Source organism: Eurosta solidaginis, chromosome 4 (genome assembly GCF_040869045.1).
Source record: "Eurosta solidaginis isolate ZX-2024a chromosome 4, ASM4086904v1, whole genome shotgun sequence".
NCBI classification, from domain to species: domain Eukaryota; kingdom Metazoa; phylum Arthropoda; class Insecta; order Diptera; family Tephritidae; genus Eurosta; species Eurosta solidaginis.
The window spans coordinates 202,659,500-202,731,588 of NC_090322.1; positions in this window are offsets into that span (position 1 = coordinate 202,659,500).

Sequence of the window (72,089 nt, forward strand, 5' to 3'; positions counted from 1 at the left end):
GCGTGCCAATATGCTAATGACTAATTCATATTTATAACAGAACTCCCCTAGCGTAGGTGAGGTTGACAATTGGATTGTAGAAGTTCTGAAGCTATAAAGTTTTGTATTGCGCTTAACAGCCCCTTGAATCCCCTTTTCAACCCCTTTTTTTATTGGACGTTGGGGTAGTGTACTACCCTCAAGTAGCCCCAATCATTACTTGTTCTGCGCTTTCCAATTCGGCGGAACGGTATGGATAGAAAGGATCATCCTCTATCCCACGTTTATGCAGATATTCCTTGAAATCTCCGCCAATATCTGTGTGAGGTGGTTCGCCGCGCTTTCGTTCGTACGATTCCGCTATATTCCGAACTAGCACGAAGGCCCTTTTCTCGATTCATCCCATCGTTTTTGCCACCTAACTGTTGTTCGTGACCTTGCGCTTTTCTTTTCAGGTGGTCGGCTGATTCCAATGTCATTAAGATCTTCCATTTCACCTGAGAGTAGATCAACTGGGATTTTCCTGGATAAAACATGGATCGCGTCGTCGGATACCATCTGAAAAGTACATGCAATTCGTATAGCAGTAATACGGTAGGCTGCTAGTATATCTTTTTGGTGGGCCATTTTCGATTCGTGCCATACTGGTGCTGCATATAATATTATCGAGCTGGTTACGTTGGATAGTAACTGACGGGTAGCTTCGCCTGGACCATCGATGTTGTGCATTACTCGCGTTAGGGCTCCAACCCGTTGAATCCCTCGGAGAGCTGCTTTCCTATTCTAAGTGCGCGGATGGTGCTACTCAACGTAATTTAGCACAACCGTATAAAATTTGAGGGGAAACTAAATTCAGACACAGCGACATAAAGAACTCGTTTTCGTGCTATCAAATGCGTTCTGGCGTTTCAACAATCTCTCCATTTACGAACACAGATAATTGTGCCCTCCATAATCTAAGCACCCTCTACACATCGGTCAATAAAGTCGCCATTTCCGGTTTTACAGTTTTTTTTTTTAATTTGAGCGCGTGTTTCCTAGTGGCTAACAGCACAAGCTCCTCGCACTCATGCCTTTCTGTCCCTGCTTTTTTCTTCCTGCGAAGGCATCTGCCAACCACTTTCAATTCTTGGTAGCGTTCGCACACTTTAGATAAAATATTTTGTTTAATAATAATTTGATAAGTTTTCAGAATTGCACATACAGACATTATTTAAGCATAGCAGTTTTTTATACCTTTCATGAAAATGAAATGGTATATTAATTTCGTTACGAAACCCAAAATTGTTATTCCTTAAAGGAAAATAGATAGACCCACCATTAGGTGTACCGAAATAATCAGGATGAAGAGCTGAGTTGATTTAGCCATGTCCGTCTGTCCGTCTGTCCATCTGTCTGTTTGTATGCAAACTAGTCCCACAATTTTTGAGATATCTTGATAAAATTTGGTGAGCGGATGTATTTATGTGCCCGATTAGACATTTGTCGGAACCGGCCGGATCGGACCACTATAGCATATATCCTCCATACAACCGATTTTTCAGAAAAAGAGGATTTTTGTCATATCTTCCTCAAATTCTTATATTGCACATATTGTTGTCTGAAAAAATTGATGAGATCAGTCGTATATATGGTATATATCCCCCACAACCGATTGTTCAGATAAGAAACTTTTCGTAATTACTACCGTATTTTAAGGACTAGAGGCTTGAAAAGATCGGTGGTATATATCGTATATATATGGTGTTATATGTAGTATATATATATATATATTCGCGATTTCAGCCCCATTTTAAGATCTAGAAGCTTCAAATTTCACCGATTGCTTACGTATATAGCATATATTGTTGTCTGAAAAAATCATAGAGATCGGTGGTATATATATTAGATACCCCATATAAACTGTAATTTTTGTCCCTTTTTTACTGCTAGAAGCTTCAAAATTCATCAAATTTCATCAAATAGTTACGTTTACGTCAATTTGAAATACGTGATTCGTAGTCATAGTTTTTACACGCAGACCACAAAAAACCTGAAACTTTGCATTCTCACACAAAGTACCTGCCTATTTTTTATTTTATATTTTTTATCTTACATACATATATATATTTATCTTATACCTCCGATTATTTGGAGGTTACGAACGGGATAAGATTATTGTTCAGCCCCATTTATGAAAGGTATGAATTCTTCGGCACAGCCAAAGACAGTCCCGTCCTTACTTGTTTTATTTTCAATAATTGGCGAAATACCGCTGTTAGCAAAAATTTGTTTATTGCTTGCTTATGATAAGGGCTAGCAGTATGCAAAAAATAAGCGAACGTAGTCTATTACATCAAACACACCTCATAGACATATAAATATGTATATATATACCCCCGCATTAAAGGTAAATATTATGAGTAGATATGTATGTACATGCACGTGACGTAGCGCTGAGTCAATACGTGAAAAACGTTTAACAAAATTCGATGAATTTATCATAAAATTGCGAGAAATTGGTGCGAATTTCTGGGAAAATTTATTGTGCGCCCCAAACGCAGAACCGTAAGCTGGCGCAGAGACAGACATGCGTACATACATACCTGTTGTATTTGTATGTATGCCCATAAGAGCCGGTTGTTACCACCTCACTGAAATACTTATGTACCATACATACATATTTACACTCCAATTCATTTATTTCGGTTTGTTTCACTTTGTCAGTTTAAAGTATTTTCCCAACACCAACAAAACAGTAATATCTTTGCGACAAAGCCAAATAAAGCAAAAAAACCATATTTGGTTATATATGTATGTATGTATTTGCGTACAGTGAAAACTGTCCTAGTGGACACTTCTACATATTAGGCGGACACTCTCTTGGCCGGACGCGGACAATAATTTGCTATAAAATGGGATGAAGAACTTCTACTGAGAAGATACAAACCTATCTTGGACGGAAAACTGAATATCAGTTTATACGTTTGAAAAACATCGTACTGTTTGTCACATACATAATGTATGTCCTGGTTGTAACGTGTCCCCACATGACCCCACCCGTCTTTTCAAGGCGAAGCTTTGCTACAACAACAACAACAACACGAAAAAGGAGGCTCAGGGGGCTCCCGAATAAAATTAATTTTGCGTTAGATAAATATGTACTAAAGTTTAAGAACTGTCATAGTCTGTCACTACTTAGTAACGCTTTTATGTAAATGAAAAGTAAGGCTTTTAGATTGCCAGAAGTTAGGTTAAGTTTAATGGTATGTCTCTTACTGATCTGTTTAACTTAAATCCTTTCTCATCCCTCTCCATAAAAGTGGCATTAAGTCGTCCGCTGAAAACTATCGTGGCATATCTAGACTGTCCGCTATTCCAGAGTTGTTCGAAGCAATCGTAACAAATCTGCTAACATTTTCTCACTCGTTGGATTTCCTCCTATATCTTTGACACAACACAAAGAGTAATCTTTAAAAATATGTTTTCAAGTATCATTAGTGTCACCTCTGGTGTTCCTCAGGGCAGCCACCTTGGCCCGATTCTGTTTTTTGCTATTTATAAATGATATCTCTACAACTATAAAACATTCTAAAATTTTGATGTATGCTGATGATATAAAACTTTTTAAGACTTACGCGTCGATTGAAGAACGTTCTTTACTTCAGACGGATTTAAATTGCTTAGCTGCTTGGTGCAATGTGAACCACATGCCGCTTAATCGTCAGAAATGTAAATTTATGTATTTCTCGCGTAGGAGTTTACAACCGGCTTCTTACACAATTAACAACCAAAACTTTGAAAATGTTAATGTTTTTGTAGACTTGGGAGTTACAATGAACTACAAACTTAGCTTCAACACTCATATAAGTGCCACTGTCAATAGAGCTAAAGGTGTCTTAGCATTTGTGAGCGGCCCCTACGTTACGAAAACCCTCTTCACAAATTGGTTAGACCGATATTAGAGTATGGCACAATAGTCCGCAATCCGCGTTTTCAAGTCAATACTGACAGGCTCGAATTTAATTTTCCACCTTATACTAATCAATTAAAACTTATCAATCTTCCAACTCTGGCTAGTCGTAGAGAACTGCTTGGCGTAATATTTATGACAAAGCTACTGAATTAATCGATTTCAAGCCCATTTCTTCTGAACGAAGTGAACTTTAAACTTTAAAACAATGTAGAACGAATTTCGAAATTAACGAACTTTTCCGGTGTTTGTGCCAAGATTATTCTCAAACACATTTCATATGTCGGACTCATGTTTTTCTATAAAAAAAACTGTCCTTATCTCTCTTACTCGTTAATGCTGTAAATGTTTGTTCCTATATTCTATTAATATGAGTTTTACCCTCAGCTGATGATATTTCTTCTCTAGCTGAGCAGTTTTAGATCTCGAGGCTTGACAAACCACTGCCCACCAATGACTCGGCACAAAAAAAAAAAACTATTTATAAATATGCAATAAAATTATTAAAAAAAAATAATGAACAGGATCAGCCTGGTGTCATTTGGCAACTTGAGGACAGTGCGCTGCCACAAAGTCCAATTGATATTATTAAGGAATTCTTAAAAACTTAATGTGCCCTTAGAGTAACCAGCAGCTTATTCGAAGACCAAACTGAAAAACCCAAGAACCATTTCCTTAATATGGAATAATTTGAAAGTTTTTGACGACCTTTGTTATATATAATTTGCTGTTGTTCTGCTGGCTCGAGCTCTTAATAAAACGCAATTGTTTTTTTTTTATACCAATATATTTCGGTTACTCCACGGTAGCCATCTTCAGGGTCAACTAATTAAAAACATAAAATCAATTAACAAAATGATAACATAAAAAATAATAATATAAATAACATAAAAACATTAATGATGTGTACATACATTCAATTTCACTTCCTTCCTGTGTGACGCGGAATTTAGACTGTCTACTCGTTAGTAAGTGTATATAGATATGCGCGCAGTCATCTGTATCACTTTTAAAGTTTAGTCTTCTGTCCGTCGGTGTGTTTTTATATGTAGTGTTTCTAGTGTGAATCGTTTCGTATATGTTTGTTCTTGTATGAGAATTCTCGCATCATCGAAACTTGGCGAATGGCCAGTAGCGGCACAGTGGGCCATCAGTGCTGTTTTTTTGGTTTTAAGCCAAATTGTTTTTATGTTATTTATATTAGCCGTGTTTTTTAACACGCGCGTATACGTTTCGTTTGCGCGTGTTAAAAAACGCCTATCTTCGCTTAGATAATGCTTAGGAGACCCATCTAGCGGCTGTGGTAAAACAACTAGCTACAGCAACAGGGTGTACCGAAAAGCGGAGACGCAACGCTCTGATGGCCATAGGGTATAACATATAGCTGAATCAGTTGCGATGAATTGTGGACACACATATAATACATAGAATTAGTGTACAGGGTGAAACAAAGACACATATTTCAGTTACATCTGAGTATAATGCGTATTGAAATTTAGTAGGACAAAATTTATGCGCAGCAATTTCAGAGGTGTATTTATAGTTTGTCTCTTAGCAGTCAATATAAAGTTTAAGCGTAAACGGATATACGCGTGTTAAAAAACACGGCTATTATTATTTTTTATGGTAACCTTGGAGTAACCGAAATATCTTTAATATATAAAAAAAAAGTGTCACTCTGTTTGAGGCCAATGCACTCCTAAACTACTGAACCGATTTTGAATTTGTTTCGTACCCCATATGTAGTTTTATCCAACTTGATATATAGGAGAGGTTATATCTCAGTTTATATTCGCAATATTATTTTATTGCAATTTTTTTAAATGTTTATACGTAATAATAAAATGTTACGAATACGCAGTGGTACTCATATTTTCAGGTGGTGCGGATATACTTCCGTGAAATTGGTTGGTGTTTAATTAAACAACGTGTTTATCAATAAAAAATATTATAGCGAATGATATCAAGTATAGCACATCACCAGGCCCGTCGAGAGGGTGTGGGCCCGAGTACCCCTAGAATGTGCTTATAGAATATGGATAACAAATGAAATCTGTTGATGAGTGCTTTAGTAGAGGGTAATTTTCATACCCCTGGGTGACTAGGGTCTCGAGATATAGGCCAAAACGTGGGCCAGTGAATGCCTAGACAGTGTTTATACAATATGAATATCAAATGAAAGCTGTTGATGAGTGCTTTAGTACAGAGTAATATATTATCCAGAGACGGACTGGGACTGGGACTAGGACTAGGACTGAGAAAAAGACTCGGAGTGGGACTGGGACTAGGACTGGTAAATACATACCAACCTCTGGGACAAGCAATAAGGGACGCAGAGGAATGAGAAGGAATTGAGAGAAGAGAAAAGGAGAAGGAGATTGAGAAAGAGATAGAATAAGACGAATATGGAGGTAGATGAAGCGAAAAATACGGAGGGAGGAGTGAATAAAAGGATTAGGAAAAAGTTAAGAGGGGGGAGGGCCGAGTAAGACGGAAAAAGCTTATTAAAATGTATGCAGATAGGCCAAATTTAGGGCAGGACAACGTCTGCCGGGTCTTCTAGTATTGGTATAAAAAAATAATTGCGCGTTACTAAGACCTCGAGCCAGCAGAACAACAGCGAATTAATATGAAATTACTACGTCTTCTTGGAAAGTACTAAAAGTTACCGAGGGCCCACCCCATTAACAGCTTCTAGACATGAAAGGAGCGGTTTCGAGACCTGATTTGACATGATTTTTGACACCTTTAAATCTTATGTTTTCCTAATTGGTTCATAATGTGCAGCTATTGTCTCCTTTCCCAGTTCATCTGCATTTTCGTTACAATATATGCACATTTTCCAGGGACCTATGTTCGGAAGCTTCTCTTTATTCAAATTCTTCCAAGTGATTTCCTGCACCCTGACACACTTCTAGTTGTTGTTCTTTGTGAGAGTGTCGCCCCAATGACCGCCTGGTCGTCAATCCAAAAGTTTACGCGAAAACAATTTGCGCAATTTTTTTCCAGTATTTCTGTCAGTTTGTATCATCTTGTAATTACCGGAAGGCCACAGTATACCAAACGCCATCCATTAGTTTGGTTCTATTTGCATACCTTGTATCGTATCTTTTGAGTTTTCGGCGCCCTTGCGCCACCCTTCCAAACCTATTGAGATCACAATCGAAGCACGGCAGATTGAGCGGACACCTCTCTTTGGTGGATAAAATTTAGCTGACGGTGAGTGTCCGCCCCAGTAAGGTTTCACTGTACATGTTAATACCTCCATGGCATACCCACAAAAACATATGCGACAACGCATTCCGTCGCTGTTTTTTTGTTTTTTTTAATTTTTTTATAACATTTTGGTGTGGCCCCAAGCGATATGGGAACTTTGGACACACGCTTACTGTGTCTCAAAGCGTTTATTGACTTTTGCAATGTCTCATCATCAGGTTCGTTGTCATTTATGAATGTTCGTATATATGTATATTTGTAAGTTTTAAAGTTTGTTTAGCTGTTCTTCCGTTCCGGTTGCTGTGTGTGTGTATGTGCGTTTGTAGGCTAAGACACTTTAATGTGATGTGAAACTTTTGCGGAGTGCGGTGTTGAAAAAAAGGTTTTAAACCGTTTACAATAACCAAAATATGAATACGATATATGTACATAGCTATGTGGAAGTATTTGTTTAAAAGTTATGTTTTTGCGTTGCTACGCATATGATGTTGTCATTAATGCATCATGGCCTGTCGGGTTATTGTCGTCGTTGTCGTTGTACGGCTCACAGTTCATACGCTAGCCGTAGTTAGGTAATTCAACAAGCTATGAGTTGAGCAAGTACGTACTTAAAATTGGTATGTAACAATGTGTAACATGTGATCTCTAAAAAAGTTACAAAAACTTTCGATATTATTGTATGACATTAACCACTTTCCTCTCCCCTTGCGCCTCAAATTCATCATCATCATTAATTGGCGCTTAGCCCTAAGCGATTTTGGCAATTTTATAACAAGTCACGCCAACCATCCCTGTGCCACGATAACTGATCATAATGGGGGCATCGAGTGAGCTATATTCTTCATCCAAATGCAGTTCCAAAGCTGCGGTGTCGATTGAAATACTTTCTTGGCCCAAGTGCTTTTACCCATACGAATTATATGACCTATTCAACGAAGCCTTCGGGCTTTTATTTCTTGCACTGACTTCACGTTTGTGTAAAACTCACAATTGCATATCCTTCGATCCTTACCGTCGCCATGGCGGCCAGGACCATATATCTTTCAAAGAACTTTTTCTAGAACACTCCTAGGGCCATTTCATCATCTGTATACACCATCCATGATCATGGCAGTTATGATGAGCGACTAGCAGAGCGTGATTTTTATTCTTCGAAAGAGAGATTAACTTTTGAATTGCACTGTTGTTGTTGCCGTTGTAGAGATAAGGACACTTCCCGAAGGTTTTCGGCAGCACGATTTCTATCAGCTAAGTTCTGAAAGTCACCTACGCCGTTCTGCCTCTCGTTTTTTCTTCTTAATATCGTACGGGGTTTTGAAAAGCTATGATATCAATAGCAACGGTACGTAATAAGAGATAAATATGCTCCTATTGCTCGGCTATATCGGCAGGTCGAAGACAGGTAGCGCCAGGTGAATTAATCATCATTTGTTATTTCGAGAGCAGCTTCTCACAGAGGTGTGTTCGTTCTTGGCGAGTAAATGGTAATGGCCCGAATAGATACTTGAAACTATTCTTATAGCTTCAGAACTTTGGTTGATTCTCCATGTTATGCTGAGTTGTGCATCTGGATCTGATAGGAAAACATAACATTAAATTGTACTTTTTATTTACTCCTTTTGGTTAATAAACATATCTACATATATACTATTTTTATTTTATTTATTTTTTCATTTTCACAACAGCCATAGTTCATTAAGGTTATTCTTCTAATTATTATTATTTACACTGTCAATGTTGGTTCACATCAACTTAAGCGTTTAATTTTAATTTTTGTTTTCTTTGCTGGAAGAATTTGCTTTGTAAATGTTGTTATTGTAGCTGCTGCGAACTCTGTTTGGCTGTGTACGAAAAAAACTCTGACATAGCCAATGTCAGGGGTAGCAGCTCGATTAATATATCGGGAGCATTCCACGGAACAAACCGTTCACATTTTAACAGTTTAATTGAATATAAACTGGAACATTTTTGAAAAATTATTTAGTGTATTAATAATGGGCCGAACGGACTACATGATCCTATGTATGAGCTTCGAAAGAGATATTGGGCCCACAATATAGCTCTTCGGAATGGCAGAACAAACTATACACGTGTATACTGATAGTTCCAAATTAACGGGAGGGGTCGAGTCTGCTGTTTACTGTGTTCATGCAGAACCATACATCTCTGCTGGGTTCCCGGTCACAAAGAGTTAAAAGGTAACGAAGAGGCCGTCAAGTTTGTAAAGGAGGGTGTAACACTTTATGAATCGACGAATGATGTCCTAATCGGTTTAGAAGAAATCAAAGGAGTACAGCAGTTGCATAAGAGCAGAAGATCGGAGCTGCAATATTTCAATTGTCATGTGCGAATCCCAAGACGTTAGACTCGAAATGTTGCTCATATCTCTAAATTTAGAAGACTAAAGGCTCGCGATGGGCATACAAACTGAATACTGGCTTCGTGGGACTTTGTCAATAAGAGCAGATGTAGGAAGTGTGAACTGCAGAAGGCAACGGTTGAGCATGGAAGCAGTGGTTGACAAATTCAGTCTACTTGTGGTTTTTATTGACTAGCTGGTTTAATCTTACTTATTTATTAGCATTTTCCTCGTTTTTAGAATTAAGTTTTGAGTGCTGAATTCATATGTTAGCCAGTAGGACAGAAAAAATTGCTGGTAGTTTTTATGGAAAAATTAACAGAAACAGTGCACAATAAACTCCCAAGAGATTTTAGGTCGAGCTTTTTTTTCAAATTACGTCGTGCTTCTTCTCATTTTTCCTACAAATTTGCAGGACAGGATCTATATGTTTTATGCCGACTCTGAACAATTCTGCATGGCAGATGAGTTTTAACTGAGAAGCTTTTCATAGGAGAAATATACTCGGAGTGTTTTCCGAAACGCTGCCGATGTGCGACGTCGCTTAGAAAAACTTGTTTCTAAATTTTTGATGTTGCTGTGCCTGATATTTGGAACAGCATCTTCGGTGTGGTAGGCGGGGCATGCTACTACCACAACACGGTGGCCGTGGAAATAGTTCTGTACTATTCCGCGTATCCACATATTCGACACTCATCTGTAAAAGGCAGGACTGTAAAGGCAAATTAGTAGATCTCATCAGTAAAAGTACAAAGTTAATGTTTAGCTAAATCGACATACCTTTTAATTCTCAGCTCAGCTGAGCTCACAGAGTATATTAATGTTGTTCCCATAACGCTAATCCGTAACGGCTTAAACTAATCGAGATAGATATAGACTTCTATATATCAAAATGATCTGAGCGAAAAAGGAAATTCATTTAGCCATGTCCGTCCGTCCGCCCGTCCGTCCGGCCGTTTGTCCGTAAACATGATAACTTGAGTAAATTTTGAGGTATCTTGATGAAATTTGGTATGTAAGTGTGGGAACTCATCTCAGATCGCTGTTTAAAATGAACGACATCGGACTATAACCACGATCACTTTTTCGATATCGAAAATTTCGAAAAACCGAAAAAGTGCGATAATTCATTACCAAAGATGTATAAAGCGATGAAGCTTGGTAGGTGGGTTGACTTTATGACGCAGTATATAAAATTAGTAAAATTTTTGACAATGGGCGTGGCACCGCCCACTTTTAAAAGAAGGTAATTTAAAAGTTTTACAAGCTGTAATTTGGCAGTCGTTGAAGATATCATAATGAAATTTGGCAGGATCGTTGCTCCTATTACTGTATGTGTGCTAAATAAAAATTAGCAAAATCGGAGGACGAACACGCCCACTTAAAAAAAAAATTTTTTAAGTCAAATTTTAACAAAAAATTTAATATCTTTACAGTGTATAAGCAAATTATGTCAACATTCAACTCCAGTAATGATATAGTGCAACAAAATACAAAAATAAAAGAAAATTTCAAAATGGGCGTGGCTCCGCCCTTTTTCATTTAATTCGTCTAGAATACTTTTAATGCCATAAGTCGAACAAAAATTTACCAATCTTTGTGAAATTTGGTAGGGGCATAGATTCTATGACGATAACTGTTTTTTGTGAAAATAGACGAAATCAGTTGAAGCCACGTCCTTTTTTTATGCACAGTCTACCGTCTGTCCTTCCGATCGGCCGTTAACACGATAACTTGAGCAAAAATCGATATATCTTTATTAAACTTGATTCACGTACTTACCTGAACTCACTTTATCTTGATATAAAAAATGGTCGAAATCCGACTATGACCACGCCCACTTTTTCGATATCGAAAATTACGAAAAATGAAAAAATGCCAAAATTTTATACCAAATATGAAAAAAGGGATGAAACATGGTAATTGGATTGGTTTATGGACGCAAAATATGACTTTAGAAAAAAATTTTGTAAAATAGTTGTGATACCTACCATATTAAGTAGAAGAAAGTAAAAAAGTTCTGCACGGCGAAATCAAAATCCCTTGGAATCTTGGCAGGAATACTGTTCGTGGCATTACTTATATAAATAAATTAGCGGTACCCGATATATGATATTTTGGGTTACCCTGGTCCACATTTTGGTCGGTATTTCGAAAAGGCCTTCACATATACAACTAATAGTCATTCCCGTTTAAAACCCTCATTAATACCTTTAATTTGATACCCATATCGTACAAACATATTATAGAGTCACCCCTCGTCCACCTTTATGGCGATATCTCGAAGAGGCGTCCACCTATAGAACTAAGACCCACTCCCTTTTAAATAATCATCTATACCTTTCATTTGATACCCATATCTTTCAAACGCATTCTAGAATCACCTCTGGTCCACCTTTATGGCGATATCTCGAAAAGGCGTCCACCTATAGAACTAAGGCCCACCCCCTTTTAAATAATCATTACCACTTTTCATTTGATACCTATGTCATACAAACACATTCCTAGGTTAATTTTCCTACATGGTGATTTTCCCTTATTCTGTCTCCAAAGCTCTCAGCTGAGTATGTAATATACGGTTACACCCGAACTTAGCCTTCCTTACTTGTTTTAAGATACATACATACATACAAACATATATTCGTATATTTATTTTGAGCCATTTCCACTTTTATGTTGTACATAAATGTGTACAATTTTGTTTTTTTTTTTTTTTTTTTTTTTTTTTGTTTTTTGGCTAATAACAAAGGCTAATATTTTCTTCCTGTTACATATCGTTTAACTGATTCCTCAGCACGACAAATACTTTTGGCGCTTTTGGCTTGTCTTTGATATTAACCGTCTACAAAGCGCATGTGATTTAAGAGCTAAACAAGCAGTCGCATTTGTATTTGAAAATATCTTCAAGCAGTCGAACTGGCGCATAAAGCAAACCTTTTAAGCAATTCAAATTATTGCTCAATCAGCTCGAGCCCATTGTCCACATAAGTTTTCTCTCTTTTTTATTGTTGTAATTTTCATTTCAAGGCTTTTATTTGTCAAAGTCAAACGCATTGTTTAAACATCTATTGGTTCAACCTGACGATCGTCTTAATCCGCCCGCTCTTTTAGAGTGCGCCTCTATGTCTGCTATGTCAATATATTGTTTATGTATGAAAATTGTTTGTTGCACTTTGTTGTTAATGTGTTAAAATAATAAACACCGTTTTATATATATGTATATATAGGCAAAAAGATCTTTACATGTTAAATACTTGCGTTATGCTGTCATGTAAATGTCCAAGCATTGCAATTGATTCTTTGCATCTAAGCATACATTTATGCATGAGTGCGAAATATGCATATTGTGGCATGAATGGCATAAGTAAAGCAATACCACCATGAGTGGCTTAATGCCGTGTTTTCGGGATTGGGAATGGATTTCGAAAATAAACATAATATCGAAACTTTTTCGTATTCGTCCGCTTTTTGATGTGTAAGCATCTTTTCTCATAATAATAATAGTAATACAACAATAGTAATACAGAATATAAGCGTTAGTAAAGCCAGTATGCTATAGCATAATGTCAGAACAATGTGCGTGGTAGAGTTGATAAGTTAGTTAGGTTGAAGGGGCCTCCTCCGCTGTCTAAGCGGAGACTCACGTATGCCTATATTGGGCCGTTGTGATACCATGAAGGAAATCTTGTTATAATTGATATACGCGTAACCAGACAGCTTACTAAAGCAAGACAAAACGTTTATCGATTTGTTATAGATGAGTTATCGGCTAGATATCGACGGGTTATGATTTGAAATATCGCACGTTTTATTGTAAACAAAGCAATACAAAATTTAAATTTTTTGGGAAAAAGTAAGTGAACTTTTATTTTTCAAACAATTTCATTGCAAAAATGAGATTCAAACAGACCTATGGCGGTAATTTTTATCGCTTCTGTATATATGATCATAATCTCACTACCGACCATTTTCGGGTATCATAAAAACTCGAAATATGAAAATTTGCAATCCATAACAAATGTTATCACTGAGTAACCGACTTTTATCGACGAGTTATCGACTTTTTATCGAAAAGTTATCGATATTTTATTAATAAGTCATCGTTTTTCTATCTAAAATTCAGTAATTTTTTTTTTTAATATATCGATTAACTTTCCAGAACTTATCGATATTTTATCGAAAAGTTATCTGTTAATTATAAGAAAATGATTAGTAATAAAGCGAACAAATGTCGATATATTTTCTTAAAGCTGTCGTTTTTTATCGGAAGAGTTATCGATTTGTTATCATAAAGCTTTCGATTTTAATATCTCCGTTGTGAGGTAACTTCAACCGCTGGTTTACATTAAGTTAACCTAAAAAGATATTATCGCACATCGGACTTTACGAGCACTTTGTACTTCGCTTTTTTGTTATTGTTGTAGCTGTTGATGTACTTTCTACCTTTCTTCCTCATTCTTCCTCTTTCTCTTCTTCTTCTTGTATAAGGAACCCTTCCGAGAATTCTGATTTTATCGATGTTCATGGTTCTTTGCCGGACATTATTTCGTTATATTCCGGAAGACACCACCATTATAGTACTAGCTCGACCCCTCTGAGGAACGATTTTTTATGACCACCTCCTTCATTGTGGCAATGTAAAGCCGCACATCCCCTTGAATCCCAATTTTGCTTTGCCAGTTGTTGGTGTCTTACCACACTTTGAGGTATTCCACGTAATGACCACGTTTTAAAGACGTAACTACCAAATAGACTGTTAAGGACTTTCTCAGTAAATTCTCCGCTCAAGCTAAAACCCTTCTAAGATCCTTCGGAAGCCCTTACTTATACATACAGTATGTAGCAGACAGCAGGTTCAGATGAGTATAATGTCATTAAAACGTGTTTTTTTTAGCTATGTGGGGGACCTTTGTCGCATAAATCATTGTCTAAATTGCTTAGTCGGTATCTTCTGTCGTGGATATATAACGTGAAAAGTTGTGTTATAATAAAATAAAAGCTTTTATCCGGGTGAAACCCTAGTCCAAATGGTACATAGAAAGAACAGCTTTCGTGAAAGCTCGTTTTCACTTCTGCCTCCGCCTCCATCTCAATCGTCAAATTAATATCAAATTTCGTCATCATATTTAAACTTTTAATTTCGGGATTCGGAAAAGATACCAAACGCTGGGTCATCGCATTAAAGTTCTTAGTGTTTTGTTCGCTTTTCAATATTGTTTTTTTTTTTTCTCTTACCCCTTCAACAAATTCTTTGTTATTCTTACATATGTCATGGAAAAATTTTACATAAATTATAAATATTGAGTACATACAAACAAACATACTTAAATGTGCATTTATACATGCACATTAGGGTGTGTCTTATTTTGTAAATTTGTACTAGAATGCGAGATTTAACTTAAAATATTTACAACGCATGATGGAGAGGCATACACCAAACGCGTTTTATACTGTTAAGTTTATAAATTATATATAATGTCATCACTGTTGCAGTCATTGAATCATTTTCTCAACAAGTCTCATTAAAATCGGTAGATTTTATTCTACTTTGACATTAAAAGTTTTGTATTTGATGATTTGCTGCTGCCCAAAGAATGACGAATGAATTATGAAGCGCAATCTTGACTGGGCTACAAAGTAGTGAATTACTTTGAGCTTCAATTAGATGCCATGTTGATAGGCTTCATTTTTCAAAATCAAGATTCTTAGTGAGCAAACATATGCCTTGCAATTACCGCTCGGAGTCGGAAGAGAAACTTGGCCTATAACCTCTTCGGAGGCTATCGCCTCTTAAATTTTTTTTTTTTGACAAAACCCAGATAGAAAGAAGGGTAAAATACCTCCCTTTTACGTTTTAGTTAATGTTTTGATACCTCCTAATAAATATTTAACTTTCCCAAAATAAAAAAATTAAAAACAAGTAAAGGTGCTTAAGTTCGGGTATAACCGAACATTATATACCCAGCGTTAGCTTCAATTGCACATTTCATTTCAGATAAATTACTTCTCTACATAACACGTGGCACCGCCCATTCAAAAAAAAAATGTCTCCCCATTTCCTCTTAAAATAAAACTAGTGATAAGATAAGTGAAATATCATTGATTAAAAATTATTTTTTGCTAAGTTATAAGTTATTATTCTAGTCTACGACCCTTTTAATCCTTTTAAATTTTATATCTAAATCCATTTTTACTAGAAATATTTTCTGCTATAAGGAAAATTTGTGTACCCAATTTTATTACGATATGTAAACTTTTCTTCGAGTTATGGCTCCCGACCGATACACAGAAAATTGCTTAGTCACAAAAGGGGCGGTGCCACGCCCATTTTTTAAAATTTGAAGTTTTTCCTATTTTTTGTTATAAATCCAATTGGGAAATGAAACACCATTGTTATAAAGCTCTTTTTTGCAAAGATATAGCTTATTTTATTTGTCCACGACCATTTTAAAAATCTTTTATATAAAAGTGGACGTGGTCCTTAGCTGATTTTGTTAATTTTTCTTCAAAGCATTCCCTATAATAAAGTCAACCTCTCTGCCGAATTTTGTTACGATAGGTTTAACGCTTTCTGATTTATGATTAATAATATTTGTAAAATGGATTTTATCACAAGTAGGCGGTGCCATTCCCATTTTAACATTTTTTTTTTTAATTTTTATCAGGAGTCCCAATATCAGTCCACATATCGAATTTCAGCATACTAGGTGTATTATTTACTAAATAATCAAGTTTTTTGTGTTTTCCAAAATGTTATATATATAAAAAGTGGGCGTGGTTATCATCCGATTTGGCTCATTTTCAATACCAATCTATCCTGGGACCAGATAAGCTCGTGTACCAAATTTGGTGAAGATACCTCAATATTTACTCAAGTTATCGTGTTAACGGACAGACGGACGGACGGATGGCTCAATCAAATTTTGTTTCGATACTGAGGATTTTGATATATGGAAGTCTATATCTATCTCGATTCCTTTATACATGTACAACCAACCGTTATCCAATCAAAGTTAATATATTCTGTGCGCAAAGCACGCTGAGTATAAAAAATTCGAAGCTTAACGAAAAACGAAGGTTAGAAGGGTATAGCAGAACTAAACTATTTTTTATACCAAAAAGGTGCACTCTAATATATAAACATTCAAAAATGCATATCTTACTATGCATACATTTTTTCCTTTGTAAGCCTTTCTCATGGCATTATTTGCTCTTACAGTTATTACTGCTTCATTTCTGCCTTTGTTGTAATTGTGCTCTTTACTTTTCAAGCATCTTTGTTGGCTTTGCATGCATGGTGGTCTTAAAAAACTTCATATTAATAACTAATTATTACTGTTATTAGCAACAAAAAGATTCCAATACAACTTGCAAATATTTAGAAAAATAACAGTTATTCAATATTCATGTTTCACTATACCCCCCACCTGGTGGTCAGTGAGCAAAGGGTTAATGGCTGAAGTCTGAGCAATAAGAAGTCTTCCTCAGCACACGAATTACAGTTTCAAATCTTATGGATCATATTTTCATACATGTCAATTTTTTCTATCATCATTCTTCTTCACATGCCTAAATCCAAATCTCTTCTTTACCCTTAACAGTCTATTTCCCTAGCTCAGCTCCTAAACAAACACTTGTTGAATTAATGCTGACAATTGAATGGCGAAGACATTAGAAAGAGCCTTGCGAACAGTGTTCCTTGCGAAAAAAGTATTGCATTTTTTCGAGGGTCAGGTGGACAGTATTTTATTAGTAATCGTAATCACAGATCTAACAACAACTTTCGTCGCAGCAAAATAATATGCACCTACAAGCAAGTAGAATGCGATTTAGTTAAATTTAGTTTAAGTCCAAACACTTTGGACTCATTCATGTCAGGTCCTCACGGACCAGCCATTTGAACTTAGTTTGAGTACAAGACTATCCTGAAAATCAAGAAAGTAGAATGCAAATTGTTTGGACTCATTCAATCTATTTGAGGTACTCACGGACCGGCCAGTTGAACCTAGTTTGAGTACAAGAATATCCTGAAAATATCATAATTAAAATTACGAACACAAATTTTTAAATATGACAAAAAAACCATCTCCGAATACCTTCTAGTTCATTAAATCTACATAAAAATTCCATTTATGCTTAAGACACAAAAAATTAAAACAAAATTTAAGACCTCATCGGCCAACCTGAGACAGCATCATTATCACTGGCGTAGAATCAGTAGCGGAAACAATATTTCAAAAATCATATAAACGTTCACAAATGAAATTAAACGTGAGTATGTAAGAAAGTGTGTAAACTAAATGAATCAACGACAGCGACATGTCTACAACAATAAAAAATAAGTATAACAATAATGGATTATGTACACACGCGCATGCGCACAATGAGCATAAAAAATAAGATATTTTTAATTAATTGTTGGCGAATGAACATATTTTTGGAAAATTGTCCTCTATGCTGTATAAATACATAAATATGTAGTATAAAAATAAAATTTTTTTGTTGTCCAGAAAAGTTTTGACTCAAAATCAAGTCCCTGTACCAAATAAAAATCTTCAACAAATTATTGCACGTCCGAGCACCTAATGAAAAACAAAACTAATAAAACATTACGATTAAAATCAATTTGTGTGGCCACAAGATGAAACGAAAAAGGGAAAAGCTAGGTTAAAAATATATTTATATATGTGCGCATTAGGGTGGCCCTTCGTTCTATGGATAAAAGAAAATTTTTGGATATTCAATGTGCGCACTTGAAAAATTTCTAAAAATTCATAATAATAAGTTGAAAATTTTGCGCGCAATTAAAATCTTGGCATCTTTTCTATTTTATAACTATCTTATTGTTTGGCCACTATGTGTAGCTTTAAATGCGTTTGAAAGCAAATTCTCTAGAATTATTTGATAACAAATGAGGTACAATTTCTTGCGCAGCCTCTAAATCTTTTTTGATTGGCCTAAACTTTCTAACACGCAAATTTTAAAGCTACTTCAATATATCTGGGGCTGAGATCGGTAATCGGAATACTTGGAAATATAAAGCCACCCTAGTATGCATGTGGGCATTTATTGAAAGGGTGGGACGTTGAGTTATTTTCTTTTGTCAAATCAAAAAAAGAAAGAATCCAAAAAAATAATGTTCTCGATGTAATAACGAAATAATGAACAGAAGGTAGCAAGAAGAATTACTCTACCCCGGAGGGTTAGGGGGCTTAGAATATACCCGAGACAGTTATGCTTGTCTTTAGGGGCGACTACAATACCAAAATTATTTAAGGGGTTGTGTAGTGCAACCCTTTCAGGAGATTGCCAGAGCAATTTATGGCTTCTCAAACCAAATTGTCTACCTAACCGTGGCGAATCATATTTCTTTAGCAGCCGAGGCTCTGGTGACCTCTAGCTCCTCATGGAACAAGGGCTGGGGGAGGGATGGCCTAGAAGCTTCAATTTGATCATACTAAATCGTTCCCTAGTTGGTCTAGCTTCTACCTTAATGATGCTTGTTACCGGAACGTACCGGATCTATATCCGTCAATGCACCGTTAACATAGAAAATACTCCCCAAAAACCTTCGGGTAGTGTCTTTATCGCTACAACAACAAGAACTACTCTACGCACAAACTAATGTTGGTAGTGTAAAAACAGTACTTTGTGCAAAAACTACGTAGGTGATACACATAAATACAGCTGCTTAAGAGGGTATGTACATCAGGGTGACCCTTAGTTGTATGGAGAAAAAAAGTGTTTGGATTTTCGATCTCACCTCCTAGATATATACGAATAGCGCAAAAGCGAATATATACATACAAAGTCTTATGAAATTATAAAAGGATGAAAAATTGCGCAAGGAACTTGAAGTGCTGGAAAAGGACGAACTTTAACCATTTGAAGTGTCCATATTCCTTTGCCCTAGACACCTTTATTTCTTTGCAAAGCAAGTTTTTTAACTTTACTTCCCTGGTTTTTAAAAATGACTACATCTGATGAGATCGATAATCGGAACACTTTGGAAAATAAGAGGCACCCTAGAGTACATACATATTTCGTATAGATATACAGATGGGTCCGGGAGCTGTCACATAGCATCACATCCGTTCAATGTACGTGCAGGATGCATTTCAAACTTTTGAACTACATAAGTTAGTATGTAAATTAATTTTATTTCCCTTTTGTTAACTCTTCTCATAAGTAAAATAAAGAATAAATAAATAAATACTTGGCGCTTGGGTGTACATTCGAAGAGATTTAGGCCAAGGTTCTACTACAATTTGCGCCTTGCCACATTTTTAGCTTTTCTACAAATTGTTGAGACGAGACTTAATTATTTTAAGCTGACTATGAGCGGCATCTGCCAGGAGATGAACTTTCTCCGAAAAGCCTTTCACGTCCAAATGCACTCGGAGTCTCGAATTTTGTAAAATTTTATACAACATTTAAGCATTAACAACTTTACAAAGTAGATATTGGTGATCTCCCCATCTCGGCTACTGTTTCGAAGTTTTTGTTAGTTTGGAAATATTTATTTGCTGCCTGAAAGCACAGATCCTGAAAACCCTCCTTCCGCTGTAAAAACGGAAATATAAAAAAAACATTTATCGTGTAGGATGAAATAAAAACACAACAAAGTAAGACATCAACAAGTAAGGAAGGCTAAGTGCGGGTGTAACCGAGCATTACATACTCAGCTTAGAGCTTTGTGGACAAAATAAGGGAAAATCACCATGTAGGAAAATGACCCTGGGGAAACCCTGAAATGTGTTTGTATGACACGGGTATCAAATGGAAGGTATTAAAGAGTATTTTAAAAGGGAGTGGGCCATAGTTGTATAGGTGGACGTCATTTCGCGATATCGCCATAAAGGTGGACCAGGGTGATCCAGAACATCATCTGTCGGGTACCGCTAATTTATTTATATATGTAATACTACGAACAGTATTCCTGCCAAGATTCCAAGGGCTTTTGATTTCGCCCTGCAGAACTTTTTCATTTTATTCTACTTAATATGAAAGGTGTCACACCCATTTTACAAAGCTTTTCTTAAGTTATATTTTGTGTCAATAAACCAATCCAATTACCATGTTTCATCCCTTTTTTCATATTCGGTATAGAATTATGGCATTTTTTTAATTTTTCGTAATTTTCGATATCGAAAAAGTGGGCGTGGTCACAGTCGGATTTCGGCCATTTTTTATACCAAGATAAAGTGAGTTGAGATAATTACGTGAACTAAGTTTATTCGAGATATATCGGTTTTTGCTCAAGTTATCGTGTTAACGGCCGAGCGGAATACAGACGGTCGACTGTGTACAAAAACTGGGCGTGGCTTCAACCGATTTCGTCCGTTTGCACAGAAAACAGTTATCGTCATAGAATCTATGCCCCTACCAAATTTCACAAGGATTGGTAAATTTTTGTTCGACTTATGGTATTAAAAGTATTCTAGACAAATTAAACTAAAAAGGGAGGAGCCACGCCCATTTTGAAATTTTCTTTACTTTTGTATTTTCTTGCACCACATTATTACTGGAGTTGAATGTTGACATAATTTACTTATATACTGTAAAGATATAAAATTTTTTTTTTAAATTTGACTTTTAAAAAAATTTTTTTTAAAAAGTGGGCGTGTTCGTCATCCTATTTTACTAATTTTTATTTAGCTCATATATAGGAATATAGGTATGTTCTTGCCAAATTTCATCATGGTATCTTCAACGACTGCCAAATTACAGCTTGCAAAACTTTCAAATTACCTTCTTTCAAAAGTAGGCGGTGCCACGCCAATTGTCCAACATTTCACTAATTTGTTATCCTGTGTCATAAGATCAACTCACCTACCAAGTTTCATCGCTTTATCTGTCTTTGAAAATGAATTATTGCACTTTTTCGGTTTTTCGAAATTTTCGATATCGAAATAGTGGGCGTCGTTATAGTCCGATTTCGTTCATTTTAAATAGCGATCTGAGATGAGTGCCCGGGAACCTACGTACCAAATTTCATCAAGATACCTCAAAGTTTAATCAAGTTATCGTGTTTGCAGACGGACGGACGGACATGGCTAAATGAATTTCTTTTTTCGCCCAGATCATTTTGATATATAGAAGTCTATATCTATCTCGATTAGTTTATGCCGTTACGGATTACCGTTATGCGAACAAAGTCAATATACTGTATGAGCTCTGCTCAGCTGAGTATAAAATTTCAGAAATTTGTGTACTGAATTGTCCGAACGAACAGGGACAGCCTATAAGAATTCAAACTGAAAAAAGGATATGACTACTTTCGTACATACAGTTTTTCATAATGAAATGCAAGAAACAAACAAAATAGCGGATAAAGTTGTTTTTGCTACTAACTCCCTTTTAGACTTTGGGTGCGAATGGTACGAATATCATATTTTCATAATTAGTTTTAATCTATATGTTTTTTTAAATGAAATAAATCTGCGTGAGGTTGCATAACTGTAGATTTTAAAATAGCCGAGCGCCGTGTGGTATGAGTAACTTTTTTTACATATATATATAGGAAGATTCCTCCGCATTTCAACCAGTTTCCTTTCATGTTTTTCGGCGAATTTCAATACAAAGTTGGGGAACCTTACAATTAATTTCAAAATTGAAACACGCATCAGAGTCTAATAATAATTTCAAACAAGTAAGGAAGGCTAAGTTCGGGTGTAACCGAACATTCCATACGCAGCTGAGAGCTTTGGAGACAAAATAAGGGAAATTCACAATATAGGAAAATGAGCCTGGACTGTGTTTGTATAACATGGGTATCAAATGAAAGGCGTTAATGAGTATTATAAAAGGGACTGGGCCTAAGTGCTACAGGTGGAAGCCTTTTCGAGATATCGCCATAAAGGTCGACCAGGGGTGACTGTAGAATTTGTTTGTACGATATGGGTATCAAATTAAAATTATTAATCAACAAAATGTGGACCAGGGTGACCCAGAACATCATCTATCGGGTACCGATAATTTATTTATATATGTAGTACCACAAACAGTATTCCTGCCAAGAACCCAAGGGCTTTTGATTTCGCCCTGCAGAACTTTTTATTTTCTTCTACTTAATATGGTAGATGTCACACCCATTTTACAAACTTTTCTAAAGTGATATTTTGCGTCAATAAAATAATCCAATCACCATGTTTCATCCCTTTTTTTGGTGCCGACAAAAATTTGTTTAAAAGTGGGCGTGTTCTTCATCCGATTTTGCAAATTTTTATTTAGCACATATATACTAATAAGCGTAACATTCCTGACAAATTGCATCATGTTATCTTCAACGACTGCAAAGTTACAGCTTGCAAAACTTTTAAATTTTTTTCTTTTAAAAGTGGGCGATTCCACCCCCATTGTCCAAAATTTTACAAATTTTCTGTTCTGAGTCATAAGGCAACCCACCTACCAAGTTTCATCGCTTTATCCGTCTTTGGTAATGAATTATTGCACTTTTTCCGTTTTTCGAAATTTTCGATATCGAAAAAGTGGGCGTGGTTATAGTCCGATATCGTTCATTTTAAATAGAAATCTGGGATGAGTGCCCGGGAACCTACATACCAAATTTCATCAAGATACCTGAAAACTTACTCAAGTTATCGTGTTAACGGACAGACGGACGGACGTGGCTCAGTCAAATATTTTTTCAATACTGATGATTTTGATATATGGAAGTCTATGTCTATCTCGATTCCTTTATACCTGTACAACCAGCCGTTTTCCAATCAAAGTTAATATACTCTGTGTGCAAAACACTCTAAGTATAATGAGGGAAAACAATTTTGTCAGGTGGTTCAGGAATGTTTCAAAAATCGTCTGAGCTAGCAAATTCTGCTTTTGAGCTTTAAGGAACTTGCCAATAAGCCAGAGACCTGACACTTTAAACGAATATTGAGGTCCGGTTAGGTTGTAATATTTAGAATGAAACAATTTTCAGATGAGACTGTATTTGAAATATTGAGAGATATTTAGAAAGTCCATTTACAACCTGTGAAATCGTGCGACCGCTATTTCAGCAACTTCCCATAGATCTAGATCATTGAGACTAAGAACATACTCTAGAACACCATCACAATGCAACATACGGGAAAAAGTTTTACATTAAGTTATCCGGGAATCGTGAAATTTCAAAAATGTGTCCGAACTTCGAAGTTGTGATTTTTACCTTTAAGGAACTTTCCGATAACCCAAAGACCTGAAACTTTGAAGGAAATTTTGGGCTCTATTAGGTTGTAATATTGAGGATAGAAAATGTCTAGTTGGTGGAGGGAGCGAAATATTTAGAGAGTACATTTACAACATGTAGAATCTTCCGAAATTTATTTGAGTAACTTCCTTTAGAGCTAGACTCTTGAACCTAAGAACTTAATTTTGCTACAGCTTTGCAAACTTAAAACAAAACATCGTTCTTTGAAACTAATGTCAGTAAAAGATAAACGCAAAAAGCATCGCAGGCGGTTAGATGAGAGGCCGTCAAATTTACGACGTAGGTAGACGACGCTGCAATTGGCATAAGTTCAAAGTGCTTTCCAACAATTAGCTCCTAGATGGATACGGCGATTCGGGATTTACATACCTGGGCATCTAATTTTGCGTAAAAGGCCAACGAAGTGAATGCGGATGTGGTCTGGATTACTAAGAAGTACAAGGTCCCAAATTGGACTAAGCTTAAGCTGGGAGAGGTAATTCTGCATGAGATGCATTGCTGAAAATAGTGGTATGGCGTCCTCAAATATAGGAGGGCAGTACTACCTAGATCCCTACTTGTGCTGAGGTGGAACTCTTAGAGCCATAGTAGGGAAAACATAGGCGCTCAAATGGCAGACGAGGACGTAAATACCGATGGTTACAAAGTAATCGAAAATGAAGGGTCTACGATACACTGTACTCATCCGGAAATAAACAGATTGTACAAGAGACACTGGAGGAAAATATTTTATACTGCAGCGCATCAATTTTTACATTGATAACCAAGCAGCATTGAAACGAAAAGCAGATGAGCTAGCTGAACAAAGTGCATTCCCGGAAGCTTGTGCCGTAGGCATTCCAATCACATTGGACGAGGTTAAAACAAAGCGTGAGTTGCAGAAGATCGGCCAAGCAAGAAAAGCGTGGAAACAAGCGCGGGCTGCAAAGTGAAGAAGATCATGCGCAGATTTTACAAATTTAGACTAGTAGCAAAGTTACTATTATAATTGAAAAGAAGGGGACTGTAGGCTTATAATGAGTATTCTGACGTGACACTGCATTTCGCCGTCACAGATTTTTAAGTTAGGCCTTTTCAGTGATAGCAGCTGTAGAAAGTGCAGGTTGAATTAGGAAACGTGTTTTGCTCATGCCCTGTGGTCACCAGGCTGAGACTCCAGCTATTAGGAACACAGCAATCAGATCGAAAAGCAGCACGTAGAACAAGTAAGGGGTTGGGTTATAACATAGGTCCAGGTTTCTGATAGGGTTTTTTGAGTTTGGTCGCTGCACTAACTTCGGGTAACACTATGCACTCATTCAGTCTACGTGAGGTCCTCACTGGTCGACCAATATTACTTAGCGTAACCTACATTTGCTCATTTTCAAATACTTTTGCCTTTTCTCAAATACGGTTGGAAAATAAGTAGGTGTTTTTTGTTCGCATATTCCGAAAATGTATAGCCTTCTGCCTACTCCAAATAAATTCGGTAAGAGACAAAGCATGTCCAATTGTCATGTGAAATAAAAGAAATGAAAATTTAGTACCTGATTATAAAAAACTCATATATATTTAAGAAGAATTATATGTTGCTAACGCCACCTTAGCTGAATTGAGAACACCATAGTTGTGGCGTTACAATTTTTCTTCAATGATTCACAAATAAGCCTAGGCATTTCATTTAATGCATCATGCATGTTTGCCCCAAGGCTACAAGCAATAACAAACACACACATACACGCACAACTGTTTCCATGCACTGAGCAAGCAAACAAGCTCAATTTATCGCATCAGCATCGTTTCACTCTCCCTGACCAGAACAAATGATAAGAGATCTGTAATGTAGTTGCATCACTTGCATATTAAATTGTTCAACCGCAACTACAGCTGAGACACGAACACACACACGTAGCACAAACAATGACAACAGCACTAATAATGGTATGCTATTGTCTGATATGTGCGGCATCAGCGACAAAAAGGTGATGGAGCCAGGTGAGGTGAAAAACGAATTGGAGCGACAAATCATGCGACACGTACGCAATACAAAATAAAAAAAGAAACGAAGAAAAAAAAAGAAACGAAGAAAGCAATCAGCCACCGCCAGAGATAGATTTTTGTTTTTTTCGGGAACAGTCAAAAGGGGCAGACATTTAATGTTGTTGTTACTTACGCACATTCATATTAACAAAAGGCATACATTTGCTGTTAAAAGAAAAGGGATTTGCTGCTCTTGTTGTTGCTGTTAAATATTGTTTGTAGTTATTGCTGTGATAGCCACTTTTGTGCTGCTGATTTTTGTTTGATAACAATGTTTTTTTTTTTTTGTTGCCTCAGCTGTATTATTTTTTCATCTTTTGTGTTACATGGGTGTAACTACTAAAATATTTCTAAAATTTGTGTTAGTTTTATTTTAGTTTTTTGTTTGTTTCATTTTAGCTAGCCACAGGGATGTGAGAAAGTTTGTACTTTGCACTGTGAAAGGATGCTGTTCGGACGTGATAGCGATTTTCTTACATAGATAAATTTTAATAACAATAGATATGAAGAGTTTTGACGGTAATAAAGTTTTATTTTAAAGTCGTAAAATGTTTAGACAAGTTTATATGTACAGCCGCCGTTGATAGGAGATCGAGTAATTGTTTGAAAATTACTGTCGTTCGGACAGGATGCTGCAAATAGGATTGGAATTTATGCGACTGTGGTTGAATGGGTAGTACTTTGTTCATTACATAAGTGAGTACGTAGCGACAAGGCCTTATTACACATACGTAATGGGCTTTACCCTCCGATTCTGCAATGGATAATGATGGAATCAATATCACCCAATCCGATTATGACGAAAGCAGTAGCAATAACCAGATTACAAAACAATAAGGCAATGGGCACTAATGGATTGCCTGCGGAGCTATTAAATACGGCGGCGAGCAGCTGGTAAGGCGCATGCATCAGCTTATTTGCAAAATGTGGTCGCATGAGTGCATGGGTGACGATTGTAATATATCTGTTCTTTGTCCATTCAACAAAAAAGGAGATCCTGCAAACCGCACCAACTATCGCCTTTTTATCATCGCATATAAGGTTCTGTCAAACGTATTCTGAGAAAGATTGAAGTCCATTGTTAATCGGCTGCTTGGATCTTATCAGTGCGGTTTCAGACCATCGACCAGGTTTTCACTACGCGCCAAATCATGGAAAAAACCCGCGACCTCTCCGAACTATTCGAAACTAAAGGAAATGTTAGACAGAATGACCACCTTTCATTTGATGCTGGACAAAATAATACAAGCTGCAGAGCTTAACCGCTTTAGAATAATATTCTTTAAAAACGTGCAATTTGATGACATCGGCTTGAACATCCGCGCCGTCAGTTCTGCTTACTACAAACTGGAAACATAAGCGGAAAAATGGATTTCGTGATGAATGACGACAAAATGAAGAACCTGCTGTCATCAAGCAAAGAATCAGCACAGTGATGTCGTGAAAACCACAGTATGGACGTAAGAAATGCGAGTTCAAAACTCAGCTCTAGTAAAGCTAGCTGATGAAGAACTGAAATTCCTAAAAATATCCTAGGTGCCATTGCCGGTTGCAAATTTTGTAATTTTTGTCTTATATTAATAACAATTTTTATTATACTCAGCTGAGCTGAGCTCACACAGTATATTAACTTTGTTCCCATAACGGTAATCCGTAACGGCATAAACTAATCGAGATAGATATAGACTTCTATCTATCAAAATGATCTAGGCGAAAAAAGAAATTCATTTAGCCATGTCCGTCCGTCCGTCCGTAAACAGGATAACTTGAGCAAATTTTGAGGTATCTTGATGAAATTTGGTATGTGGGTCCCTGGGTGCTCATCTCAGATTGCTATTTAAAATGAACGAAATCGGACTACAATCACGCCCACTTTTTCGATATCGAAAATTTCGAAAAACAGAAAAAGTGCGATAATTCATTACCAAAGACGGATAAAGCGATGAAACTTGGTAGGTGCGTTAACCTTATGACGCAAAATAGAAAATTAGTAAAACTTTGGACAATGGGCGTGGCACCGCCCACTTTTAAAAGAAGATAATTTTAAAGTTTTGCTAGCTATAATTTGGCAGTCGTTGAAGATATCATGATGAAATTTGGCACGAACGATTATATCATTAAGCAAGTCACAAACTTTACTGATCTTGGCATTATAATGGACCCTAAACTAGACTTCAAATTACATATCGAATCGTGTGTGAATAGGGCTAGAGGCACTTCGACTTTCGTTAAAAGGTGGTCAAAGGAATTCAATGACCCCTATGTCACTAAAACTCTTTTTTTATCGTTAGTAAGACCTATATTGGAATATGGTTCCATTATCTGGAACCCGCGTTATCAGGTTCATAGCGAAAAATTGGAATCGGTCCAGAAGCAATTTTTGCTCTTTGCTTTAAATCATTTGCCCTGGGATTGATCAAGGAACCTACTGCCCTATTGCAGCCGGTTAAAACTTTTACAGCTGCCTTCACTACAGAGCCGTAGGGAGATGCTTGGTGTTTTATTTATGGCAAAACTATTAAGGGGGATGATAAACAGTTCATTTCTGCTTGGCAAGGTGATGTTGAATGTCCCTTTTAGGTCCTCTCGGTATTTCCAACCGCTATATTTAAATACATGCAGATCGAATTTTCAAATGCATGAACCTCTTCATTGTCTGTGTCAAGATTTCAATAATCACTGCAATAATATTGATACTTGCGACACACTTTACAGTATAAAAAAATATATACTCACTGCCTTGAACTCATAACTGTTTCAAAATCACATGTTAAGCTAAATCTGTTACCTGCTCCAGTTACTTTGGGCGGGTGGCTTGGACTCACGTCCTTTCCAATCTCCCACACATCGCAGCCCTACTTATTGTGTGTTAAATATACATCAGCTGCTCGAAATCAAGTCCATTCCGACAGCACTAATAATCAACAGTTACTTTGGGCGGGTCGCTTGGAATCACGTCCTTTCCAACCTTCCACACATCACAGCCCTACTCATTGTGTGTTAAATATACATCAGCTGCTCGAAATCACGTCTATTCCGACAGCACTGATAATCAATTCCGTTGCTCGGCATCACAGTCCATCCCGACAACTGCTTCAATAATATATGTATATACATATTTTATAATATAATTTTGCTCACTATGTATGCTTGTTAATTTTACACTGTAATCCGCATTTATATTCATTCATTCATTCATATTTAGTTTGATTGATTGTAAAATTTGTAGACTAACAAATAAATAAATAAATAAATAAACGTTACTCCTATTACTATATGTGTGCTCAATAAACATTAGCAAAATCGGATGACGAACGCACCCACTTTAAAAAAACCATTTTTTTTAAGTCAAATTTTAACAAAAAATTTAATATATTTACAGTATATAAGTAAGTTATGTCAACATTCAACTCCAGTAATGATATGATGCAACAAAACACAAAAATAAAAGAAAATTTCAAAATGGGCGTGGCTCCGCCCTTATTCATTTAATTCGTCTAGAATACTTTTAATGGCATAAGTCGAACAAAAATTTACCAATCCTTGTGAAATTTGGTAGGGGCATAGATTCTATGACGATAACCCTTTTCAGTGAAAACGGGGAAATTGGTTGAAGCCACGCCCAGTTTTTATACACAGTCGACCGTGTGTCCTTCCGCTCGGCTGTTAACACGATAACTTGAGCAAAAATTGATATATCTTTACCAAACTTAGTTCACGTACTGACCTGAACTCACTTTATCTTGGTGTAAAAAATGGCCGAAATCCGTCTACGACACGTCCACTTTTTCGATATCGAAAATTACGAAAAATGAAAAAAATGCCATAATTATATACCAAATATGAAAAAAGAGATGAAACATGGTAATTGGACTGGTTTATTGACGCAAAATATAACTTTAGAAAAAACTTTGTAAAATGGGTGTGACACCGACCATATTAAGTAGAAGAAAATAAAAAAGTTTTGCAAGGCGAAATCAAAAGTCCTTGGAATCTTGGCAGGAATACTGTTCGTGGTATTACATATATAACTGTTGATGATGTTCTTGGTCACCCTGGTCCACATTTTGGTCAATATCTCGAAAACGCCTTCGCATATACAACTAAGGGTCACTCCCTTTTAAAACCCTCATTAATACCTTTATTTTGATACCCATATCGTACAAACACATTCTAGAGTCACCCCTGGTCCACCCTTATGGCGATATCTCGAAAAGGCGTCCACCTATAGAACTATGGCCCACTCCCTTTTAAAATACTCTTTAGTGCCTTCTATTTGAAACACATGTCATACAAACACATTCCAGGGTTACCCTATGTTCATTTTGCTAAATCGTGATTTTCCCTTATTTTGTCTCCAAAGCTCTCAGCTGAGTATGTAATGTTCGGTTACACCCGAACTTATCCTTCCTTACTTGTTTAATTTGGAGTTAAAGCCCAAAATTATCGGAAACAGATCTCGATGAAATTCTTAAAAATAGCTCTGAAGTTGATTAGAGCTAATGCAAGGGATTCTGAAATATACAGGGTTATTACCGAGTTTAAATATCGTGAGTCGAGCCGAAATACCACAAACTACTTGTGATATTCCACCACTAGCGACGACAAAAAAATTACATCCCAGCGGGTTACGGGCCTTAGAATGTGACTTATATAGTTTGTTGATTTTCCGACAGGGTGGATAAATGATGTATAGTGGAACGGTTTTACGTCATCCCTTGTCAAATATGGTTTCGATACAAACCGGTTTCTGCGTTGTGCCATCATCAGTATCGATTTTCGTTCTGTTGTGTTGTTGTCGGTTGTCTTGTATTTATAGTTCGTAGGTACATAAGCAGGTATTGTCCAAATTGATTGCTTGTGTATATATAGTTATGTGTATGTGTGTGTGCTCATTCAGAACCAAGGATGCTTTTTACTGATCGATTTGTGTAGCTGACTGAGGCAGGTAAAAGTTCGTAATTTTAGTCGTTTGACCTTATTTGGGTGTTTGTTGTTTTGGTGCGTTGATTGTTTAGTGTTTATTATTTGTTGTGTATTTGTCTGTTGTAGCTGTGTGATTACTTTGTTTCTTGTAAATATGTTTTTAAGGCTCGAATATAGTGTCAGAAATTGTGTTTATCTGTTCGTTTATTATTCTACCGTCGAATGCTTTCTGTTTGTAGATTTCTATATTTTCGAGTACGTTGAGACGTCGGCCTTTTGCTTGTATGTGAAGAACCCTAATTGTTTTATTGATGTTTGCTGGGGAACATTCATTTTCAGCCATGTGATTCGCGAAGTTAGACTCTGGTATAATGTTCGAATTCCATGTTTTTTGTTGTAATCTCTAATATGTTGTCTGAACCTTGTTCTTATTTGCTGTCGTGTTTGTCCTATGTATCTATGTTTGCACCCGCAGGTAAGCTTGTATACGCCGTGGTTGCTAAACGCATCCTCTGAGTTTGTGTGAGTTCTTAGTTTTCACCCTAGATTGTTCGATGTTTTGAATGCTGTGTTAATGAAGTATTTTTTTAAGAAGTTTGGCAATTTGTATGTTGCTTGTCCAGTATATGTCATAGTTGTCCAGGTGTTATTATTTTCCTTTTAATTATTTCTTTTGGTTCTCCATGCGTCCTTCTGAGAGCATCTACTGAAACTTTTTTATATCTGTTGTTTGCAGCAATGCTATATATGACTTCAAGCTCTCTCTTATATGCCTCTTGTCTAAGAGGTGTTCTTTCAAGTCTATGTACCAAGCGCCTTAATGCTGCATTTTTATGCTGTTGGAGGTGATTTGAGGTGTTAATTATTATTGTGTCGCTAGCCGTTGGCTTTCTATATATGTCATAGTTAAATCTTTGGCAACTTCATCAATATTTATTGTGAGGTCTAGATAGTTGATTCCTCCGTCTTTTTCGGTTTCCATTGTAAATTTTTTATTTCCGTGCTGCTTGTTGAGGTACTCCAGTACAAGCTCTTCGTTATTAGTAGTTAAAACGCATATTATGTCATCCACGTATCTAGCATACAATTACACGCCTAATTTAGATTTCAGCTCCAGTATGTACTTTTCTTCCAGATTTTGCATGAACACTTACATAAGAATGGCTGGTGTGGGGCTTCGCATTCTAAGACCGTTTGTTTTTCTATATATTTTATTGTTGAATTGAGATTAGTTTTGACGTAAAGTGGTTCTTAGCGTATTTGTGATTTGCATACTTTTCACTTTGTTTTTGTATTATGAATTATTGTTGAGCTAACTTTGTCCAAAGTCTCCGATAGTGGTATTGATGGGTATACATCTTTTATGTCAAAAGATACCAATTTGCTGTTCTTTGTTAGTTCTACGGTCTCAAGTTTCTCCATTAGTTCTGTTGTATTAGCTATTGCATATTCCTTCCTTAGGTCCAGAGTATCTTTCAATATCGTTTTTAAATATCGGGATAATTTGTAACCTGGTGTCGATTTGAAGTTAATGATGGGCCTCATTTGCGTGTCCGGCTTATGGATTTTTGGTAGCGAAATCAGTGCAGGAGCCGAAGGGTTCACTTGGACCAATCTATGCGACATGGCTTAGAATATACCCGTGATAGGTATGCCTGCCGTAAGAGGCGACTAAAATACCAAATTGATTCAAGGGGTTGTGTAGCGCAACCCCTTTCAAGGGGTTGGCAGCGCAATATATAGCTTATCCAACCCAATTGTCAACCTCACCTGCACGTAGCCAATCGGCGAGGCCCTGGCGACCCCGAACTCCTCATGGATCTAGGGGTTGGAGGGTGGTATGGCCTAGAAGGTTTCATGTGCTCATACCAAAACGCTCCAGAGATGGTCGGGCTAGTACCTTTATGTTTATGGTACTTGTTAACGGCACGTACCGGGTTTGCATCAGGCAAAGGACCATCATCATCGGTAACACTCCCAATGCCTTCGGAGTGTGTCCTTATCGCTACAACAACAACAAAAAAAATAACTGTGTTATCATGGAATCAAAATCTGGTTGAATAAGAGAATGTGGCTCTATTTCTAGGGCTCAGGCTTTAGAATTCTTTTTAATGTCTGATTCTGGAAATTACGACTTCGCAGAGATACACCGCATAAAACTGCATAAAATTAAACTCCAATAGATATTTGAAGCAAGGTCATTGCATTATTGTTAATAAAAATGTATCATTGCATATGAATATTTCTTTCAAAAGCATTGCAAATGGAATTTTATACCAATTAAAAATTTTGAACGCCAAAAAATAAGAAGTGAATCTAATGACAAAAATTTATATCTTAAATTTATTACTGAATATTTGTCATGAGTATCCTAAAGTTCATATTTTTTTTATTTTACCTTTATATTAAGTCGCTTTCATGTTTGTCCCCTCATTTCCATACGAATTTTTGACCTACGGAAAAGTCTTTTTCGGTAACTTCCCGTTGAGCTAGCCACTTGATACCTAGAACATAGTTGAGATCTGAGAGACATTACAATGCAAGTGAAAAAAATCCGCTAGGTGACGCACGGATCGGTATATACAGAAAATTAGTTTTAAAATGGAAATTTTGCGATCGACTTTTAACTAACTTCTCGGTGATCCAGAGACTTGAAACTTAGCACATAGTTTGCGAGTCCATGGCATTGCAATTCGTGGAAAACAAAATGCCGCCCCGTGGCAGACGAATCGAGATAAACGAAAATCCCTGAAAAACGCAGGGAATCTTGCAATGGATTTTTGAGTAACTTCCCGGTGAGCTGGAGATATGAAACTTGAGCCGTGTGTCAGTACTCGGTGACAATGCAATATTTTATCAAAAAATTCAGCTAGGTGGCACATGGATCGAGATATTAGGAAAATTAATTTTAATTTGGGAATCTTTCAATCCATTTTTAACTAACCTCTCGGTTACCTAGAGACTTGTAACTTAGCACATGGTTCGAGACCTCGTGAAAATACAATTTATCCAAAACAAAGTTTCGCTAGGTGGCATGCTAATTGAGATAACTACAAATCCCTGAAAAACGAGGAGAATCTTGCAATCGATTTTTGAGTAACTTGCCGCTGAGATAGAGACTTGAAACTTGGAGCGTTGGTCAGAACCCGGTGACAATGCAACATTGATCAAAAAAATACCGCTTGGTGGCGCATGGATCGAGATATTAGGAAAATTACTTTTAATTTGGGAATCTTCCAATCCATTTTTAACTAGCTTCCCAGTTACCTAGGCTCTTGTAACTTAGCACACAGTTCTAGACCCGGTGACAATACAATTTACAGAAAACAAAATTCCGCTAAGTGGCGCGCTAAGTTAGATAACTACAAATCATTGAAAAACGAGGGGAATTTTGCCATCGATTTTTGAGTAACTTTTCGTTGAGCTGGAAATATGAAACTTGAGCCGTAAGTCAGAACCTGGTGACATTGCAATATTTTATCAAAAAAGTTCCGCTAGGTGTCGCATTGATCGAGATATTAGGAAAATTTATTTTAATTTGGGAATATTTCAATCCATTTTTAACTGACTTCCCGGTTTCCAAGAGACTTGTAACTTAGCACATATTTCGAGACCCAGTGACAATGCAATTAACAGAAAACAAAGTTCCGCTAGGTGGCACGTTATGTGAGATAACTACAAATCTTTAAAAAACGAGGGGAATCTTGCAGTCGATTTTTGAGTAACTTCCCGGTGAGCTAGAGACATGAAACTTGGGGCGTTGGTCAGAACCCGGTGAAAATGCAACATTAATCAAAAAAAATACCGCTTGGTGGCGCATGGATCGAGATATTAGGAGAATTACTTTTAATTTGGGAATCTTTCAATCCATTTTTAACTATCTTCCCAGTCATCTAGACTCTTGTAACTTAGCACACAGTTCTAGACCCGGTGAAAATGCAATTTACAGAAAACAAAATTCCGCTATGTGGCACGTTATGTGAGATGACTACAAATCCTTGAAAAACGAGGGGAATCTTGCAATCGATTTTTGAGTAACTTCCCGGTGAGCTAGAGACATGAAACTTGGGCCGTAAGTCAGAACCCGGTGACAATGCAGTATTTTATCAAAAAAATTCCGCTAGGTGGTGCATGGATCGATATAATGAGAAAAGTAATTTTAAATTGGGAATCTTGCAATCGATTTTTAACTAACATCCTGGATATCTAGAGACTTGAAACTTGGAATATAGTTTAAAACTCAGTAACAGTACAATTTTTGATCAAAAAATTTGAGCTACGTAACGCACAAGTCCAACTATTTAGAAGATTAAGCCATACCTTCATGGCTAGCCTCCTGAGTATTGCAGGCGTTGTAGAATTCCACCTCGGTGAAGGCCCAACTCAATGCACGTCCTTGCATACTTTTAGGCGTACGCGACTTTCACCGCGATTCTTTTAGACTTTCAGCTGTGCAAATTAAGTAGCTGACAAACGAGGTGGAATTCTATTGTTATGATGCGAGGTGGAATTATGTTATTTTCGCCAGTGTTGTCAGCGAAAATTCCACTAATTCTATTAAATCTTGCTATTTTGAACAAATAAATAAAGATAAGAACTTTCACTTAGGAATTTCTTAAATTACTAATCAAAGTTGCCTTTTTGTAGGCAGTACTAAAAAACTAAAAATAAAAAGATGATAAAAAATTTTAAGGACTACCTTCATATAAATCGACCAAAAAAGAGAAGGCAATTTTTCCTTTAATGCAGACACAGTCTTGTTGAATTTTGACTAAAAAACTTTAACATAGCTCTTGTAAAAGAATTTTGGGATTTAAAATTATAGAGGTAGAGGCGTGTTTAAACCTTAAATAATAAATTAGTTAATCCTAAGTACATGGTTTGCCTTAAATTGAAAGATTGCACTCCACCTTTGTAGTTTTAAATTCCAAAATTCTTGTTCAAGAGCTATTGTTAAAGTTTTTTAGTCAAAATTCAACAAGACTATGTCTGTATTAAAGGAAAAATTTCCTTCTATTTTTTGGTCCATTTATATAAAGGTAGTCCTTAAAATTTTTGTATCATCTTTTTATTTTTAACTTGCGTATGCCTTCAGAAAATCCGTCCCAATGTTTTAACACACCCCCACATTCATACGAACATATGGAATCTTGTATGAATTTCAATTATTTTGTATATGGTCATGTATTCGATGATGTGATCGACCCGATCAGCGATCCACAGTTCAAACACTCATATGAACATTCAGATTTTAAAATACCGTCGTATTTATGTATGTTTCGTATCTTTTTACATATGTATGTAAACATCAAGTACTTTTATCACACCATATAAATAGGTAGACGATCGATGAACAGCCGCTCTAGTAAGCGGAGCTGATCAAAGTCATTCAAACATGAATGAAGTTCATTAAAAACTGATCAAATCTCTTAGTTGTGCAGACAAAAGAGTGTCTTACAAAAAGGAATTAAACGGCGACACGTTGACAAAAAAAAAAAACAAAAGAAAAGTTATACCTTTGTATCCCGAGCGAAATTGACTGACATTTGTAAAGCCACAGCGTTTGATATGCGACGTCATGAAGGAGCAGCCTAACAATATTCTCAATTGAGCGAACATATGTACTCGCCAAGAGGAAGTATAACAACATACCTATGTTTATATGTAAAAGAGTCATGATTCAGTTATAAGTGTTATGTTGTTGTAAATAGAAATAATCCCACAATTCAATAGATATTGTAAATGAAACAAAAGAAAAGGCGATGAGAAAGAACGAATGTCAGAACGTATTCGGGGACTTACAAAAATTCGATATGCTGTTTGAAGCCGGTTTTTTGTTTCTTTTGAATATTTACTTTCCTCGAGCGATTGTCGGTTCGAGCTCTCGCGAGCATTCGAAGAAAATATGCTCGGTATCGTCCTCGTCTGTATCGCTGTAAACGCAATATTTTTGGAAGTACCCGTGCCCTAAAAGCATTTTTATCATAGTTATTTACCTCGCAAGGCAGCCACCGTCGTGTGGTGGTAGCGTGCTCCGCCTACCACACCGTATGCCCTGGGTTCAAACCCCGGTCAAAGCAACATCAAAATTTTAGAAATAAGGTTTTTCAATTAGAAGAAAATTTTTCTAAGCGAGGTCGCCCCTCGGCAGTGTCTGGCAAGCGCTCCGAGTGTATTTCTGCCATGAAAAGCTCTCAGTGAAAACTCATCTGCCTTGCAGATGCCGTTCGGAGTCGGCATAAAACATGTAGGTCCCGTCCGGCCAATTTGTAGGGAAAATTAAGAGGAGCACGATGCAAATTCGAAGAGAAGCTCGGCCTTAGATCTCTTCGGAGGTTATCGCGCCTTACATTTATTTATTTTTTTTTTATTTACCTCGCAAGAGCTTCTACAACATCTGCTATTACACTTGCCACCCATCTTCCGCGTTGTTCATTTTCCCACCATTCTTCCCACAACCTAAACAATTCTTGTTTGTTTGTTTTAATGTTGCGTTCAATTTATACTTGTTATTAATAATTCATGAGCTTAACAGCGGCTTATAATAATTGAATATTCAATTATTATGTTTTTCTAAGAGAAACTGAAAAGAAAGAAAGAAACATTTACTGGCATATTGCGATAGTACTATTTCGAAAACCGGCACGAATTCAAGGTCAGGCAATTTCGTAATGTTATCAAGGGTTTTACCGAGATTCTTCCCTTCTTTCTTTGCAAACGACTTTGATGCGGTCTTAATCCGTCTGCTTTTATGTTTCCATAACCATTTTCTTTCTAGTACTAATAGGGCGATGGGGACTGTTCGACTTATCACTCGTACGACTGGGCCTGATTAGACTAGATCATACTATATATTTAAGTAGATTAAATTATATCAGGGTAGAGTAGATTTGATTTGGTTAGATAATATTTTATTGGATAAGGTTAGATTAGAACAGATTTGACTAGATTAGATTTAACTGGATGAAATTGTATTTGATTATATACATACATGTTAGATTACATTGACTAGATTATTTTAGATACGGTTAGACTAGATTAGTTTAGATTTTATTTTATTAGATTTGATTAGATTAGATCAGATTACATTAGACTAGATAAAATTATATGATAAAATTATATTTTTTATATAATAACATTATAAGATATTAAATTAGACTAGACTAGATTAGTTTAGATTAAATTACCTTCGGTTAGATCTGGTCATATAAGATTAGGCAAAATTGGATTAGGTTAGATCAGAAAATAGTAGAGTAGATTTGATTAGATTAGATTAATCTAGGTTACATTTTACTAGATAAGATTAGATCAGTTTAGGATAGATTATTTTAGATTAGATTAGATTTTATCAGATTAGATAAGAGAAGAAAAGATATGATAAGATTCATCTGGCTTAAATGAAAAAATATAAGATTCGATTTTATAAGATTAGAAGAGATTAGATTGGAATAAGATTTGGATTAAATTATATTCGCTTAGATCAGATCATATTGAATTAGATTTGACGGGATAATTTAAGATTGGATTAGTTTAGATTAAATTAGATTACACTAGACTATATATATTTGATTTGACTATATTATACTAGATTTAATTTGATTTGCTTAGAGTGGGGTAGATAAGATTAGACAATATCTATTGCACACTTGCGTATATATGTTTTAATTTGAAATTATGCTTTATTATATCAACTCATATAGTTTCCAAACACTTAGTGTTACGCCACACGAACAAACTTTAGTTGGTCTCTTCATATATATATTATTTTCTTTTTACCGTGTATCTTTATTTCGGACTGTGTGCAGTGCAATTGCTCAGTTGTGTCCTGTGCCTCCAAACTACATCTGCTTAAATCGTTCTACTTACATTGCAGCCGTTCAATTCTCCTTACTTTATTCCTGCAGCCGTTTGATTTACTTTGTCCTATTTTTTTTTTTCCATCAAATGAAAGCACTTCCCGATTTTTGTTCGCTTGTCACTTTTATTGTTTGCTCTTATTTGCTAACACCTGAAAATCTTAAAAAAAAATTTAATAAACTAGCAATCATTTGTAAGCATTAAATGAACAGTTATATAACACATATGCACATATTTAATCGTGCCGGTGTGCTCTTTTTACCTCTGCGCACTACTTTATCACCCCCGATTCAATACACAGACGACTTTAAGAAGCAATAAAAAATTAGAATCGATCGTGGCGCGATATTTAGCCGGCATTCTTTCAAGGGTTAGAAATAATTTTTAAGCATCACAAATCAATTGATTTATTGTTTCAATCCTACTGGGTTTAAACATTATTTCCATAATCTTCTTTTGGCAATGTTGTAATTAGGTTTTGGGTACCTAACATTAATTGAGATCGTATGTGTATTAGACTCTTAAAGAAAAAAAGTGTCCTTCTTTACTATCTTAAAGATTTTATTTGCATTCAAAAATACTAAAAAAAATTAGATTAAGGTTACTTACTTATTTAATTGGCGCTTAACCGTTTAAACGGTTATGACCGTCCAACAAGGCGGTAGTCGCTTCTTCGTTGGGCTAACGAATGGAATTTACATCTTACAAGATCGCGGTTTTCGTTCTTACAAGCGTTCGTCCCGGACTTAAAAGCTTCCGTCTAACGCATTTTTTGATAAAATTTGCGGGTGTTATTCCTTGTGGGCAGCATCTCAAGGTCTCACGCCTTTCAATCCCTGTTTTTTTCTTTCTGCCAAGGCTTCACGTTAATATTAATTAATTTTCTGTTACTAATAGACCTGAAAAACGTCTTACTGCGCTAAAAATGTTCACTTGCGTATTTTTGAAAAATTCACTCTTTCTGCTTATCTTTCTCACCTTCTCTCCTTTCCCTTAGTGTCTTTCCTTTGCTATCAATACGTTTTCTCGTCCATATCTATTCCTTCTCCTACGAAATGTATTGACGAAAAAGAGTACCAATATGCTTCTAAATCCAAAGACTTTCTGCTTTTCCAATACAAACAGAAAATAAATTATTTCACGTAATAAGGCAAATTCTGTGATCCTTTGAAATATGCACACAAAATGTTTTGTATTGGAACCCAAATACAGGTCCTTCTACCCGGCAGACAAGGTGATTATATGGACTGGAAGAAACTATTTATTTCACTTTATTGTGGTCATTGCTTTAACACATTGCCTTGATACCGGCTGTAGCTCTAGCTCCGTGGTATCAGAGCACAAAACTGGCAACAATGGAGTTACCTTTGAAAATGAAAAATTAAATAATATTCTACTAACGGCAGGAAATTTTACTATTTCTCTTTTCATTTTCTAATTCAGAAGTAAGTCAATAATAATAAAGCTAGGAGCTCATATTTCTAAAATACCGTCTGTTTTTACTAAAATAAAAAATGCATCATTCTCTCACCGGTCTAATGTACACATACGTTAAGATAGACAGTACTTGGACAAAGAACTGTAGACCAAGAGCGCATACTATTTTAAAATTTGAATAAAGGATCTGACCTTACATGTAGATGTTTACTTCGTTGAAAACGCAAAAGAATCCAACCAGTAATGTAATTTCAATGTCAGGATGCATTCGGTTCCTACTTCAGGTAGAAGAATGGACTTACGGGAATAAATCGACTCGATAGCAAGGGATTTCGTGAGCTGCCAAATACTCTTTTTTTTGTAGGCACTTCCTTTTCCTCCTAATATAAATTATAAAAATAAATCAGCTCCATATATATTCCTGAAGATTTAGCCCGGGCTTCTCTCTCTTGTTTGGCTTCTTCATCCAATTGTCCCTAAAAATTTCGTTACTTAGAGATTATATGTCGACTTCACACGACATCTGGCAGACAAATAAGTTTTGGCTAAGATATACACTCAAAAGATGTGACAAACTACCTTCAAGTGATAACACCATTTCAAAAATGTGTCTGAAAAATTTTGGTTTTACTCTTCCCCGAAGTTTCACCGAGCACCATGTACGACTGGCCACAAATGACCTGCCAAACATATGTTTTATTTCCAGTTTAGCTTAGAAAAACATAATAATTAAATATTCAATCATTATAAGCCGGTGTTGAGCTCATGAATTCTTAATAACAAGTATAAATTGAACACAACATTAAATCAAACAAACATAAATCTGTAAAACTTAGCCCCAGTTTACAAAGCTTCTCATTCGCAACGAAAAAAAACCTTTCAAAAACAAATCTACATAACTCGCAAATTAATAGACACAATGTCTCAATTGTGTTCTTAGTGTAGAAATGAGATAAACTGAATTAAGCAAGGAAACAAATACAAGCAGGATAGACTAGTGGTTAAGGCAACTGCAGTTTCATCGTAGGGGTTCGCGGTTCGAATCTTGGTGAAACCTTTGATAACATTACGAAATTTCCTGAAGATGATTACGTGGCGGTTTTCGAAATGGTACCATCGCAATATGCAAGTAAATGTTTCTTTCTTTCTTTCTTTGAATATTCAATTAATAAGCCGGTGTTAAGCTCATGAATTCTTAATAATAATTACAAATTGAACACACCATTAAAACAAACAAACATAAAAATGGTTAGAGATAATAACATATCCCAGTTTTGAATTTTATTGCAAATTAAGTATGAGACTTTGTATTTTTCTTTTCGTTCTTAATAGCTTGGACAGAAACTGTATTTGGATATCTACTTTTGCCCAAGCGCATTGGTGTTAGGGTCAAAACATTCGCAAATCTTTTGTGATAAATAACCAACCTTGGCGAAGTTTTGTAGGGCATTCGTGATATAGTTTTCAGTTTTCAAGTTTTGGAGGCTTTGATAGAGTAATGACGCTAACACGCGTACTTCGTCACAATAACTACTAAATACTTTTGTCATTAGATTTACTACATATTCTTATCCTTTCTACTAGAAGGGTTGGAAAGTGCGAAAACAAAGTAAAGTTCACAATGCCGAGAGAAACGCGATATTAAAATGTAAATAATTTCCTTTAAGACTTAGAAATCAATCTTAGATGTTACAAGCTTTTAATACGATAAAAATTAAAAATCTCTGAGCCCACAGACTTCTTCAACTCATATGTAGTTGTTGTTGTTATTGTTGTCGCAGCGATGGAGATACTCCCTGAATGTTTTGGAGAGTTTTATCGATGGTGATGGTCTGGCGAAAATAAATTCGGTAAGTTCCAGTAAGAAGCACCATTCAAGTACTATTCCGATTATCTCAGGAACGATTTAATATAACCACATTGAACCAGATTCAGCGAGGTAGCAAGCTCCAACTGGTACTCCGCGGACCGCTGCAAAAAAGCTAAGCCAACCTGGCCGAATAACGATAGTAGGAGAACAGAGCACCTACCGAATTTGTCAAGGAAAAAAATTTGTATGATCACTGCCACAATCATGGGCCATTGACCGCTTGGCCTGCATGCTGAGAGAATGGGGATCCATTTTAACAGCATTTGTAGGAGCTGCATTGAGGAAACTGCAGCAAAGAAACAGTCGCGCATTACCTGTGCGAATGTCCAGCTCTAGCAGGTATATTGGTTTTCTAACTATGTGCAGTTATATACTGCCGCATGTTAAGGAAGTAGCAAAATGTTCTCTACAAAATATCAACTGTTTTTGTTGTTGTTGTTGTATTGACGAAAGTGTGACTACCCGAAGGTTTCGGGGAGTGTTATCGATGTTGATGGTCCTTTGCCGGATATAAATCCGGTACGTTCAGGTAACAAAGCACCATTAAGGTACTAGCCCGACCATCTCAAGAACAATTGATATGACCACATTACACCTACTAGGTCGTCCCGCCCACCCCCTAGTTCTATGAGGAACTTGGAGCGCCATAAACTCTCCTGCTAAATATGTATATGATATATTCATAATTGTAACAGGATTCCCCTCGCGTAAGTGAGGTTGACAGTTGGGTTGCGGACACTTTGAAGCTATAAAGCTTTGTATTGCGCTTATCAACGCCTTGAATACCATATTCAAAATAGCAGGTTCATTGTCCACACCAAATGGTTCGAACGGATTACCGACTAGCCGTAGTGAAACAGCAGCGATTGGATATCACCTTAATTGTGTCCACCGTTCAAAATATTTGTTAACATGGGTGCCAACTTCATCGTATCGCATGGAATGTTTTGGTACTCAATTACTCGCGTTACATATCACCACAAATATTGGATAGCGGCACACTTGGATTTAGGCAACGCGAGACTACTTCAGCAGCTAAACAGTGCACATAATCGTGATATCACAGCACGATATTGAGCAGCAATTAAGTCATCGTCTCGCGTGAAATAAACAGCGGGACTCATTTGGTAAGTGGCTATTGCCGATCAGTTAATAATGCTAGAAAAGCAGTCAACATGAGGTCTCTATACGTGCATTATAGTGGGTAACTACTAGTGTGACAAAGCGCCGCAATAAAACTTAGTGTCACAACAGCTTCTTATAACCACGATGTTTTGACCACATTTTGTCTGTCACGAACGCTGTGCAAGTACCAAGTTTCGTATTTGCTTATAGGGTCTGTTAACATATAATATTGAAGGTTAAACAAACAATTTGTTTAGAACAAATTACCATTTTGTTTTCTCTTTTCATTGCATTTTAATATCTTTATTCTGCTCATTTTTACGGTTTCTTTTAATGCGTACAAAATTCAAATTTTGAGCATAAATATATGTTTTATTATATTTTCTGAGCTCGCTGGTGCTTTGTTTTCCAACACAACAACACATTCGTCACACCAAACGCTCAGGATGTTGATCACCTTCAACTTTTGCTGTCAATACTACTACCATCCAATAGTACCTATAATTTACCTTTTATTATACCTTTCATGAAAATGAAATGGTATATTAATTTCGTCACGTAACCGAAAATTGTAAGTCCTTAAAGGAAAATAGATAGACCCACCATTAAATATACCGAAATAATCAGGTTGAAGAGATGAGTTGATTTAGCCATGTCCGTCTGTCCGTCTGTCTGTTTGTATGCAAACTAGTCCCTCAATTTTTGAGATATCTTGATAAAATTTGGTGAGCGGGTGTATTTGGGTGTCCGAACCGGCCGGATCGGACCACTATAGCATAAATCCTCCATACAACCGATTTTTCAGAAAAAGAGGATTTTTGTAATATCTTACTCAATTTAACAGACTGAAGCTTCAAACTTCACCATATAATTTCGTATATTGCACATATTGTTGCCTGAAAAAATTTATGAGATCGGTTGTATATATAGTATATATCCCCCACAACCGATTGTTCAGATAAGAAACTTTTCTTAATTGCTGCCCTATTTTAAGAGCTAGAGGCTTCAAATTTCAACGTATGCTTACTTATTTAGCATATATTATTGTCTGAAAAAATCATACAGATCGGTGGTATATATAGTATATATATATATATATATATATATTTTCGCAATTTTAGCCCCATTTTAACAGCTAGAAGCTTCAAATTTCACCGAACGCTTACGTATATAGCATATATTGTTGTCTGAAAAAATCATAGAGATCGGTTATATATATAGTATATATCTCATACAACCGATTGTTCAGATAAGAAACTTTTCGCAATTTCTACCCCATTTTAACAGCTATAAGCTTCAAATTTCACCAATTGCTTACGTGTATAGCATATATTGATGTCTGAAAAAATCATTGAGATCGGTGGTATACATAGTATATATCTCATACAACCGATTGTTCAGATAAGAAACTTTGCGCAATTTCTGTCCCATTTTAACAGCTAGAAGCTTCAAATTTCACCAAATGCTTACGTATATAGCATATATTTTTGTCTGAAAAAATCATTGAGATCGGTGGTATATATATTATATACTTCATATAAACTCTCATTTTTGCCCCTTTTTTACGGCTAGAAGCTTCAAAATTCATAAAATTTCATCAAATAGTTACGTTTACGTCATATATAGTTGAAATACGTGATTCGTAGTCATAGTTTTTACACGCAGACCACAAAAAACCTGAAACTTTGCATCCTCACACAAAGTACCTACCTATTTTTATACTCAGTTGAGCAGAGCTCACAGAGTATATTAAGTTTGATTGGATAACGGTTGGTTGTACATATATAAAGGAATCGAGATAGATATAGACTTCCATATATCAAAATAATCAGGGTCCAAAAAAAATTTGATTGAGCCATGTCCGTCCGTCCGTCCGTCCGTCCGTCCGTCCGTCCGTTAACACGATAACTTGAGTAAATTTTGAGGTATCTTGATGAAATTTGGTATGTAGGTTCCTGAGCACTCATCTCAGATCGCTATTTAAAATGAACGATATCGGACTATAACCACGCCCACTTTTTCGATATCGAAAATTTCGAAAAACCGAAAAAATGCGATAATTCATTGCCAAAGGCGGTTAAAGCGATGAAACTTGGTAGATGGGTTAACGTTATGACGCAGAATAGAAAATTAGTAAGGTTTTGGACAATGGGCGTGGCACCGCCCACTTTTACAAGAAGGTAATTTAAAAGTTTTGCAAGCTGTAATTTGGCAGTCGTTGAAGATATCATGATGAAATTTGGCAGGAACGTTACTACTATTACTGTATATGTACTAAATAAAAATTAGCAAAATTGGATGAAGAACACGCCCACTTTTTAAAAAAATTTTTTTTTAAATTCAAATTTTAACAAAAAATTTAGTATCTTTACTGTATATAAGTATATTAAGTCAAAATTCAACTCCAGTATTGATATGATGCAACAAAATACAAAAATAAAAGAAAATTTCATAATGGGCGTGGCTCCGCCCATTTTCATTTAGTGTGTCTAGAATACTTTTAATGCCATAAGTCGAACAAAAATTTACCAATCCTTTTCAAATTTGGTAGGAGCATAGATACTATGACGCTAACTGTTCTCTGTGAAAATGGGCGAAATCGGTGGAAGCCACGCCCAGTTTTTATACACAGTCCACCGTCTGTCCTTCCGCTCGGCCGTTAACACAATAACTTGAGCAAAAACCGATATATCTTTACTAAACTTAGCCCTCGTACTTATCTGAACTCACTTTATCTTGGTGTAAAAAATGGCCGAAATCCGACCATAACCACGCCCACTTTATCGATATCGAAAATTACGAAAAATTAAAAAAATGCCATAATTCTATACCAAATACGAAAAAAGGGATGAAACATGGTAACTGGATTGGTTTATTGACGCAAAATATAACTTTGGAAAAAACTTTGTAAAATGGGTGTGACACCTACCATATTAAGTAGAAGAAAATGAAAAAGTTCTACAAGGCGAAATCAACAGCCCTTGGAATCTTGGCAGGAATACTGTTAGTGTTATTGAATATATAAATAAATTAGCAGTACCCGAAAGATGATTTTCTGGATCACCTGATCCACATTTGGTCGATATCGCGAGAACGCCTTCACATATACATCTAAGGGCCACTCGCTTTTAAAACCCTCATTAATACCTTTAATTTGATATCCATATCGTACAAACACATTCTAGAGTCAACCCTGGCCCACCCTAATGGCGATATCTCGAAAAGGCGTCCACCTATAGACCTAATGCCCACTCCCTCTTAAAATGCTCAGTAACAACTTTCGTTTGATACCCATATCGTACAAACATTCTAGAGTCACCCTTGGTCAACCTTTATGGCGATATCTCGAAAAGGCGTCCACCTATAGACTTAATGCCCACTCCCTCTTAAAATGCTCAGTAATACCTTTCGTTTGATACCCATATCGTAAAAACATTCTAGAGTCACCCTGGCCCACCCTAATGGCGATATCTCGAAAAGGCGTCCACCTATAGACCTAATGTCCACTCCCTCTTAAAATGCTCAGTAACACCTTTCGTTTGATACCCATATCGTACAAACATTCTAGAGTCACCCCTGTCCCACCCTAATGGCGATATCTCGAAAAGGCGTCCACCTATAGACCTAATGCCCACTCCCTCTTAAAATGCTCAGTAACACCTTTCGTTTGATACCCATATCGTACAAACATTCTAGAGTCACCCTTGGTCAACCTTTATGGCGATATCTCGAAAAGGCGTCCACCTATAGAACTGAGGATTACTCCCTTTTAAAATACTCATTACCACCTTTCATTTGATACCGATATCGTACAAACTCATTCTAGAGTCACCCTGGGCCACCCTAATGGCGATATCTCGAAAAGGCGCCCACCTATGGACCTAATGCCCACTTTCTCTTAAAATGCTCAGTAACACCTTTCGTTTGATACCCATATCGTATAAACATTCTAGAGTCACCCCTGGCCCACCCTAATGGCGATATCTCGAAAAGGCGTCCACCTATAGACCTAGTGCCCACTCCCTCTTAAAATGCTCAGTAACACCTTTCGTTTGATACCCATATCGTACAAACATTCTAGAGTCACTCTTGGTCCACCTTTATGGCGATATCTCGAAAAGGCGTCCACCTATAGAACTAAGGATTACTCCCTTTTAAAATACTCATTACCACCTTTCATTTGATACCCATATCGTACAAACACATTCCAGAGTCACCCCTGGCCCACCCTAATGGCGATATTTTGAAAAGGCGTCCACCTATGGACCTAATGCCCACTCCCTCTTAAAATGCTCAGTAACACCTTTCGTTTGATACCCATATCGTACAAACACATTCTAGAGTCACCCCTGGCCCACCCTAATGGCGACATTTCGAAAAGGCGTCCACCTATAGACCTAATGCCCACTCCCTCTTAAAACGCTCAGTAACACATTTCATTTGATTCCCATATCGTACAACTAGAGACACCCCTGGTCCACCTTTATGGCGATATCTCGAAACGGCGTCTACCTAGGGAACTAAGGATCACTCCTTTTCAAAATACTCATTAACAGCTTTCATTTGATACCCATATCGTACAAACATATTCTAGAGTCACCCCTGGTCCACCTTTATGGGGATTTCTCGAAAAGGCGTTCATCTATAGAACTAAAGCCCATTCCCTTTTAAAATACTCATTATCACCTTTCATTTGATACCCATATCGTACAAACACATTCTAGAGTCAGCCCTGGTCCACCTTTATGGCGATATCCCTAAATGGCCTCCATCCATAGAACTATGGTCTACTCTCTCTTAAAATACTCTTTAATACCTTTCATTTGATACACATGTCATACAACCACATTCCAGGGTTACGCTAGGTTCATTTTCCTACATGGTGATTTTCCTTATTTTGTCTCCATAGCTCTCAACTGGGTATGTAATGTTCGGTTACACCCGAACTTAGCCTTCCTTACTTGTTTATTTTATATTTATCTTAGAAATCGTTTAGGTATGTAGATCTGTTCACTATATATTTCTTATCTTATACATCCGATTATTCGGAGGTTACGAATGGGATAAGAATATTGTTCAGCCCCATTCATGAAATGTATGAAGTCTTCGGCACAGCCGAAGACAGTCCCGTCCTTACTTGTTTTTTTTACACATACAAACGCACGTAATTTACATTCAGATGTTAGGAGTTACCAAAATGTCTGTCATGCACAAATTGTAGTGACAATTAGCGTAACAAATCACATTCACGAGTTCGCATTTATTGCTCGCGACACAATGTACATAATATTTCTTGACCGTCGTTTGTCGGACGTGTCCCTTGCTTTGGTGCGCATGCGCTCATTTGCGTAAACGCATGTTCACCAAGAAACTGCGACCGCCTAGTGGTTGCCACGTTTCATACACTTGGACAAGTGTGTGCTTATGCCACAGCGCGACAACCAACCATTTTTGTTTGTGACCAAAATTTATTTCACTTTGCCAATTTTATGCACGCTTGGCTGATTGTTGTTTACAAAAATTGTTTTTTTTTTTTCAGTGGAGGCTTAATGTAAGGTTAGGTTGCACTAGCTGGACCTCACATTGAATAAATGAGTCCATAGTGTTACCAGAAATTTTGTTAACGACCAAACTGAAAGACCCTATCAGAAAATAGGACTTATGTTGAAAAATATCTCCTTTACCAAAAGCTCTCTAGGACCTTTACTAATTGCTGCTTCCAGATTATATTGCTGCTCTACTCTTTCCAACTGGATTCTTACTCTTGCATGCACAGGTGACGAGCACAAGATGTGCTTGATCATTTCCTCCACCAACCCGCACTTCTTACATCTTTTATCACTGGCAAGGCCTAATTTAAAAGCATGTGACACCAGAAGGCAGTGTCCAGTCATTCCAGTGGAGGCGTAAACTTGTATTTGATCACGTTTTGGTTGATTAACTTAAGCCTTTGCTGTGCTGTTTTCTTTGCCGCAAAAAATCAATTTGTTGGATGTTATTAAATTTTATTTATATTTGAGTTTGCAAGCAAATCATATTGTGCATGAAACTCATGACGAATTTACTGAACAAATTTAAACGAAAGCGGATATCTGGTACCTAGTCAAATTTAAACTCCACAGAGTAGTCTTTTAGTCTAATTTTAAGTCCGCCTTTGGGATAGACTTATGGTACGGCATCGTTGGTTTTTGGTTATCTAGATAATTTGTACAAGACATCACCTATATTCCAACAAACATGAAAACAATTTTCTCCAGCCTTTAGGAAATATAAAGCATCTAGTTCAGAAGTTGATTTTCAGTATTATTCTTTAATTATTATCAACCCTTGGTTTCGGTTCCGATTCCAGTTACATAGTTCCGGGTTGGGGTCGATTCTGCCTTCAGGTCCAGGTCCGGTGTTTGGTTGGGTTCCGGGTTCGGGTTCGAATCCTTTCCTTTTTCCATGCCTTGCCTTTAATTACCTTTACTTGCTTACCTTGCCTTGCCTTACCTTATGCTTACATTCTGTATACTGCATACTCGAGCTTACGATAACTTCTCTAACATTAACTAGAATTTCGAGACCCGAAAAATCGATAACTCTTCGACATTCAATGTAAAATAAAACAAGTAAGGAAGGCTAAGTTCGGGTGTAACCGAACATTACATACTCAGTTGAGAGCTATGGAGACAAAATAAGGAAAATCACCATGTAGGAAAATGAACCTAGCGTAACCCTGGAATGTGGTTGTATGACATGTGTATCAAATGAAAGGTATTAAAGAGTATTTTAAGAGAGAGTAGACCATAGTTCTATGGATGGAGGCCATTTAGGGATATCGCCATAAAGGTGGACCAGGGCTGACTCTAGAATGTGTTTGTACGATATGGGTATCAAATGAAAGGTGATAATGAGTATTTTAAAAGGGAATGGGCTTTAGTTCTATAGATGAACGCCTTTTCGAGAAATCCCCATAAAGGTGGACCAGGGGTGACTCTAGAATATGTTTGTACGATATGGGTATCAAATGAAAGCTGTTAATGAGTATTTTGAAAAGGAGTGATCCTTAGTTCCCTAGGTAGACGCCGTTTCGAGATATCGCCATAAAGGTGGACCAGGGGTGTCTCTAGTTGTACGATATGGGAATCAAATGAAATGTGTTACTGAGCGTTTTAAGAGGGAGTGGGCATTAGGTCTATAGGTGGACGCCTTTTCGAAATGTCGCCATTAGGGTGGGCCAGGGGTGACTCTAGAATGTGTTTGTACGATATGGGTATCAAACGAAAGGTGTTACTGAGCATTTTAAGAGGGAGTGGGCATTAGGTCCATAGGTGGACGCCTTTTCAAAATATCGCCATTAGGGTGGGCCAGGGGTGACTCTGGAATGTGTTTGTACGATATGGGTATCAAATGAAAGGTGGTAATGAGTATTTTAAAAGGGAGTAATCGTTAGTTCTATAGGTGGACGTCTTTTCGAGATATCGCCATAAAGGTGGACCAAGAGTGACTCTAGAATGTTTGTACGATATGGGTATCAAACGAAAGGTGTTACTGAGCATTTTAAGAGGGAGTGGGCACTAGGTCTATAGGTGGACGCCTTTTTGAGATATCGCCATTAGGGTGGGCCAGGGGTGACTCTAGAATGTTTATACGATATGGGTATCAAACGAAAGGTGTTACTGAGCATTTTAAGAGAAAGTGGGCATTAGGTCCATAGGTGGGCGCCTTTTCGAGATATCGCCATTAGGGTGGCCCAGGGTGACTCTAGAATGTGTTTGTACGATATTGGTATCAAATGAAAGGTGGTAATGAGTATTTTAAAAGGGAGTAATCCTCAGTTCTATAGGTGGACGCCTTTTCGAGATATCGCCATAAAGGTTGACCAAGGGTGACTCTAGAATGTTTGTACGATATGGGTATCAAACGAAAGGTGTTACTGAGCATTTTAAGAGGGAGTGGGCATTAGGTCTATAGGTGGACGCCTTTTCGAGATATCGCCATTAGGGTGGGACAGGGGTGACTCTAGAATGTTTGTACGATATGGGTATCAAACGAAAGGTGTTACTGAGCATTTTAAGAGGGAGTGGACATTAGGTCTATAGGTGGACGCCTTTTCGAGATATCGCCATTAGGGTGGGCCAGGGTGACTCTAGAATGTTTTTACGATATGGGTATCAAACGAAAGGTGTTACTGAGCATTTTAAGAGGGAGTGGGCATTAAGTCTATAGGTGGACGCCTTTTCGAGATATCGCCATAAAGGTTGACCAAGGGTGACTCTAGAATGTTTGTACGATATGGGTATCAAACGAAAGTTGTTACTGAGAATTTTAAGAGGGAGTGGGCATTAGGTCTATAGGTGGACGCCTTTTCGAGATATCGCCATTAGGGTGGGCCAGGGTTGACTCTAGAATGTGTTTGTACGATATGGATATCAAATTAAAGGTATTAATGAGGGTTTTAAAAGCGAGTGGCCCTTAGATGTATATGTGAAGGCGTTCTCGCGATATCGACCAAATGTGGATCAGGTGATCCAGAAAATCATCTTTCGGGTACTGCTAATTTATTTATATATTCAATAACACTAACAGTATTCCTGCCAAGATTCCAAGGGCTGTTGATTTCGCCTTGTAGAACTTTTTCATTTTCTTCTACTTAATATGGTAGGTGTCACACCCATTTTACAAAGTTTTTTCCAAAGTTATATTTTGCGTCAATAAACCAATCCAGTTACCATGTTTCATCCCTTTTTTCGTATTTGGTATAGAATTATGGCATTTTTTTAATTTTTCGTAATTTTCGATATCGATAAAGTGGGCGTGGTTATGGTCGGATTTCGGCCATTTTTTACACCAAGATAAAGTGAGTTCAGATAAGTACGAGGGCTAAGTTAAGTAAAGATATATCGGTTTTTGCTCAAGTTATTGTGTTAACGGCCGAGCGGAAGGACAGACGGTGGACTGTGTATAAAAACTGGGCGTGGCTTCCACCGATTTCGCCCATTTTCACAGAGAACTGTTAGCGTCATAGTATCTATGCTCCTACCAAATTTGAAAAGGATTGGTAAATTTTTGTTCGACTTATGGCATTAAAAGTATTCTAGACACACTAAATGAAAATGGGCGGAGCCACGCCCATTATGAAATTTTCTTTTATTTTTGTATTTTGTTGCATCATATCAATACTGGAGTTGAATTTTGACTTAATATACTTATATACAGTAAAGATACTAAATTTTTTGTTAAAATTTGAATTTAAAAAAAAATTTTTTTAAAAAGTGGGCGTGTTCTTCATCCAATATTGCTAATTTTTATTTAGTACATATACAGTAATAGTAGTAACGTTCCTGCCAAATTTCATCATGATATCTTCAACGACTGCCAAATTACAGCTTGCAAAACTTTTAAATTACCTTCTTGTAAAAGTGGGCGGTGCCACGCCCATTGTCCAAAATCTTACTAATTTTCTATTCTGCGTCATAACGTCAACCCATCTACCAAGTTTCATCGCTTTAACCGCCTTTGGCAATGAATTATCGCATTTTTTCGGTTTTTCGAAATTTTCGATATCGAAAAAGTGGGCGTGGTTATAGTCCGATATCGTTCATTTTAAATAGCGATCTGAGATGAGTGCTCAGGAACCAACATACCAAATTTCATCAAGATACCTCAAAATTTACTCAAGTTATCGTGTTAACGGACGGACGGACGGACGGACGGGCGGACGGACGGACGGACATGGCTCAATCAAATTTTTTTTGGACCCTGATTATTTTGATATATGGAAGTCTATATCTATCTCGATTCCTTTATATATGTACAACCAACCGTTATCCAATCAAACTTAATATACTCTGTGAGCTCTGCTCAACTGAGTATAAAAATGAAAGGCGGGATAGCCTCCGAAGAGATTTAAGGCCGAGCTTCTCTTCCAATTTGCGTCGTGCTTCTTTTAATTGTTCTTACAAATTGGCGGGACGGGACCTAATTATTTTATGCCAACTCCGAACGGCATCTGCAAGGCAGACGAATTTTCACTGAGAGCTTTTCATGGCAGAAATACCCTCGGCTTTCTTGCCAAACACTGCCGAGGGGCAGTGAAAAACTTTGTTTCTAAAATTTTGATGTTGCTTTGCCCGGGGCGTAAACCCAGGGTCTTCGGTGTGGTAGGCGGAGCACGCTACCATCACATCACAGCGGCCTCTTTAATGTAGTTTATATAAAACAGCCAATTCATCTATTAAATATAGAGATTCTTGCGAGCTTCACGAGTATTTTGATATTCGAGAATCTCGTAGTACTCCATATAGGTAACAAATACCATACACTACACCCACACTAACATTCTTCATCTATCCGCTATATCGCATAACACTTACAAAGGCAAAGATGGTTACAAAACAAAACAAAAGTTGCTAAATCCCATTCCAGTCTCTTCTATTTTCTACTTCCCCTCCTCAACCTTGTCCTTCCTTTATTCTCGTTTTCCCTTTATGACCATGAACTTCTTATGATTCTTCCTCCTACACACGATTTCATCCATAGCACCACTAGCACTCCCGCTCCCATTCCCACTTCCACTCCAACTCCCACTTCCACTCATCCATCCATCATCAGCTATTAACCTCATCCGAAACGCCCTAAGCGTCTTTATTGTAGGTCAGTATTTGCATATTACATCACTGACCGTGACGTTATCATTTTAAGGGTTTCGACTGGAAAAATGTGTCCACTTGGACCACCCCAATAAAAATATTTAACTAAAACCTATACGTGACTTTCAGCTTCTAATTTCGACGTTGACTTCGACATTCGACTCCCTATGACAACTACCAACCAAGTGTGAAAGAAAGCATGTGATAGTAATGGATATCTTAAGAGACTGCACGACCTTTTCATCATTTCAAAATCTGAAAAATAAAACGGCCTACCAAAATAAATCACCACAACGTAAAAACACAGATAAGACTTTACACCAATATATCAATTTGTGTACACCAAATAGACATCTCAAGGACACAAGAGGCTTGTAAACACACACATTTGTACCGCATGCATACATACATAACTATCAAGCTATTGTAATTGTGCAGTGTGAAATAAAAACGATTTGCTTAGACAAAACAGCGAAGCTAAACAAGGAAAGGTAGCAAAAGGTAAAATTTCAAAAATGTTATATGCAAAAGCAAATAAAATCAACAAAGCATTAAATAAACATTCCGATATATCCTTGAAAATATTTGCTACGCTGATTTGAGATTATTATTGTTGCCGTATTGTGTATACATATATAAATATATATGTTTGAGTGTGTTTGTAGGCATTTAGATAGATTTGTGTAAAGTGCTGAAAATTTGTACACCTTTTGTTTGCGCATGCTTGTAACGCCTACTACTAAAAAAGGACATTCATAAGGATATGTGGGATTGCATACAAAACATTTAACATTATTGTAACAATTTTCTTGTAATGTGCTGAAGCCAGGAAATTATGTTAACATTACTTTTTGCGCATTTGCTACTGGACTTTATACTGATAGCAAAAGGCGGCCAGTTGTGAATAGATTGCTGGTATGTGGCGATCGATTAAAGAAAAATGTTTAAAGAGAATAATTTGAGCTTCGATAGAGTAAGCCGCATATTTGTATGGAAATTACTAAAAGTGTTAATTCTCAGAACAATTTAAAAAGTATACTCCACCGATAGTTCTTGGCTATGCGTATATCTTTACGTGATCCTTACAATATTAATAATTCCCAACGGTTTTTACCCCCCAAGCTCACCCAACCGACACGAGCGGATCAAAAACCTTAGACCAATCAGCATCTCCTCGTTGCTTTTAAAAATGATGGAATGCTTGGCTGATGTCTACTTAAGGAGCAAGATTTCTCAAGAGAGGTTTTCAGCAGCTTAACATCCCTTTTGTAAACGCGGTTTTACGGCTGCCAAACTTATAGGTGGTCCCTCGTTAAAAGAATTTATGCTGGATATCATTCTTGACGTAGAATGAGTTGGTGGAGCAAGTGCTCAGAATTAAATAGTTAGGGTTAAGACACGGTGGGATGTTCTTTTTCTCCTGCTATAGATAGTAGTAATGAACGACCTGTTTCATGATCTTAATATGGGGCTTACCAAGGGGTGGCTCAAGTAATTCTGAATACACCGAGTGTTTCGTCCATGTCATGACCTCGGTGTCGAGTCTAAACAGAGCTCATTTTGTTTATGCCTAGGTATAAGTTTCTCCTAATTTTAAGCCACCCTCCACTGTGGGAGTACCGCTGGTGCTGTCCGAAACGTTTAAATACCTTGGAATAATTATTGACAATAAGCTGTCATGAAAGCTCAATATGGAGGACAAGGCAAATAAGGCTTCGTTTGCATTTTACTGCTGTCTAGGTGTAACTGGAAATCTCTACGGACGCTCTCCAAGCTACAAAGGCTGTACGGTATGGTGGTCAAATGCTTGTCCGTTTTGCAGTGATTGGCGATGGTTGAAATTATGGGCACCTTTCGTACAACACCTACAGTGGCACGATATGCAATGCTGAATCTATTTATGGCTGCATTGTGTGAAAAATGGACATAACTTCGATGGCATAACGGCTTAGTGGCGTGAGATATAAGCTTGAAAATAACTGGAACTCAGTAATTCTGGCCGACTATGACTTAGTCGGTGCGCTGGCTTCCGCTCCGGGCATATTCGCTCCGACTACATCACTGGCAACTATCAGGCCAATCTATTGGCGCGAGCAGGAACACGAAGAACTGTGAGCCTACGGAGACTTAACTGGGACGAAGAATAGAATAATTCAGCTGCTTCATGTTAAGCTACAGAGCTTTTACGACTACGGTGCGTAAACATATCGGCGGGACGTATACGGCCGAAAATTCCAAGATCGATGTGTGCCTTCCTCTTAGCTTTATTGTTGCTAGGCAGCGGTTCGCAAAATAACTGGAGGCCAGTTTCACTATCATAAATTAATTACAACAAGTAAAGGTGTCTAAGTTCGGGTGTAACCGAACATTGTATACTCAGCGACAGCTTCAATTGTACATTTCATTTCAGATAAATTACTTTTCTACGTAACACGTGGTTATAGCTTATTATTCTAGTCTACGACCCTTTTAAACTGCTTTTATATCTAAGTTGCCGTGGTCTTTAACCGATCCCGTCTATTTTTACTGAACATATTTTCTGCTATAAGGAAAATTTGTGTACCAAATTTTATAACGATCCGTTAATTCTTCTTCGAGTTATGGCTCCCTAAACATAGAAAATGGCTTAACCATAAAAGGGGCGGTGCCACGCCCATTTTTTAATATTTGAATTTTTCTTGTTATAAATACACTTGGAAAATAAAATACCATTGACATAAAGTTCTTTTTTGCAAAGATATAGCTTATCTTTTATATAAAAGTGGGCGAGGTCCTTACCCAATTTCTTTAATTTTTCTTCAACCTCTCTGCCGAATTTTGGTACGATAGGTTTAACGACTTTTGATTTATGATTAATAATATTGTAACGAATTTTGGGAAACTCCGCTTATTTGCAACCTTCTACTAACGTTCGAATCAATAAACTGTTCAATAAATTACTCCACTATTCAATAATGTAAAATGGCCTTTATTAAAGTACCTCACAATAACACTTCTACTTCCCAACAGATAGCGTGCTCAAATCAAACTGATTACTGATTCTCAGCTTTACCTCCTTTAATACTCTGTGAATTCCTCGTTCGCATACTTCTAGGTGTTTCTAGAATTTAACTTAGTTACGAGCTATAACTACAGATGCACGTTACAGCTTCTCATATGCGCGTGTATACGTAATTGATACTTGCACAAATGATTGCCTTTGTGAGCATCTCAGATAAGGTATATGCATGTGTTTGTGCGTCTCTCTCCGCTTCGTGTACATACATATGTGTAGACATAATGGTTGTTTCGTTTATGTAGATACAAGTGACTGCCTGCTTTATTGTTGTTGTCGCTTCATTTACTTAGCATCATACTAGTGATGTGAGTATCAATTAGTGTCACTAATATTCGTCACAATACCTTTATAATTGATTTTATCACAAGTGGGCGGTGCAACGCCCATTTTAAAAATTGTTTTCAAATTTTTTTCAAGAGTCTGAATATCAGTCCACACGTCAAACTTCAACATTCTAGGTGTATTATTTACTAAATAATCAGATTTTTTGTGTTTCCCAAAATGTTATATATATAAAAAGTCGGCGTGGTTATCCGATTTCGCTAATTTTCAATACCAATCTATTCTCCAGATAAGTTCGTGTACCAAATTTGGTGACGATATCTCAATATTTACTCAAGTTATCGCGTTAAAGGACAGACGGACGGACGGAGGTACATGGCTCAATCAAATATTTTTTTTTTTCATATATCTCGATTCCTTTATACCTGCACAACCGTCATCCAATCCAATCCAATCCAATCAAAGTTAATATACTCTGTTTTCAAAGCACGCTGAGTACAAAAATGGAATATAGAGCAGAAGGAAGTGGGAAAGAAGTTAAGAAGGAAAGCGAGGCTCAATTTTTAAATGTACACAAACCAATTTTCCGGCAAAACAAAGTCGGCAGGGTACTCTAGTATATGCTTAAATTTGAAAAAGCTGCCAATCCAGAATTAAACTAATATTTCTTTAAATATCATCAGCTCAGATATTTATAATCACATCTTCATTAGAATATGGCACCCTCAACAGCTAAAGGTGTCCTAATAAAAGCTTATTTCGTCATACAAATTATGGCAGCCCAAGTGAGTGGGCGTGGTAGTCGTTGCTCTATTGTGCGTACCGATTGCCTATCAGAAATTCCTAAGATGACGTTTTAATAGCCAGTTGCGAAGTTGGTATGATAAGATTTGCCAAACAAGTATATACATATGTATAGACATATCACATCACTATCGATATGATAATTTACATTCATTACTTGATAAAAATTTGTCTATTGCGCCGGGTATGATGTCACACATTCACGATCCGCTTACAAATGTCTATCGTTCGTCTGAAAAACAAAATAATTTAGTTGAAATTTGGTAAATATTTAACTTAGGCACCAGTGTTGATAACACTATCGAAAATTTGCAACTTCCGCAAATGAGCTGGCCCAGAAGCCCAGATATTGGTGTCTTATTTTATTTTAGGTTTTGTATTACTAATACTAATTTGTGTTGCATCAAGAATATTACTTATGACGTGTGGCATGATTTTTTTTTTATCTGAACTGATAATTTTTATACTCAGCGTGCTTTGCACACAGAGTTTATTAAGTTTGATTGGATAACGGTTGGTTGTACATATATAAAGGAATCGAGATAGAAATAGACTTCCATATATCAAAATTATCAGTATCGAAAAAGAATTTGATTGAGCCATGTCCGTCCGTCCGTCTGTCCGTTAACATGATAACTTGAGTACATATTGAGATATCTTCACCAAATTTGGTACACGAGCTTATCTGTATCCAGAATAGACTTATATTGAAAATGAGCGAAATCGGATGATAACCACGTCCACTTTTTATATATATAACATTTTGGAAAACACAAAAAAAGCTGATTATTTAGTAAATAATACACCTAGAATGTTGAAATTAGACGTGTGTACTCTTGATAAAAATTTGAAAAAAAGTCTAAATGGGCGTGGCACCGCCCACTTGTTATAAAGTCAACTTTACAGATATTATTAATCATGAATCAAAAATAGTTAAACCTATCGTAACAAAATTCGGCATAGAGGTTGCCTTTACTATAAGTAATGCTTCGAAGAAAAATTAACGAAATCGGTTAAGGACCACGCCCGCTTTTATTTAAACGATTTTTAAAAGGGTTGTCGGCGAATAAAATATGATATAGCAAAAAAGAGCTTTATATCAATGGTATTTCATTTTCCAAGTGGATTTATAAAAATAAATAGGAAAAAATTCAAATTTTAAAAATGGGCGTGGCACCATCCCTTTTATGACTAAGCAATTTTCTATGTTTCGGGACATAACTCGAAGAAAAATTAACGGATCGTAATAAAATTGGGTACACTGGTTTTCCCTATATCAGAAAATATTTCTAAAAAAAAATTGACCAGATCGGTTTAAGACCACGCCCACTTTTATACAAAAGATTTCTAAGAGGGTCGTAGACTATAATAATAAGCTATAACTTAGCAAAAAATAGTTTTGAATCAATAATATTTCACTTGTCACGTTTTATTGTAAGAGGAATTGGGAAGACGTTTTTATTCTCAGTTGAGCAGAGCTCACAGAGTATATTAAGTTTGATTGGATAACGGTTGGTTGTACATATATAAAGGAATCGAGATAGATATAGACTTCCATATATCAAAATAATCAGGATCGAAAAAAAATTTGATTGAGCCATGTCCGTCCGTCCGTCCGTCCGTCCGTCCGCCCGTTAACACGATAACTTGAGTAAATTTTGAGGTATCTTGATGAAATTTGGTATGTAGGTTCCTGAGCACTCATCTCAGATCGCTATTTAAAATGAACGATATCGGACTATAACCACGCCCACTTTTTCGATATCGAAAATTTCGAAAAACCGAAAAAGTGCGATAATTCATTACAAAAGACAGATAAAGCGACGAAACTTGGTAGGTGAGTTGATCTTATGACGCCAAATAGAAAATTAGTAAAATTTTGGACAATGGGCGTGGCACCGCCCACTTTTAAAAGAAGGTAATTTAAAACTTTTGCAAGCTGTAATTTGGCAGTCGTTGAAGATATCATGATGAAATTTGGCAGGAATGTTACTGCTAATACTGTATGTACGCTTAATAAAAATTAGCATAATCGGAGAAGGACCACGCCCACTTTAAAAAAAAAAATTTTTTTAAAGTAAAATTTTAACAAAAAATTTAATATCTTTACAGTATATAAGTAAATTATGTCAACATTCAACGCCAGTAATGATATGGTGCAACAAAATACAAAAATAAAAGAAAATTTCAAAATGGGCGTGGCTCCGCCCTTTTTCATTTAATTTCTCTAGGATACTTTTAACGCCATAAGTCGAACAAAAATTAACCAATCCTTTTGAAATTTGGTAGTGGCATAGATTTTATGACGCTAACTGTTTTCTGTGAAAATGGGCGAAATCGGTTGATGCCACGACCAATTTTTATACACAGTCGTCCGTCTGTCCTTCTGCATGGCCGTTAACACGATAACTTGAGCAAAAATCGACATATCTTTAATGAACTTAGTTCACGTGCTTACTTGAACTCACTTTATCTCGGTATGAAAAATGAACGAAATCCGACTATGACCACGCCCACTTTTTTCGATTTTGAAAATTACGAAAAATTAAAAAAATGCCATAATTCTATACCAAATACGAAAAAAGGGATGAAACATGGTGAGGTAATTGGACTGGTTTATTGACGCGAAATATAACTTTAGAAAAAACTTTATAAAATGGTTGTGACACCTACCATATTAAGTAGAAGAAAATGAAAAAGTTCTGCAGGGCGAAATAAAAAACCCTTAAAATCTTGGCAGGTACTACATATATAAATAAATTAGCGGTATCCAACAGATGATGTTCTGATTCACCCTGGTCCACATTTTGGTCGATATCTGGAAAACTCCTTCACATATACAACTACCACCACTCCCTTTTAAAACTCTCATTAATACCTTTAATTTGATACCCATATCGTACAAACTCATTCTAGAGTCACCCCTGGTCCACCTTTGTGGCGATATCTCGAAAAGGCATCCACTTATAGAACTAAGCCCCACGCCCTTTTAAAATACTCATTAACACCTTTCATTTGATACCCATATTGCACAAAAGCATTCTAGGGTCACCCCAGCTCCACCGTTATGGCGATATCTCGAAACGACGTCCACCTATGGAACTAAGGATTACTCCCTTTTAAAATACTCATTAACACCTTTCTTTTGATACCCATATTGTACAAACAAATTCTAGGGTCACCCCTGGTCCACCTTTATGGCGATATCTCGAAAATGCGACCACCTATACAACAACCACCACTCCCTTTTAAAACCCTCATTAATACCACTAATTTGATACCCATATCGTACAAACACATTCTAGAGTCACCCCTTGTCCACCTTTATGGCGATATTTCGAAACGGCGTCCACCTATAGAACTAAGGCCCACTCCCTTTTAAAATACTCATTAACACCTTTCTAGGGCCACCCCTGGTCCACCTTTATGGCGATATCTCGAAACGGCATCCACCTATGGAACTAAGGATTACTCCCTTTTAAAATACTCATTAACACCTTTCTTTTGATACCCATATTGTACAAACATATTCTAGGGTCACCCCTGGTCCACCTTTATGGCGATATCTCGAAACGGCGTCCACCTATGGAACTAAGGATTACTCCCTTTTAAAATACTCATTAACACCTTTTATTTGATACCCATATCGTACAAACGCATTCTACAGTCACCCCTGGTCCACCTTTATGGCGATATCTCGAAAAGGCGACCACCTATACAACAACCACCACTCCCTTTTAAAACCCTCATTAATACCTTTAATTTAATACCCATATTGTACAAACAAATTCTAGAGTCAACCCTGATCCACCTTTATGGCTATATCCCTAAATGGCGTCCATCTATAGATCTATGGCCCACTTCCTCTTAAAATACTCTTTAATACCTTCCGTTTGATACACATGTCATACAAACACATTCCAGGGTTTCCCTCGGTTCATTTTCCTACATGGTTATTTTCCCTTATGTTGTCACCATAGCTCTCAACTGAGTATGTAATGTTCGGTTACACCCGAACTTAACCTTCCTTACTTGTTTTTTTTCAATTGCACCAAAAATAAGATTTCTTGCAATAAGTGACCCCTGGTCCATATGCCAGAGAGAAAGTTTTCCAATATATAGCGTGTCGAAGAGGAAATCCTGTACTAAATTTCACGCAAATCGTACTATAAATAATTTTCAAACAGGTCCGTCACTGGTCCACTTTCCGGGAAAGAAAGGTTAGGTTAGGTTGAACTGGCCGGTCCATGAGAACCTGACATAGACTGAATAAGTCCGTAGTGTTACCAGAAGTTTGTTTTAATGACCAAACTGAAAACCCCTATCAAAAACCAGGACCTATGTTATGAAATAACTTCGTCCTCTTGGCAAATACTAGAAGCTTCCTAGGACTTAAGCCACTTGCTGCTTCTAGATGTGGTAGCTGTATCACTCCTAATAGCTGGTCTTAGCCTGGCCAGCGCAGGGTACGAGCACAGAACGTGCTATCACTGACCAAGCCTAATTTAAATGCATATGACACCAGAAGGCAGTGTTCAGTCAGAATACCCGTCATGAGTCTACAGTCCTCTCTTTTTAATGATAGAAGCAACTTTGTTAGTCTAAGGTTGTCAGACCTACACATGTATCGCCTCGTCCGCCCTTTGAGCACCCTTGACCCAACCGTCCACCTCTATTGTGGCCTTAAGATCGCCATCGAAACGCAGATAGGGAATTGGGTAGTATGTTCGTCTTGTGATTGATGACGCTATACTACTATGGCCGTATGGTCGGCGCTCAAGCTATCCCGAGGCACCGAACCAGGTTGCAGTTGTTAACGCTATGTTCCTTACTACCAGGTCTACAGGTGGAATGTGCAGAATGGCATACAGTGCAGCTGTCGGGGTTGTTTTCAGAGCTCCCGTAATGCTAAGCATTGATAGTCTTCATACCCCCTCTAATTTTTTGAGGTAGGTTGCTTTTTGTGTGGCTTTCCACCAAACAAGAACTCCATAGTATAGAATAGGGCTTACAATCGATGTAAAAACCCAATGAGAAAGAGAGGGCTATAAGCCCCACGTACACCCCAGCATTCTTTTACATGCATGGAGTGCCGTTGAAGACTTCTTCAAGCTCTGCTCCACGTTGAGCTTCCATGACAGCTTACTGTCTAGGATGATTCCTAGATATTTTCTTCTGAAGGTTTACCCCTCATAAACTTAGCCGTGATCGAATTCGCGACCTTGTACCTCTTTGTAAAAAAGACCATATCCGCTTTATCCGCGTTGACTTTCAACCCGACATTTTATGCCCAGGTATGAATATCCCGAAGCGCTAATCGTTGGAAGGTACTTTCCACTTATGACAATTGCAACGTCATCTGCGTAAGCTGTAAGTTTTACGGGTCCCTCATCGATTCGCCTAAGCAGTTGGTTGATGACCAGTGTCCACAGCAGAAGTGAAAGCACCCCTCCCTGCGGCGTTCCCCTGTGCAGCGATTTCGTGGCCTCGTACAATCTCTATTGTAATGTAATCTTCCTGCAATTTAACATGCAGCCGATCCATCTCGTTAAGGTTGGGTGTACTTTAATGTAATAAAACCGCCCATAATCGCCCATTTAGAAACGTTACTGAAAGCCCCGGCAATGTTTAAGCAGACTCCTAGAGCATATTTCTTATATTCCAGGAGTTTCTCTGTGCTTATTGCCACCCTATGCAATGCGGTGTCTACCGACTTGCCTTTGGTGTACGCATGTTGTGTTATGGAGAGCAGCTTTTCATCTACGTTGGACTTTATGTACACATCTATCAGCCTCTCAAAAGGTTTGAGCAGAAATGATGTACATCTGCAGTTCAGTCTAATGCACCCATAGAATATTATTTTAAGCCATTCCACGACTGCCCTACTTGAGACTTGTAGCATGGCCGGGAATATACCATCTGGGCACGTCGATTTAAACCTATAAAACATCTTCACTGCCCACTCCACAATCCCCGACACTACCCGCTCCGTGATCGAAGTATGAGTGCTGTCTGCTAGCTGTTCTAAACCATCTCCCGATGTGAAATGTGTATCGAGAAGCACCCCAAGGGATTCCTCACTATTACGTTACCAGTCCCCGTTCTCTTTCTTCATTAGTCCCTGGACTATGTTTCCCCTTGTTAGAACTTTTCTCAACCCTGCTGTTTCGCTGGAGCACTCTATGTCCGTACAGAAACTTTTCCATGAGATTCTCTTCGCCCTGGAGTGTAATATCCAAAACATTGCTGGATGTTGGACCAATGTATGTAAGGACATTTCCTCTGTTGCTATTTGCAAATTGGTTTGCAGGATGTAACAAAATAGAGATTCGCCTCTCTCGTCCGTATCTGCTCCTCCCCATGCATTATGGTGCGCATTTGCATCCGCGTCTATGACCAACCGACCTTTGCGCCCTTCGTCCTGTACTAGCTTCTTGCACTCCATCGGTGGAACCTCCGCAGCATAGGCCATGTAGCAGAATTCCAGGATAAATGCCTGCTTATTCCACTGCTCAACGGCCACCACTACAAGGTCCTCAGTATGGTAATTAGCAGCATATATGAATGCAGCTGTTTCCTTACCATTACTACAGCTCGCACACGTCATTCCGTTTGCGCATAGTATACGCCAAATCCGAGCGCGCTAAGTCCAGAAACATTTCCTTCCGATGAGAGCCACGACTCCTGGATCAGCGCCACGTCAAACGAACCCTCCTCAAGGGTTAGGAGGAGTTCGCTCGACGCCACTTTACTGTGTTGGAGGTTTATCTGTAGGACTCGCAGCACCAGTGGGCTGTTTGTCCACCTCCAGCACCTTCGTCGTGACATCGTCGTCCTTCCATTGCCCTTTTGGTTTAGAGTGTTCGAAGCCCCTTTCAGCCTCTTGCAATTGTTGTGCCGGTTGCTCCTCTATGCAACTCACAGCACGGTCTGGCTAGGTCCTCTTCTAACACCTTCGTAGTGACGTCGGCTACCTCCACCTGTCTTTTTTCTCTTAGGATATTGAGGCCCTTTTCGATTTCGCCTACTTCTAGCGTGTTAGGATTTTTATCCTTGCGACTTCTTTTCCTGAGTCGCGTCTACCAAACGACATTTTTCCAAGAGCGTGTACAATATATCCTCCGCTTGCTTGTTTATTTGGAGGGTGTAGAACTGGATTTCTTCCGTAGGCCGAGATAAAGTAAGTACCTTCCAATCCTGTGTCGGTATGTTCGGTTTCTGATTCTGCAGAAGTCGCAGTGTATCCTCCGACTTCATCACGCATGGTATCCATACCTTAACCTTTGGTATCGTGGGGATTTGCGCTTTATCCACCACCTCAAACCGCGCGTTCGTGCCTTGCCTTTGGGGGTTTGGAACCACTTCCTCCAGCCACCGCAAGCTCGCGATGTTGTCGCACGCTATCATTTTCACACCATTATACCACACTCCCGAATCAAAAGTTGAAAGGAGCTAACTTGGTTGTTCCCGTATCATCTTAAGCTCTAAGCTAATAAACTCCCTTTCTACAAATCTCCACCTTTCAGTAGTCATCTGTCCGAAGGGACTGCTACGATCAACCAGCGCCAGAATCAGTGACTGCTTTGCCACATCACTCATCTTCTCGGTAAAAGCCGGAGTCTTAGTGTTAACTCCCATCATTGGCATCTCCGAGAAAGCCGGAGTCTTAGCTTTAACTCCCTTTAGCACCTCCGAGAAAGCCGTAGTCTTAGCGTTATCTCCCTTTGGCTTATCTCGTACTTCCGTAGTTGGAACTTCCCTCTGAGTCGCAGCTTTCGAGGTAGTTGCTACCTCGCTATTGGGGCCCATCTCTCTTACAGCTTTGGGCCAACATTTCTTTTCTATGCGACTGTTCTGCCTCGCGGATCTGGGACTGGGTTCCTTTTGCCTCTTTAAAGCAGGCTTGCCGCCTTTCGCCGAACGTTGCCTCTTCATCCTGCCATTCGAAGCTTTTTCCTCCATGTAACGGTTGCAGAACCGAGGGTCTCTCGCAGCAAACCTTTTGAACTGCCTTCACCCTACTTCTACCGCCTCATGGGCCTGTTCCAAGCGCTCGATCTCCACTTCTCTTGGGTCGACCACTGCTCCCAGGCATTGAACAATTCTTAGTGCTGCAAAGTACTACGAGAGATCTCTTTTACTTCCTCTGCTCTGTACCCTTCCCCACTCTTCTACTCCGTTTTCATTTGTGTGCTTTTCCAACACGGAATTCATTTCACCAACACTACTCTCGCTCCCCGAGTACGACGCATCGCTTAATGCGTATTTGTCGTCTTTGGCTTGCGACTCAGTCCTCCTCTTATCATCCTCCTTATTACAATTAGGTAATGAGTCGTTCATCTTGGTCGTACGACCACCTGCCCGACAAGGCGGGCTCAGCGGTCCAGTATTATATATGGGGAAAGAACCGTCAGCCACAGCAGCGCCCGTACTGTGGTAAGGCCTTCAATACTTCCCGAGGTGGCCCGGTATCGGGAAGGCTCCGTTCGAATACAGCCGAATTTATCCCCTGGCTGCAAATCGTCCAATATGCACGGTTCGCATAACACCCTGGATTAGTGGGAAAGAAAAGTTTCTCAAATATTAAGCTAGACTAAGAGTTACCTGTGTACCAAATCTAAAGCGAATCACAACATCAATACGAAATATTACAATAGCTCGAGCTCTCGTCCACTTTCTGGAAAGAAATGTTTGTACTAAATTTCCTTCAAATCGCACAATAAATATGACTTATCACAATAAGTCAGGCCCTGGTTCACTTTGCGGAAAGAAAAGTTTCTGAAATAATGAGCTAGCCACGGAAGTTTCCCAATACCAAATTCCAGCAAATCGCACCATACACTATTCTTCTAAAATAAAATGTTAATAGCCAGAATAAAAACTGAGATATCCGTTCGAAATTTTGCACACTACCTAGTCTGGAGCCAGTATACAAGTACGTTAATATTGAGAATGATATACATAGATATCGAGTCGAAATTTGGCAAGAAAGTGTATATTGATATTACATATACAACTAGTAAAAAAATAAAAAAAAATTGGTTTGGCATGCTAGATGCTAGTGGTCCTTACTTTTATATATACACTTTGAGAAAATAAACAAAATCGGTTGATTGGACCTTAACTTCAAAACAAAAAGTGTCCACATTCAGATGAAAAATATTTTAAATTCGCAAAAAAATTTTTTTAGTCTAACAATAATAAAAAATCTTTTCTTCAGGGAGTGGGAGTCGAACCCGCACTCCTATGATAGTTGAAATGGTTACAAACGCATTCAGCTACGTCATGCCTTAGTTGTTTTAAAGTTTTTCCCAATTGCCTTCGTTCGCATATATTATCTTCTACACATCACATAATTCGTATGTAGTTATGTGTTGAAGTTATGCATGTTTGTAAGGCGGTTTTTAGAGAAACTTGGCATTTGTTATTGTTTTTATTCTATTTATAGAACTAAAGCGAATTAACCAAATGTTGTCTACTTATATGAGTTAACCGGGGATTGCCCGTATCGCTTTAAATGTAAGAAAACATTTATTTCAAGCAATTTTTAATTTTATAATTTATTTAATAATTTGGGAAAAATTTAAACAATGTGTAAATAGAACAAAAACAACAACAAATACCAAGTTTCTCTGAAAACCGCCTTACAAACATGCATAACTTCAACACATAACTACATACAAATTATGTGATGTGTAGAAGATAATATATGCGAAAGAAGGCAATTGGGAAAAAATTTACAACAACTAAGGCATGACGTAGCTGAGTGCGTTTGTAACCATTTGAACTATCGTAGGAGTGCGGGTTCGACTCCCACTCCGGGGAGAAAAGGCTTTGAAGAGATTTACAAGGTATAATCGAAACAGCTGTCACCTTGTCCGTCCTGATGTCACGTTGTTTAAATGTTTCCCAAATTATTAAAAAAAAAATCAATATATTTACGGAATATACTTTTATACTGCTAAAACTTTTTAACTTTGGATTGCCAGTGTCGTTTTACATTTGGTTGATAATTGCTCGAGACAATCACTGAGGATAGATATTATTGACCTACCTTGAATATTTTAATGAATATGTACGGTAATTGTTTGCCTTTTTTTTGTAAGTACATCCTTTTTTTATTCTTCGGGAATTTACGAAACTAAAAACCTAAAATATGAATACCGTTACTTCATCGAGCAAGTAAGCGTGAAACAATGTACTCTTCTTTGTAGGAACAAAAAAAAATTCTTTTAACCATTCAAAAGTGAATATTTTTACACGATTACATACATTCATACATACTTGTCTAGGTATGTATGTAGAATCTACATTGCAGATGCTTGTGTTTACCTGTAAAGTATCCAAATCTCTCTTATCTGTTAAGTAACTGGCAATTTCCTTCTTAACTACCAATTTGTATACAATAAATATTTGGTATTTCAGTTCTATTGTTTCGCAGCAAAGGACGACACTTTGTGGCCCAAAAAAAATGTCAGGGCTTAACACCTGAATTTGCTTAAATCTGCTTATTCATTTATTTATCGGAGCCACTCGTATTTGTAGCATTTACATCCTTTAAATAAACAAATTAACATATAGTTTTTGTCAAATTTGCTTTTGTTTAATCCTTGTACACAAACAATGCATTTATAAAATATTTATATAGTTCTTGTAAATGGTCACAATAAACCATAGGTTTATAACAAGTGATGAGTTCTATTATGGCTCAGTATGTGTATGTGTGTTTGCTTATGAGGTGAAGTGGCTGTAAAGTTATTTTTTCAATAACCAAAAGATTTGCAATATTCTTAAGCGTTATTAGCACAAGTCATTGCTTTGTAATTTTTTGGTTCTTATTGGTGTATGAATTGTGCAGTTAAGCGGATTACTATGCACTAAAGAGTTCGAAAATAAATTCATATAAGTATGCATATATTCATACTTTATATTTGTCTACGTTCTTCTATATGTATGTGGGTCAGCTCAAATTCAAATTAACTCTTGATTTATAATTGAAAGACTCGTTGAGCCGAACTATTTATTTAGTACTTAGAGAACTTGGATCAACAAAATCAATCAATCTTAAACAGTGCTGCTCAAAAATTTTTATATGGAAGTGCGAATCACAATACATGTTCAAAATTTTATGTTGCCTGAAACTTTTTTTGTATTTAAAAAAATATGTTTAAAAAATTTTAATTGTTTGAGGTCGGAAAAAGTTGAATATTTGGTTCCAAGTTACAAAATATGTGCTTAAAATGTTACGTAAATAGTTATATCAGCAACGTACAAGAGGCAATAAATTTAATTCTGAAAGTAGCGAAAAATTACATTGACCTCTAGCCTCAAGTTTTGTGGGAACATATTCTATAAAGGTACATATATCATCGGAATTTGGGTTTCAATAATCATACTAAAAGTGAATATAGAGATTTCCGGGAATGTTACATTGGAAATTGAATTTTAAAACTTTTGAAATGCATATATTAGCAACAGAGATTACTGAGGTGTTTAAATACCAGAATTTAATCAAATATTTCACAAGTAAATGATAGATATGGTTACTTTCGGTTCCTCCCACTTCCAGTCAAAAAATGTCTCATAACCAAGAAAAATAATATACCGCATTGAAAAAAAGTCACAGAAACTACCCCGTAAGGAGCATCTCTATTTCAAAATAAGTGCTTTTCTACTGCATTCAGAACCACTAATAGTTCGGCATCTATCTCTTTTACATGTTTTCAACTGGCGAATTTAACATGGCGATGTCCTATGCGGTAGAGCTGCAAAAGTATCGACATAAATATCGATATATCGAGTACTAGGTCCATGGTGCGATTATCGATGTTTTTTCTAAATATCGAGTACAGTATTACCATTTCTTATTCCATTTTCTAGCGGCAGAGTTACCAGCGTCTAAAACTTTGGTAAGACAAATAAAACATGAATAAATAAAATTACATACATTATGTCAAATTTGTGTTTATTTTAGATAAATACCTAGCAAGTTGATGGCTCTGAATATTCAAAAATTCTTACAAAAGTTCAATGTGAAGGTACGTTATTTTTTTTTTCATATTATATACACATATATACATGTATTCGTATATGCAGATATACACGCAACAGAAGACATCATTGAGTTGGAAGACGAAAATTTTGTTGCCAAAAAGCTACGAAGTACAAAGTCAAGCATTTGGATCTATTTTAACAAAATCAGAAATACTATTGCAAAAAATGTTATAAAACTAGTGGTAATACGTCCAATTTGTTTCACCATCTAGAACGATCGCATTCAACTCCAAATTTAGATTCACATCAACCGCAGACGTTCGACCTTTTCCCATAGTCGATGAAAAAGCGTGTCGTGACTGTGTATATACCCTCGTTTCTCTGTATAAGCTACCATCGCGGACAACTTTGCGGAATGTGTTTTATGATCGGTTCGAAGTTATGAAGACAATATTGCATATATATATACATATCTTTCGATAGTTACGTACTGGTGGAATAGTGTTGAGAAAGAGGCATACTCATTTAGCCGCAGCTCGTTAAGGCTGGTAGAAGTTTTTTAGTCAATTTTATAACTGAAGATCCAGCTATTAACGAACTAATACTTATTTGGCACTCCAGGTCTACTTCTGAATCAGAATTTTTTATGACTAGTTACTGACTTCCCTTGAGAGTAATTAACTAATATCATATAAAGTTAGAATAGGCTCCTCTTGTTTTGGTACAGTTTTGTTTACATTCTTTGGTCATATGCCCCATATATTTCAGTTCCGCGGTCAATTATCTATTTTAAATTTATTTATGAATCAATTTTGATTACAAATTTTTTTCAGTTCTAAAATGTTTTTGAATAATTTTTAGTCGCAAAGTTGTTAGTGTAAAGTTTTTATCATACACAAGTGCCTGAAATTCGTACGGGAGTGCTTTTTCTTGGCACTTTCATAAGAAATTCAAGCATTTTCATATGATTCGAAATTATATATGAGGGCATATGGGAGTGCTATGAAAATTTTTTTTTATATTCAAAGTGTGAATTTGAATCTGTGCCTATGATTCAGGGCAAAACAAAAAAAAAATGCTTCAAGTGTATAGCGGCTGAGCAGCTCTGATCTTAAATGATTCGAACAAAGCACGATAAAACTGTATATATGTAGGTAATCGAAACTTACGTCAAAAATAAACACTTGAGCAAAACAATTCACTTTCTATTTACAATCTCTTAAACAATGATAGCGTATCCTTCTCGCTAAATAAATAAATAATGTAGGTGTAAAGCTTCAGTAGTCAAGTTTTCTCTGTCTCAATGGTCAAAGGTAAATTCAAACAAATTTTCTAAAAACGAGGAAACTAGCTACTAAAAAGGAAAAATGTTATATAATATTTCGCCCATAATAAAACTAAAAGAAAAATTGAGAACAGTGAGAATTTTAAAACTCTTTTAAACGTCATTTACCTCGCACCGGTTTTAGCTTGTAATATTTGTATCATGATTTCGCTATAGAAATCGCTCCCTAAATCTGGATAAGTTTGTTTTCTTAAAATTTAACCATTTTTTTCTCCCTGGTAAAGGAAAATCTTTCTTAAAAATGGAGAAAATTGTATACAAAAAATTCAAAAAATTGATTGTCTAACTGACCCGTTCTTGAGTTTCTAATCAAGTTTTCTTATTCACTGAGCTATCTCGTACTGTCTTGTGAGAAACATTCACTCAGGTATTCTTGATTGAAACAGTTTAAGAAAAAATTTGCATCAAATTAATGAAAAGTTATATACAAAAATAAGAAATTCTTAGAGCTGAATTTAAACACACACGATTGCTATGTTCCCAGTCCTCAGACACGGTCACGGGAACGCCAAATCAGCAACAAAAGAGTTCAAAAACTTAAGTATATCCATGCGCTGTCAATCCCTTATTCCAATCTCCTAAATTGTGTACGAAATCTATTGACTCTTATTTTTATTTTGTTTGTTGTGAAAAATATTTCCACATTCATGTTAAAAAAATTGTTTATTTTTAAAATTTATTCCATTTATTCACTGTGGCAGGCAAACTTCCATCCTACGTTATTTCAAAGTGACATTGGCGCTAAAATAACGCAAATGTCGAATGTGTTCGGGCTTTACACATTGAATCATACGAATGAAACAAGTAAAGGTTTTTTTTTGCAGCATCTGCCCTGAATGTCTCGGAAGTGTAATTTTGATCGAATAGTCTACGAGGACTGCATCTATAGCTCAAAGTCCACAACGACTTTGAGGCAGATTGAAAGGCTTAACCCTCCGATTAGCGGTGAATAAATTCAACACATCTTAGCGTTGTCGTCTGGCCAGACTAAATTTTACACTTTGAACTTTATCGACAAATATA